Raw genomic sequence first — 72,089 nt, 5'->3', positions numbered from 1 at the left:
CATTCCACCTTCCCGGGATCCCGCTTACCTCCCACAGAATGCTTCAATGGAGAGCTGGGCACCCGTCTGACGTTTTTAGCTCAGTGTACCCTCATCTTTGACCTTCAGCCACCCTCCTTCGCCTCGGACCGCTCTAAGATAGTGTACCTTATCATGCTGATGTCCGAGAGGGCGCTCGCCTGGGATACAGCTGTATGGGAGCAACAGCCGACCATATGCATCAGTCTGGAGGAGTTCGTGGGAGAGGTCAAGAAGGTGTTTGATGCCCCATTCTCCGGGAGAGAGGCTGCCAGGAAGCTACTCCAGCTTCAGCAGGACTCCTGCAGTGTGGCAGACTATGATGTGGATTTCCACGTTGGCAGCTGAGAGTACCTGGAACCAGGAAGCGCTGTTCAACATGTTCCTACACAGAGTCTCAGATGAGGTCAAGGATGAGCTTGCAGCTAGGAAATTACAGATGGATCTCGATTCCCTCATTGCCTTGACCATCAGGATCACGGGAACGACGGAGGGAGAGGAGATTCGCTAGCCCGTCCAATGATTCCACATCGCCTCCGAGGCATCCCGGAAGTCCCCAACAGCCCCATTGCCGAGAGAACCTGTGGCTACCCGAGGTTCCCAGAGAGTCGCCAAAGACCTCTGAGTCACAGTTTCCTGAGCCTATGCAACTAGGCAGAGCTGGGTTTTCTCCAGTGGAATGGCTATCCAGGCTCAACACTAAGAGTTGCCTGTATTGTGAGACTCATGGTCATTTTGTGTCCTCTTGTCCTTTAACTCTCTGAGATAGGCGTCCTGCTAACTTCCGGTGAAACTGGAGGGAGCGCAATTCAAATAAATAATTATGTATATTAAACATTTATGTACATACAAGTGTCTTATATCGGTTGAAAGCTTAAATTCTTGTTAATCTAACTGGACTTTCCGATTTACAGTACCCATTACAGCAAATGCATGCCATGCGATTGTTTGAGGATGGCGCCTCACATCAAAATATTTTTCCACCGGCACAGGTTTCATAAATTCACAAATAGAGATGAAACATTCACTAACCTTTTGAAAATCTTCCGCTGATTTGTCATCCAAAGGGTCCCAGCTGTAACATGTAGTGTTGTTTTGTTAGATAAAATCCTTCTTTATATCCCAAAAGATCTGTTAACCTTTCTGATCTCCCCATCCCGGATCCGGGATCGTGAATACAGACTCAAGCTCATTACCATAACGCAACGTTAACTATTCATGAAAATCGAAATGAAATGAAATAAATATGCTAGCTCTCAAGCTTAGCCTTTTGTTAACAACACTGTCATCTCAGATTTTCAAAATATGCTTCTCAACCATTGCAAAACAAGCATTTGTGTAACAGTATTGATGGCTAACGTAGCATTTAGCATAGCATTTAGCATTAGCATTCAGCTGGCAACATTTACACAAAAAAACAGAAGAGCATTCAAATAAAATAATTTACCTTTGAAGAACTTCAGATGTTTTCAATGAGGAGACTCTCAGATAGCAAATGTTCAGTTTTTCCTGAAAGATTATTTGTTTAGGACAAATCGCTCCGTTTTCTGCGTCACGTTTAGCTATGAAAAAACCCCTGTATCCAGGATTGTGTAAATCTATCAGCAAGCTCATTAGCATAACACAACGTTAACTATTCATGAAAATCACAAATGAAATGAAATAAATATGCCATCTCTCAAGCTTAGCCTTTTGTAAACAACACTGTCATCTCAGATTTTCAAAATATGCTTCTCAACCATAGGAAAACAATCATTTGTGTAAAAGTAGCTAGCTAGCGTTAGCATTTAGCATTAGCATTTAGCGTTAGCATTAGTGTTAGCATCCAGCACGCAACATTTCAACAAAAACATAAAAGCCTTCAAATAAAATCATTTACCTTTGAAGAACTTCAGATGTTTTCAATGAGGAGACTCTCAGTTAGATAGCAGATGCTCAGTTTTTCCAAAAAGATTATTTGTGTATTAGAAATAGCTCCGTTTTGTACATCACATTTGGCTACCAAAAAAACCTGAAAATTCAGTCCTCAAAACGCAAACTTTTTTCCAAATTAACTCCATAATATCGACTGAAAACATGGCAAACGTTGTTTAGAATCAATCCTCAAGGTGTTTTTCACATATCTCTTCGATGATATATCGTTCGTGGAAGTGTGCTTTCTCTCCTGAATCCCAGGAGAAAATGCCTGCACCTGAAGATTACGCACAAATTTAGACAAAGGACACCGGGCGGACCCCTGGAAAATGTAGTCTCTTATGGCCAATCTTCCAATGATATGCCTACAAATACGTCACAATGCTGCCGAAATCTTGGGGAAACGGCAGAAGGTCTAAGCTTATTCCTGTCGCATTCACAGCCATATAAGGAGACATTAGAAAACAGAGCTTCAGAAATTCTGCTCATTTCCTGTTTAACGTATCATCTTGGTTTCGCCTGTAGAATGAGTTCTGGGGCACTTACAGACAAAATCTTTGCAGATTCTGAAACTTCAGAGTGTTTTCTTTCCAAAACTGTCAAGAATATGCATAGCATCTTTTCGTGACAAAATATCGCGCTTAAAACGGGAACGTTTTTTATCCAAAAATGAAATAGCGCCCCTAGAGATGCAACTGGTTAAGTTGGTGCCATCGATTTGAGTAATCCACTCCTTCAATATGCAGAGAAAGGAATCCAAAAATCTACCACTAAACTTTGTTAAACAAGTCAAAATACAGTTCTATTGACTCCTCAGATACCCTAAAATGTAATCAAGCTATAATATTTAATACGGAAAGAAGTATATTCTATAGGAAACCAATATTAGCAGCTGCGTTGTTACACCCTGACCTTAGAGATCCCTTTTATTCTCTATTTGGTTAGGTCAGGGTGTGACTAGGGTGGGCAATCTATGTTTTCTATTTCTTTGTTGGCCTGGTATGGTTCCCAATCAGAGGCAGCTGTCTATCGTTGTCTCTGATTAGGGATCATATTTAGGCAGCCTTTTCCCACCTGTTGTTTGTGGGATCTTGTTTTTGTGTATATGCCTGTGAGCAGCCCAGAACGTCACGTTTCGTTTTCTTCTGTTGGATGAGTTGCATATTTATTAAACATGTGGAACTCTAAGTACGCTGCGCCTTGGCCCATTAATTTAGACGATGCGTCTAGTCTATATCACGCGCGCATACACACATTTCCAATAGTGTGTCCCAGTACTTAAACTCCTTATTCTTACTTGTTTTGGAAGAAACAAGCCTGAAACCTTGAACATGTACATTTAAAAAGTGCTAAACACTTTAGACAAATAGCTAATTAAGACAAATAGCAAATTTTCTTAATCGAAAATATGTATTGCCTCTTATCCGTTTTTCGTCCCCTTATGCCATAGTTTGCACATCTCAATTGTCATTAGAAACCACATTTGTTGAAGCAAGTCAGCCATATCAGCTGTGTTTTTTAAAGGCAAAAATGAGGCCAAATGAACTGTTTCACTGCCAGACAAGGCTCCACTGATAGCCAGGTGTAGCAGTTGTAAAACGTTGGGACTGCTGTTGGGACAGATTTATGTGGGCCCTAACAGTTTGTGGGCACCGTCATAGTGCAGTTAATGTGTTGTTTAGTGTTGTGTATTGGCTTTGCTGGCATGCATCCCACTTTTCTGTTTTTGTTGCCGCACCAAGATTTATTTGCTAATATCGTCACTGCTCATGGGGACACTACGTCACCGCAGAATCTGCGGGAGAGCTAGCAGTTCAAGACCCCCTGGGGTGCTACCATAGATTTACAGTAGAAGTGCCCATCCAAGAAGGCTGTAGTGACTTTGCTGGCATACATCTAAAACAATTGGTTGAGTTTGCCCCACCAAGATGTTCATGCTAAAATCGCCACTGGTTGTTGGACACAGCAGAAGCTAATTAGTGCTGTTCTGACATGATGGATATTCAGGCCAGTGGTCCATGACTACATCCCAATTGACACCCTATTCCCTATAGAGTGCACTACATTTGTCTTGAGCCCCTCCTTTAGATTGTTTTCTTTCCTTTTTAGACCAGATAATAAAATACTTCAAATTGTAGGCTAGCCGCTGAGTCCGTATCTCTCGCTCTCGCTCGCTCTCTGTGGTGACATGAAGACAAATGTAGTTAAGTCCTCAACATCTTGCTGAATTTATCTGAAACAACATCTATCTGAATTTCTTTCCGTCCACTTCAAAAGTGCTGAACGAATAGGCCAACCTCGTTGCAGCTCAATTGCTTGCACTTGCTGATACTTAGAGTTAAGTGTTGATGATATAAGGAATAACATTCTGAATTTTCTGAACATAAATGGTTCAAAAGTCAAAACTCATGTCGGCAGATATTATCATTGAAGGAGAATGCAGTTCTCATCGAGTTACACAAATCCAAACGGAGTCAGTAGAAACCATATTTATTTATGTCAGCCACATCAGCTACGGTTTTCGCTGCCAGATGAGGCGCCACTGATAGCCAGGTGTAGCAGTGGTAAGGATTCACTCCATGGTTCTGCAAGGAAAGCTGTCGAGACAACTTTATCTAGGCCATAACATTTTGTGTGCACTGTTTGTCACCGTTATAGTGCATAATGCATTGTTTAGTTTTGTGTTGTGTAGTGGCTTCGCTGGCATGCATCTAAAATAATTGGTTGAGTTTTCCCCGCCAAGATTTACATGCCAAACTCGCCACTGGTTGTTGGACACAGCAGAAACTAATTAGTGCTATACTGACATGGTGGATATTTAAATCAAAATAAAATACAATTTTATTAGTCACATACACATACACAGTCAGCAGATATTATTGTGGGTGTAGCAAAATGCTTGTGTTTCCAGCTCCAACAGTGCAGTAATATCTAACAATTCACACAATTCACACCAACCTAAAAGTAAAATAATGGATTTAAGGAATATATCAATATTAGGATGAGCAATGTCGGAATGGCATAGACGAAAATACAATAGAATAGAATAGAGTATACACTACCGTTCAAAAGTTTGGGGTCACTTAGAAATGTCCGTGTTTTGAAAGAAAAGCAATTTTTTTGTCCATTAAAATAACATCAAATTGACCAGAAATACAGTGTAGACATTATTAATGTTGTAAATGAGTATTGTAGCTGGAAAATGTAGATTTTTTCATGGAATATCTACATAGGCGTACAGAGGCCTATTGTCAGCAACCAACACTCCTGTGTTCCGATGGCACATTGTGTTAGCTAATCCAAGTTCATCATTTTAAAAGGCTAACTGATCATTAGAAAATCCTTTTGCAGTCATGTTAGCACAGCTTAAAACTGTTGTGCTGATTAAAGAAGCAATTCAAATGGCCTTTTTTAGAGTAGTTGAGTATCTGGAGCGTCAGCATTTGTATGTTCGATTACAGGCTCAAAATGGCCAGAAACAAATACCTTTCTTCTGAAACTTGTCAGTCTATTCTTGTTCTGAGAAATGAAGGCTATTCCATGTGAGAAATTGCCAAGAAACTGAAGATCTCGTACAACGCTGTGTTCTACTCCCTTCAGAGAACAGCGCAAATTGTCTCTAGCCAGAATACAAAGAGGAGTTGGAGGCCCAGGTACACAACTGAGCAAGAGGATGAGTATATTATTGTCTAGTTTGAGAAACAAGCCTCAACTGTCAGCTTCAAGTCCTCAACTGTCAGCTTCATTAAATAGTACCTGCAAAACACCAGTCTCAACGTCAACAGTGAAGAAGCGACTCTGGGATGCTGGCCTTCTAGTGCACTAAATAGAGAATAGGGTACCATTTAGAACTTAACCCATGTCTCTGTTGATCACCGGTCCAGAGCTTGTTAACACAGCACACTCCATTTCACTCCCTCAGTCCTCATGAGATCATCACTTATACAGCCAGAAATAGACTTTTATGTTTTAAAAGGTTATATAATGGTTATAATTAAAAGACAGATTGGAGGTAACATTGTGAAATACGTTGGTTTTACTTCCTTAGTCCTCCAAGAAACAGACAGTCTACTCTTTTATTCATGGGGAGTGAGGTAGTGAGTGGTGTTCTTTTCCCTTTATATAATGGTTAAATAACTCAACGTTTCCCTTCAAATCTAATCTGGCTGAGACCACATCACAGGGTCCAGCAAAAATATCTCCACTTCAGATGAGTCTCTTCACCGGCCTGTCATATGGTTTGGGATGAGTACCTCACAGTGTGTTTTCGATCTTGGCTTAATAACTAGAATAAAATGTTTACTCCAGTTATGCAGCCCCACCACCTTTGTAAGGCAGAGGATGAGGCAAATTCTACTCATCCACTTGTCTCTGTTATGGTGGACCCATTCCTGTGTGAATGTCAAATGGGTTTAAAACTTTATTTGTGTATGTTAAATGATTCAGTTAATGCATGATAATCCCACACTAACACGCTGAGACGTGTCTAGAGGGTTTATCTAGGTGCCTGCCCATAAACACACATGAAGAGGCTAACTATGTGTGTTACTTGCTATTTGTCCTGTTAGTGTACAGCAGGACTGTTTCTTCCAAGCCCAAATATGGTCCATCTCAAAACTGTTTACGTTATAACCTTCGATGAATAATAGGCTACTGTAGCTATTCTAGAGACGAGACGCCACTTCTGTCATCCTCATTATCCTACACTAGGGCTGCTCAGAAACGCTGTCGTTATCTCCATCACCCCACGGAGCCGAGAAGAGAGAGCTTTGTTTAATATATTGAGAAAAGTACTGAATTTTGGATTTCCGCCTCTCCACTCTCTGTTCTTACCCATTACATTATTTATATTACATTATATATGACTTTATATTGCTTGATATGAGTATTGCATTATCGATATTACAGATATTGTATCAGAAGGCTAAATAAGTTGATTTCTCTCTCTCTGTCTCTCTCTTCCATGGTATAGTGTTTGAATTAACCTTGTGGTGAAATCCTTACAATTGATAATTAGATAATTAGGTGGGTGGTTAAATTTTCCTATTTCACAAGTGCAAATGCATGTGTGAATTGCTGAGCTATTTGGAAACATCTGTGGGATTACTACCCATACAGTAAAGGGAGTTGATCCCTCTTAGGAAGACCATGGCAGGAGTCACCTTTCTGTTATCTTGACTCTGTGGGGCACAACATATGGTGGCATAACGTATGGCACCACACCTTAATGAGGAGGTGGTCTCCCATAATGGGCTTGGCTGTTATCCACCTCTCAACACTGTTCTGAGTGAAGCCATTGTTGATGTATTACTTTTCAGCAATCAAAAGAGCACCTATACAGTCTACCATGGAACAATTCCTCAAAATGTTATATTTCTAACAGGGCTACCTACACAATATATACAACGGAATGTGGACACCCCTTAAAATTAGTGGATTCGGCTATTTAGGCCACACCCATTGATGACTGGTGTATAAAATCGAGCACACTGCCATGCAATCTCCATAGACAAACAATGACAGTAGAATGGCCTTAATGAAGAGTTCAGTGATGTTCAATGTGGCACCGTCATAGGATGTCACCTTAGTCAAATTTCTCTAGCTCTGCTAGAGCTACCCCAGTCAACTGTAAGTGCTGCTATTGTGAAGTGGAAAGTCTAGGAGTATGCGTTCTCTGGAGTGATGAGTCACGCTTCACCGCCTGTCAGTCCGATGGACGAATCTGGGTTTGGCAGATGCCAGGAGAACTCTACCTGTCCCAATGCATGGTGCCGACTGTATAGTTTGGTGGAGGAGGCTTATGGTCTGGGGCTGTTTTTCATGGTTCGGACTAGGCCCCTTAGTTCCAGTGAAGGGAAATCTTAATGCTGCAGCATACAATGAGTGATTGGTCTATTAACCAATTTACCACTTTGCGATGTCACCGTAGAAAGCAGAAACTCCTGCCCATGCAAACCTGCTGATTAGAAGGTATTGTATTTTCAACCAGCAACTATCAGGGAATGAAACAGATGAAATTTGTTCGCACTTTTACAGTGTTAGTTTCACAGGAAAAACACAGGAAAACATAATTTGACTGCACTTGGCCTTTAAGCCATGCCTAACATTAGCAGACAAGGTCAATACTTTAAAACCAAACTAAACTTTCAGCCTTCAAAACATACCATAAGCTCGTGTCAGTACTTATCCTTGGTTCTCTCCATGACAGATGGTGGTTGTTGCATTGCTATGAGGTCACACCAACCAGCGGAATACACTCTATGAAACTGTACCCACTCCATTCAGACCAAGCATTTAATAACCAAATACATTATTATTGAATACTACCATTCAGAATATGTATTGAATAACGTAAGATCATAGCTCAGCGTTGTCAGAAAGCCAACTAGGCTGTATAAATGATGTTGATAATGTGCCCATTTATCTTTTAGAGAGAATGGTGTTGGAGTATTTTGTCTTGTGTCATCTCTAATCTTATGAGCTAGCTCTCTGTATGAGTAAAGAGACAGCAAAGAAGGCGTAAATGATACAAGGTGCTCAGGTTCACTTATCAATGGCAAGACATTTATACTGTGGCCCTAAGGGAAAAAGCAGCTAAACCACTTCCCATGTTCACTTGTTTTGTCATGTTTTAACATTGCCTTCTGTGCTGAAATATGTCATCGAATGTTTTGTTTTATAACCATGTTAAGTATTAGGAGGTTCACCGATTCGGATTCACTTTTTGAGAGTTGATGCCATCCCAAAGTAAGACTTTGCCACCTACTACTTATGAATTGTCCGGAGATGTGAACTTGATGCGCCTTGCTATTCTCAGAGTCTGGTCCTCCAGCGGGGCACAGAGCAGGAGATATGAAGTGCAGATAACAAACCCTTAGAGACACCATGGTAGAGAAGGTAGAGCAATGCTTTATTATGGACAGACTTCTCCCCATCCTTAGCTACTGTTGTATCAATATGTTTTGACCATGACAGTTTACAATCCAGGCTAACTCCAAGCAGTTTAGTCATCTCAACTTGCTCAATTTCCACATTATTTATTACAATATTTAGTTGATATTTAGGGTTTAGTGAATGATCTGTCGCAGATACAATGCTTTTAGTTTTAGAAATATTTAGGGCTAACTTATTCCTTGCCACTCACTCTGAAACTAACTGTAGCTCTTTTTTGGCTGAATGTCTCTATGAAAAATAATTTACTAACAACCCCCTTACCCTCTCTTTTGTTTGAACTATAGGTCAGTTGTCATGGTAGAAGTGGTGTGGTTCTGTCTTGCCTTAGAGAACATTCTAGAGTTATTTTAGCTCTCCACTCTTCGTGAGCATGGTTTCTGTGCATCAGAGGGATGTGCCATCGACTGCAAGCACACACACACACGCACGCACGCAAGCCCGCCTGCACATGCATGCACACACATACACACACACACACACAGGGTTGTGAGAACCAGAACTAGGACATGGGCCTGAGACCGTGCTATAGGACCCCAGTGGGACAGAGCTGATTCATGTCCAAAACATTCAAACTGTCTGACAATTTCTAGGTCCCATGGAAACGGCACTGTTTAGAGCTGTTCATCTTTAGTTTCTTCTCTACAGCCCTAAAGAGAACCTTTTCTAGCACTAGCTTAATTGGTTGGAGGCGTTGGGGCGTATCTCTTTGGAATCTGGTGTTTGGGGAGTAACAGTCCATATCTAGAAATATCTAGATCTTTCTTCCACGTCTTAGCTTGAGGATCCAACATTTCAGGAAGATCAACGAATCAAAAAGGCTAAAGGTTGAACTGCCTTTAGATATATTCAGTTCCACTATAATGTATTAAGACAAGATCACTTTGAAAAGTGTTTGTGCTGTGAGTGCAGCACACAGCAATGTTTCAACACAACAAGCTCCAGTTGAACATAGTAGCATTGCAAACGTGCCTGTGCTGCAAGTGCACAAACTGCAAAAGAACGTGAGAACGGTACCAACCTGTGATAGTGTTTGTGCTGTAAGTGTAACACACAGTGCAACACACAGCATTGTTGAGTCACATAACAGGCTCCAATAGAACATCGGAATGTTACCTAACTGTGTATGCCCAGGTTGATAGCATCTCATCAGCAGCTGAAGGCAACTAAAAGAAGACACAAGTACAGTATGTGGATCTAACACATATTAAGTGGAAATGGACAAGGTTTGCATGCCGTGCTGAGTTTCCTACCGAAAGAGCTGGCAGACTAAATGTGTAGCCAGTACAAGGGCTGGAGATGGCTTTGAGATGTCTTAACCCTGTATTAACATACAGAGAAGACTAGATCTTTGAGAATACCAGCCTGTGAAGCGGAAAAACACTGTCTTAGGAGGAAAGACTTGTGATGTATTGTATACCCTGAAATCCTGACCTCCATAGAACCTTGGATGATAAGGAAGCTAATATGAGCCAACATACTGTAACTTGACCAACTATTTCATCACAAAGTGTCATAACGTGGTAGATTGTTGGCAGGTAGCCTGGCGGATATGCACATTGGGCCAGTAACCAAAAGGCTGCTTGATCGACTCCCTGAGCTGCCAAGGTAAAAATCAGCCCCTGAGCAAGATAGTTAACCCACTGTTTCCCAGGAGCTGATGACGTGGGGATGTCGATTAAGGCAGCCCTCCTCACCACTCAGATTCCGAGGGGTTGGGTTAAATGCGGAAGACACATTTCAGTTGAATGCATTCAGTTGTACGACTGACTAAGTATCCCCATTCCCCTAGACATAGTGTCTTGTCTGAGGGCTACTCAAGGGCTACTCAAACCAAACTGTCAACCAACAGCACATATAGAGTATATAGAGTATATTGGGCTGCATCCCAAACTGGGATGAATGGAGGAAATGATTTCAGAAGCAGGACAAGACACCCTCTTTGTGACTGATGACTACATAAGGGCATGGACGTGATAGGCCTATCTGGCTTGCAGTATATGATTATGATTGCCATAAAATATCTTGACAGTGTCATCTTTACCATTCGGACTTCAGATATGCCACCAATGCTCCTTATAGGACACATCACTGCACTCTGTACTATTCTGTAAACTGGTCATCTCTATATACCCGTCCCAAGATCCACTGGTTGATGCTTATTTATAAAACCCTCTTAGGCCTCACTCCCCCCTATCTGAGATACCTACTGCAGCCCTCATCCTCCACATACAACACCGGTACTGCCAGTCACATTCTGTTAAAGGTCCCCAAAGTACACACATCTTTTCAGTTTGCTGCTATATTTGTGACATATTGTGTGCTTCTACCATGTTGTGCTTCTGTCATGCTGTGTTGCTATCATGTTGTTGTCATGTTGTGTTGCTACCATTCTGTATTTTCAGAATGGTAGCTACCGTGCTATGTTGTTGTCTTAGCTCTCCCTTTATGTAGTGTTGTGGTTTCTCTATTGTCGTGATGTGTGTTTTGTCCTATATTTATATTTTATTTTACATTTTTAATCCCAGCTCCCATCACCGCAGGAGGCCTTTTGCCTTCTGGTAGGCAGTCATTGTAAGTAAGAATTTGTTCTTAACTGACTTGTCTCGTTAAATAAAGGTTTAATAAAAAATACACTTTTTTTATATTTTGTATTTTCTTAGTCCAAGTAAAGTGACACAGTATAGTCATAATGCTTCATGACAGTGTCATCAGTTGATGCCCTCTCTTAATACCTCATTGACCTGCCAAAGCCCTGTTGCCCCTCAAATCCCCATCAGTCCTCTGGTATATATAGAAGTAGGCCTATACTGGATAGGAAATCATTTGATCCATCTCCATGCTGCCTAACAATCCATGACCCTGTAAATTACTGTCTCCTCTGGTTACAGAAACACTCTTCTAGAAGTATCAGGAAGCTCTAACCAATCTTCAACTATACCAACTAATTTCCTATCATATTATGCGTCTTACAAATGGATGCGTAGGCACTTTCTTCTTCTTCATCCATTTCCAAGCTGTTTGTTACGACTGAGTTATTGTGTGCTTGGCTGGCTGCTGGGATAATGAAAAGGATTTGGGTAATGGCTCTTGTTCCATCCTGAGACGGGTTTCTAACAGATTTTAGCTGGTCTGGCACACAATAGTAATTAGTGAAGGAGTTTTGCAATAGAGCCACAGTAGGTTTTTGTATTCCAGATTATTTATGTTTTTGTCAGAAAGACTTGCAGATGTGGAAAATAACTCTTGACTGCCTTCTTAATAATTCATATTCTGGCTCTCTATGTGCAGATATGAGCGGTCATGTCACCTTAGGAAAGTTACAAAATTGACATTCATTATTCAGTTCACTTCTGCTGAACTGAGTTTTCATTCTAAAACAAACGGCAGCGTATAAAAGATGGACCCATTACGTGTTGCTCATTCATTCAATGAATGAGAGCCCTACTAAAGATGTAAAGTGTCATCTCGTTTGTAATCTGGATTTTGTCAGAGACCTTTTGGGGATGTTTGCTGGTAATTAATCAAAGCAGATCAATCCATTCAGACAATAAACCCTGAAAAAAACTGTACTATGGGGATTCTATTCCCCCTCTCTTCTCTCTTCTTCCTCAACCCCCTCTCCTCTTTTCTCTCTACTCCTTTTCAGTCTATTTTCCCTGGCAGTCGATCTGTTGCTTGTTTGGAATCTTAAGAGGAAGCTCCTAAAGGAAAGCAGACATAGGCAGAATGATTTAGATTGAAAAGTTATTACTGGCATTCCAATTCTCTGTTAATGAAGAGAAGGTCATCACTTTAGCTGGATGAGAGAGAGGTGGTTGTCTGATTGTTAAGCAGCCTGAATAAAACCTCATTCAAACAGCAAGGGGATATTCCCTCTATTTCTCGCTCCGTGAAGTGATCATTCAATTTCACCACTGTTCCAAAAAGAAACTACAGGAAAAGGAGGACCGAGCACACCCCCATTCTCCTCGACGGGGCTGCAGTGGAGCAGGTTGAGAGCTGAAAGTTCCTTGGTGTCCACATCACCAACAAACTATCATGGTCCAAACACACTAAGACAGTCGTGAACAGGGCACGACAAAGCCTATTCCCCCTCAGGAGACTGAAAAGATTTGGCATGGGTCCTCAGATCCTCAAAATGTTCTACAGCTGCACCATTGAGAGCACTGGTTGAATCACCGACTGGTATGGCAAACTGCTCAGTTACTTTTATTTTAGATTATTTACTTATCTATTTTTTACTTAAAACTTCTTAAATCATTGTTGGTCAAGGGGTTGTAAGTAATCATTTCACTGTAAGGTTGTGACAAATAACAATTGACTGGATTTGATTTATTAGGACAGGGGTTTTATGAATTACGGGAAACAGCTGAGAAATCTAACAGAGTCATGACATACAGGACATTACTGTCACTTTCATCGTATTGATGAGACCAAGGCGCAGCGTGATATGAATACATACTTCTTTATTAAACAAAGAACACTAAACAAACTAACAAAATGACCGTGACGCTACATAACACAAGTGCTGACATGCAACTACACATAGACAATAACCCACAAAACCAAAATGGAAAATGGCAACCTAAATAGGATCCCCAATCAGAGACTACGATAAACAGCTGTCTCTGATTGGGAACCAATTCAGGCCACCATAGACCTACATTTCCCTAGACATACCAAAACCCCATAGATATAGAAAACCCCCTAGACAAGACAAAAACACACATACCCACCCTTGTCACACCCTGAACTCACCGAAATAATACAGAAAACATAGATAACTAAGGTCAGGGAGTGACAATTACAGCATTATCAGAGATCTGTGTGTTAGAGAGTTAAGGCGTCCACATACTTCCAACCTGAAACAGTTCGGTAGCGTTTGTGCATAATATTATGAAGATATTCCGTGACATTTCTGTTCGTTTCGGACTTTGGTGAGGGTTTTCTTTGGCTGTTTGGGCACACAACATTTTTTCTGAAGGCAAGCCGAAGTTCGGAGCCAAAGTCGACAACCTTTCGTCGGTGATTGGTCAACAGCAGGGATTCTTCAAGAAAGTCTTTGTTGTCTTTCAAGGAGAGATGACTAATTTTCATGGATATTGTTTCAATGATAAATAATGCACCAAACATTTTAGTTAGATGTAAAATTGTCTCTTCAGCAAAAACATCAAAAATATTGACAGATTTCTTGAGATATGTTAGATTAAATCTGACTGTTTTGAGGAAGTGTACAGTATACTGGCTACAGCGTCTCATAATGGACAAACAGTACTATTTTTCAAGTATGTTAAGCGAAGGTCTTTTAAGGGAGTATGCGAGCACACTAAGCTATATCAATATAGAGGGCATAAGAACCTTGAAAAAAAAGAAGTTGTATAGTATAGGTTCACATGGATTTGAATATGATATATTCCCATAAGAGTACATACTATAAGCTCATGATCGTGGGAAAGGCTCCATTCTCCATATTATCTGCCCTACGGAGTAATTAACAGAAATGTAATGGTATTAAAATGTAAGAATTTTATGACATTGCGAATGTTTCAAATAAAACTTTGTTCCAGTTGGAGAAATCTGTGTCCAATTGACTGAAACTTCTCATAGTAACTCTTCACTGAAATTCCCATATCTTCCAATCAGTTTGTTTGTGTGGTTAGTTGTCACCATTTTTTTGTCCTATCTTTTCCTTTGTCAGTCCATGGGAAGGTCACTGATTCTGCACAGAAGAGTTAAAAGGCACTTGGACTTCATGCACTGACCCTCTCAACATCCGTATCATCAAATCCCACATGCCGACTCACTGAAACCACTTATGTTATTCAATCTCATAGTTAAAGCCCCAGAAATAATTTAAAAAAACATTCAACAAGGGAACTGCCAGAATCCACTTGGACTGGAGTTGATATTCTCTAACCTTTTATGGAACTCTTCCTGTCCAACAAGGCCCCTGTTGTCCCTGTCACAGCTGGGTTGCATTCGAAATGGCACCTTATTCCCTTTATTATGTACTACTTTTGATCAGAGCCATATGACCTTGTCAAGCAGCGGGAACCAAAAGGTTTCTAGATGGAACAGGAAATCTCTACCGTGAGTCCTGTTAACACTCCAGTTTAACTGGGTCCTGTTCTGTCATCATCAGATTATAATAACATAACGACAGCACTACAAAATATGTCATCTGGAAAGGATTTCATGTAGCCTACAGTATGTGTGAATATCCAAAGATATACACTCTTAGGAAAAAAGGTGCTATCTAGAACCTAAAAGGGTTCTTCAGCTGTCCCCATAGGAGAACCCTTTGAAGAACAATTTTTTTCCCAGGTAGAACCCTTATGAGTTCCACATAGAACCTTTTACACAGTGTTCTACATGGAACCCAAAATAGTTCTAAATGGATCCAAAAATGGTTCTCCTTATAGGGACAGCCGAATAACCCTTTTGGAACCCTTTTTTCTAAGAGCGTTCCGTAGATCTTTATACTATATTCAGAAAATGTGCTTCTCTTATAATGGGTTATATAGGGAGAATGTAAATAGAGAATTCCAAATGCACTTAATCTGAATAACTAGATATTCTAATTGAAGTGAGCATGTAAAAACAAAGTTAGGGTCTAGTGTCAGAGGTTCGTGTCAGAGACGTCCAGTACGGAGGCCTACAGCAGTTTGGAATCACCAAGCCTACCCACTGGAAGTTTCATTTTGGTCTGACAGCTGGAACCCTACAGAATGATGATAAGGACTTGATAATCATCCCCAGGCTGTACTGCATCTGCCACTACTTTGTAGTACTGTACAGCTGCTTTTTCAGTCCTTAATGAAAAGGTTGCCACTGTTTATCTTATCTCCACAGGGGAGAGAGTAATTTGATTTGAGGAGCGAGTGAACCAATGAACCGCCGAGCGCTAGCTAGCCAGGGCGTAAAAGCCATCTCTACAAGCCACCCAGTGTTCCCTGTCTTCCTCTCTCTTTCACGGTAAGATCTACACTCGTTGTGTTCGGTGCATATGACAAATAACGTTTGATTTGATTTGATTCATCGCTACAGCCATCAGATAACATAAGATATGAGTAGCAGAAGTATAAAATGTTATTTAGGGGGCACTTTCTGTACAGATTTAAATCACTCTACAAATTTTCAGTCTGCTGGGCAATTGTGACAAAAAGGGTCCCTCAAGTGTCTAGCAAGTGCTTACTAAGTGCCTGTTTTCTGTAGTTGCTTGTATTTAGTTTTCTGACATAGCTTAGCTTTGTTGGAAGCTCATCGTTTTAGTCCAGGCTTGGCTTGAGCGTGTTCGGCCGTAATAATAATAGGGCCAGCTGCCATGAAAAACAATTAAATTAATTTATATTAATGTAAAACAGACACATCTTTCCTCATGAGAGAACTGAGAGACAGGATTTTATCTCAGCTTTGGTAGATAAGAGTAGAATCGAAGACTTTAGAAATAAATTCCGTTGCCAGGTCTTGACCACTTCCGTATTAAGCGAGTCACTGATACTTCCTGCTTTAGTTTTTGCTTGTAAGCAGGAATGAGGAGGATAAAATGATGGTCAGACTTGCCAAATGGAGGGCAGGGGAAAGCTCTGTGTATATCCCTGTGTGTGGAGTAAAGGTGGTCTAGAGTTTTGGGGCATTAGTCAGTGAGAGCTATCAGTGTCTGGAACAAGTTGAAAGGAGACTGACTGTTGAGGCATACCTTTTCATTGCCATGGGTCCAGTGGGACTGGGACCTGTTCCCACAGTTGGGGCATCTGTCATGTGATCTCATGTGACCCTTAATGCCCTTGGCTGTTCACTGATTATTAGATCTGTTTGTGCAGTCTTACCAACTCCTATGCTCATTGTCGTGCCATGAGTTGGCCGGACGGCACAAGCAGATCTGGGGCCACATTTCCCTTCTTGTCCTGCCTAGACCTTGTAGTTTGCTACAGTTTTCACTCCCATCTACACCCATATTATTTTTGCGATACTTATTGGTATTGAAGTGAGAACAATGTTTCTACTTCTGGATCCTACGACACCAGCCATGACAAGACATCTACCAAGGCTTTTCCATTCAACAAACACCTCCAAAAGCCCGCTGACACACTCATCTCCTGGCCATAGTCACAAAGCTCTTTCCATTTATTTTGCACTACATGCTAATAAAGACGCACTCCAGTCTCCTTTTCACCTCATTTAACATCTGATTTACTTAACAAAATGCACATCTCAATAGGTGGTCCAGAGATGACATGACATAGCACAAGTTGGAGGGGGCTTCCTCTTTTGTCCTCTTTTGTTCTAACAAGTAGGGGGAGGCCAATGACATTAGAGGGCACCATTAGACCAACTCCTTGAACGGCCAACAATTATTTTTTTTTACCCTTATATATGAGTGCATTATCGTATTTATACTTTGAATATCAAATCAAATCAAATCAAATTTTATTTGTCACATACACATGGTTAGCAGATGTTAATGCGAGTGTAGCGAAATGCTTGTGCTTCTAGTTCCGACAATGCAGTAATAACAAGTCATCTAACTAACAATTCCAAAACTACTGTCTTGTACACAGTGTAAGGGGATAAAGAATATGTACATAAGGATATATGAATGAGTGATGGTACAGAGCAGCATAGGCAAGATACAGTAGATGGTATCGAGTACAGTATGTACAAATGAGATGAGTATGTAAACAAAGTGGCATAGTTTAAAGTGGCTAGTGATACATGTATTACATAAGGATACAGTCGATGATATAGAGTACAGTATATATGTATGCATATGAGATGAATAATGTAGGGTAAGTAACATTATAAAAGGTAGCATTGTTTAAAGTGGGTAGTGATATATTTACATCATTTCCCATCAATTCCCATTATTAAAGTGGCTGGAGTTGAGTCAGTGTCAGTGTGTTGGCAGCAGCCACTCAGTGTTAGTGGTGGCTGTTTAACAGTCTGATGGCCTTGAGATAGAAGCTGTTTTTCAGTCTCTCGGTCCCAGCTTTGATGCACCTGTACTGACCTCGCCTTCTGGATGATAGCGGGGTGAACAGGCAGTGGCTCGGGTGGTTGATGTCCTTGATGATCTTTATGGCCTTCCTGTGACATTGGGTGGTGTAGGTGTCCTGGAGGGCAGGTAGTTTGCCCCCAGTGATGCGTTGTGCAGACCTCACTACCCTCTGGAGAGCCTTACGGTTGAGGGCGGTGCAGTTGCCATACCAGGCGGTGATACAGCCCGCCAGGATGCTCGCGATTGTGCATCTGTAGAAGTTTGTGAGTGCTTTTGGTGACAAGCCGAATTTCTTCAGCCTCCTGAGGTTGAAGAGGCGCTGATGCGCCTTCTTCACGATGCTGTCTGTGTGAGTGGACCAATTCAGTTTGTCTGTGATGTGTATGCCGAGGAACTTAAAACTTGCTACCCTCTTCACTACTGTTCCATCGATGTGGATAGGGGGGTGTTCCCTCTGCTGTTTCCTGAAGTCCACAATCATCTCCTTAGTTTTGTTGACGTTGAGTGTGAGGTTATTTTCCTGACACCACACTCCGAGGGCCCTCACCTCCTCCCTGTAGGCCGTCTCGTCGTTGTTGGTAATCAAGCCTACCACTGTTGTGTCGTCCGCAAACTTGATGATTGAGTTGGAGGCGTGCGTGGCCACGCAGTCGTGGGTGAACAGGGAGTACAGGAGAGGGCTCAGAACGCACCCTTGTGGGGCCCCAGTGTTGAGGATCAGCGGGGAGGAGATGTTGTTGCCTACCCTCACCACCTGGGGGCGGCCCGTCAGGAAGTCCAGTACCCAGTTGCACAGGGCGGGGTCGAGACCCAGGGTCTCGAGCTTGATGACGAGCTTGGAGGGTACTATGGTGTTGAATGCCGAGCTGTAGTCGATGAACAGCATTCTCACATAGGTATTCCTCTTGTCCAGATGGGTTAGGGCAGTGTGCAGTGTGGTTGAGATTGCATCGTCTGTGAACCTATTTGGGCGGTAAGCAAATTGGAGTGGGTCTAGGGTGTCAGGTAGGGTGGAGGTGATATGGTCCTTGACTAGTCTCTCAAAGCACTTCATGATGACGGATGTGAGTGCTACGGGGCGGTTGTCGTTTAGCTCAGTTACCTTAGTTTTCTTGGGAACAGGAACAATGGTGGCCCTCTTGAAGCATGTGGGAACAGCAGACTGGTATAGGGATTGATTGAATATGTCCGTAAACACACCGGCCAGCTGGTCTGCGCATGCTCTGAGGGCGCGGCTGGGGATGCCGTCTGGGCCTGCAGCCTTGCGAGGGTTAACACGTTTAAATGTCTTACTCACCTCGGCTGCAGTGAAGGAGAGACCGCATGTTTTCGTTGCAGGCCGTGTCAGTGGCACTGTATTGTCCTCAAAGCGGGCAAAAAAGTTATTTAGTCTGCCTGGGAGCAAGACATCCTGGTCCGTGACTGGGCTGGATTTCTTCCTGTAGTCCGTGATTGACTGTAGACCCTGCCACATGCCTCTTGTGTCTGAGCCGTTGAATTGAGATTCTACTTTGTCTCTGTACTGGCGCTTAGCTTGTTTGATAGCCTTGCGGAGGGAATAGCTGCACTGTTTGTATTCGGTCATGTTATCAGACACCTTGCCCTGATTAAAAGCAGTGGTTCGCGCTTTCAGTTTCACACGAATGCTGCCATCAATCCACGGTTTCTGGTTAGGGAATGTTTTAATCGTTGCTATGGGAACGACATCTTCAACGCACGTTCTAATGAACTCGCACACCGAATCAGCGTATTCGTCAATGTTGTTATCTGACGCAATACGAAACATCTCCCAGTCCACGTGATGGAAGCAGTCTTGGAGTGTGGAGTCAGCTTGGTCGGACCAGCGTTGGACAGACCTCAGCGTGGGAGCCTCTTGTTTTAGTTTCTGTCTGTAGGCAGGGATCAACAAAATGGAGTCGTGGTCAGCTTTTCCGAAAGGGGGGCGGGGCAGGGCCTTATATGCGTCGCGGAAGTTAGAGTAACAATGATCTAAGGTCTTTCCACCCCTGGTTGCGCAATCGATATGCTGATAAAATTTAGGGAGTCTTGTTTTCAGATTAGCCTTGTTAAAATCCCCAGCTACAATGAATGCAGCCTCCGGATAAATCGTTTCCAGTTTGCAGAGAGTTAAATAAAGTTCGTTCAGAGCCATCGATGTGTCTGCTTGGGGGGGATATATACGGCTGTGATTTATAATCGAAGAGAATTCTCTTGGTAGATAATGCGGTCTACATTTGATTGTGAGGAATTCTAAATCAGGTGAACAGAAGGATTTGAGTTCCTGTATGTTTCTTTCATCACACCATGTCACGTTGGCCATGAGGCATACGCCCCCGCCCCTCTTCTTACCAGAAAGATGTTTGTTTCTGTCAGCGCGATGCGTGGAGAAACCCGTTGGCTGCACCGCTTCGGATAGAGTCTCTCCAGTGAGCCATGTTTCAGTGAAGCAAATGACGTTACAGTCTCTGATGTCCCTCTGGAATGCTACCCTTGCTCGGATTTCATCAACCTTGTTGTCAAGAGACTGGACATTGGCAAGAAGAATGCTGAATATTGTTTTTCAACAGGAAAAGTTTTTAAAAAATAGCTGAAGTGCATCTTTAAACTATATACTTTACATGGTCTGTACCTTGTGAATTCACAATGAAGAGATGTGTTGCATGAAATTCAACATTGACGTAAGCTTGGGGACATGTTCCTTTTGGTAGGCAAATGTATGCTTTCCTGATGTTTGTGTTTGAAATACAAAGCTCAATGTTGATTTTTGTTATTTAGTCATGGGATTTAGTCGGTCTCTGCACTGCATGAGTAACCCATTCTAATTCTCTAAAAGGCCATGGAAATAAAACTCATTTGTTAACACTTTACTTGAATGGGATATACATTACGCATAGCCCCTTTATAAAAACATTCATATCACCTTCATGAGTGTTGCAGATTATTCGTAAGTACTTTTATAACACATTTATTCAACATCATTCATGATGACTTTTCTAAATTAAAGTCCACTTTATTTATCCATTGTAAGCCTTCAACCAACATTTGTATTTTAGAGCCACAGTACCCAACCCCCTAAGTGATACCCTAAGAAAACTTATCTTAGCAGAGAACACGCTGTGGGTCTAACATGACATTTACGATTGGTACTCCAGGCCAGAACTCACTCTGGGCCAGGTACTGTGCTTGCTTCAGATCTGCCTTCTCATGGATTGAAAGATCACTAGAGAGGATACAAAACAGTCAATAATAACCTTACAACTTTTTTTGGTTGTATTTTGGCTATACAATGTCTTCTCAACCAGAAAACCAGTTTATCAACCAAAAAATGACGTAATTGAGACATGTTCCCAACAGATGAAAGAGAGAACACTGTGCTCACTGTGAAAGGAAATGTCATGACCATTAGGAACTTTATGGTTTTATATGAGAATTATTAGACTGTGATTTGATATGGGACATTATTAGTTTGGTCTCCATGGATATATAGATATTGTGTGGGAATTTGATAATGGTACATGCTCCATGGTTCTCAGAAGTCTGCTCAGCAGTGGGAAAATAAGTTACAATTTCTGAATAATTGAGTTGAGGTGAACATCTGATTTGTATTTATTTGATTTGATTTAACCATTATTTAACTAGGCAAGTCAGTTAAGAACAAATTCTTATTTGCAAGGCCTTGCTACCAAAAGGCAAAAGGCCTCCTGCGGGGACGGAGGCCTGGGATTAAAAATGTAAAATAAATACAAAATAAATTTAGGACAAAACACACATCACAGCAAGAGAGACAACACAACACTACATAAAGAGAGACCTAAGACAACAACATAGCAAAGCAGCAACACATGGCAACACAGCATGGTAGCAACACAACATAACAATAACATGGAAGCAACACAACATGGTAGCAGCACAAAACATGGCACAAACATTATTGGGCACAGAGAACAGCACAAATGGCAAGAAGGTAGAGACAACAATACATCACACAAACTGTCAGTAAGAGTGTCCATGATTGAGTCTTTTAATGAAGAGATAAAGGACAAAACTGTCCAGTTTGAGTGTTTGTTGCAACTCGATCCAGTCGCTAGCTGCAGCGAACTGAAAAGAGGAGCGACCCAGGGATGTGTGTGCTTTGGGGGACCTTTAACAGAATGTGACTGGCAGAACGGCTGCTGTATGTGGAGGATGAGGGCTGGAGTAGTTATCTCAGATAGAGGGTTTTATCAATAAGCATCAACCAGTGGGTCTTGCGACAGGTATACAGAGATGACCAGTTTACAGAGGAGTATAGAGTGCAGTGATGTGTCCTATAAGAAGCATTAGTGGCAATTCTGAAGGCAAAAAAAAAAAAGAAAGAACATCTAGCTGCTCGAAAGCACCCTTACCTGCCGATCTATAAATCTGTGATATCATATATTCATTTAACAAATGTCCATTTTCAATGCCTGCTAAGGAACAGTGTTTTAACTGCCTTGTTCAGGGGCAGAACAACACATTTTTAACTTGTCAGCTCGGGGATTTGATCTCCCAACCTTTCAGTTACTAGTCCAAAGCTCTAACCACTAGGCTACCCTGCCACCTTATGATATCATGAGATATGATACCATACTTTGGCCAATTTTCAATTGAATATTCCAACTGCAATAGTAATGTTTTAAATTGTGGTTGTGTACATGTTGCTTACTACCCACTGGGTGATAAACATTTTATATTTAGGGTTTATGGATGTAGGTTATGGAACTGCTTCAGTCATTAATAAAGATAATTTATTCAATAATATACAGGTTACTGAAGGCTTCTCACTTTCTGTCTCAATATACATTTCGGTACCTCAGGTTGTAAGTCTAATAGCAGCTGTTAACCCCAAATTGATGAGGTGAGACTCGGGTTGATGGTCTGGGTGGATGTTCCAGTCCCCATTTCAGGTAACTGCGATGCACCTCCCATCTGGTTTGCAGTATAGGTTCTTTGAACCAATGCCCCTGATATGTGCCACACTGTGGCAGTTCTGGCTCCCTACAGTTGTTTATAGAATTCACCTATTCAACAGTATAGTGTGATAAATCAGACCACCGCTTTCAAGCTGCACTTCAGCACTCTATGCATTTGAATTAAACACAGTTTAGTGAGTATCTTAGGGTAAACAAACTGCTTCATGCACATCATATAAGAGAAATATAGACATTTATCGACCCACCTCTTCACTTCAGCAATAACATCCTCCTCCAATAATACCGTGACAGTCCTGTCTCAGGGTACTGTGTGTATTTCCATGCTGTTAAACAAAATGTTATTTTTTGTTAGCTATCTCTTTGGGTAAATGTTTGCTATATGCACGGCATACACAATCAAGAGAAAATACATACTATAAAATGTACACATTGTTCTGTAAAAGTCTCACCTGTCTCTGGTGTGGATTTGACTGAATTCATGCTGTGCGAAGGAACACCCATAAGCCTGTGTCACCACACACACACACACACACACACACACGCACACACACACACGTACACACACACACACACACACAAAAACAGATTATATTTAGCAAGTGGATCTTGCCATTGAAACTCTGTACCAAAGTAATAAGAACAAAGACCAACAGGACAGAAGAGAGGATGACTGAACGTTGACAACAGAACAGAAGAGAGGATGAATGAACGTTAACAACAGAACAGAAGAGAGGATGACTGAACGTTGACAACAGAACAGAAGAGAGGCTGACTGAACATTGATAACAGAACAGAAGAGAGGATGACTGAACGTTGATAACAGAACAGAAGAGAGGATGAGTGAACGTTGATAACAGAACAGAAGAGAGGATGAGTGAACGTTGACATCAGAACAGAAGAGAGGATGAGTGAACGTTGACAACAGAACAGAAGAGAGGATGACTGAATGTTGACAACAGAACAGAAGAGAGGATGACTGATGAAAGACAACAGAACAGAAGAGAGGATGACTGAACATTGACAACAGAACAGAAGAGAGGATGAGTGAACGTTGATAACAGAACAGAAGAGAGGATGACTGAACATTGACGACAGAACAGAAGAGAGGATGACTGAACGTTGACAACAGAACAGAAGAGAGGATGACTGAACATTGACAACAGAACAGAAGAGAGGATGACTGAACATTGACAACAGAACAGAAGAGAGGATGACTGAACATTGACAACAGAACAAAAGAGAGGATGACTGAATGTTGACAACAGAACAAAAGAGAGGATGACTGAACATTGACAACAGAACAGAGGATGACTGAACGTTGACAACAGAACAAAAGAGAGGATGACTGAACATTGACAACAGAACAGAGGATGACTGAACATTGACAACAGAACAAAAGAGAGGATGACTGAACGTTGACAACAGAACAGAGGATGACTGAACGTTGACAACAGAACGGAAGAGTTAATGACTGAACGTTGACAACAGAACAGAAGAGAGGATGACCGACGAAAGACAACGAACAGAAGAGAGAATGACTGAACGTTGACAAGAGAACAGAAGAGAGAATGACTGAACGTTGACAACAGAACAGAAGAGAGGATGACTGAATGTTGACAACAGAACAGAACTGACGAAAGACAACAGAACAGAGGATGACAATGCTAACAACAGAACAGAAGAGAGGATGACTGAACGTTGAAAACAGAATAGAAGAGAGGATGACTGACCGTTGATAACAGAACAGAAGAGAGAATGACTGAACGTTGACAACAGAACAGATGAGTGGATGACTGACCAAGGACAGCAGAACAGAAGAGAGGATGACTGACCAAAGACAACAGAAGAGGAGAGGATGACTGAATGCTGACAACAGAACAGATGAGTGGATGACTGTTCAAGGACAGCAGAACAGGAGAGGATGACTGACCAAAGACAACAGAAAAGTACGACAGAAGCATCTGTAATGGATTTTCAGAGCATCCTAAAATGAGACAGTCCTTCTCTGTTTTATCTGTCTTGTTTTTCTCCTCTCAGAGAGGCATAGACTTAGAGAGAGATGTGATGAAGAAGGAGATGAGCCAGTGTGTGATAACTACACACACACACACACACACACACACACACACACACACACACACACACACACACAAACACAAACATACACACACGCATGCATGCATGTAGACACACGTACACACACACACGCATGCATGCAGACACATGTACACACACATACTGTATGCATGCGCACACACACACACACACTCATAAGTACTGGAGCAGGCAGTACAGTGTGTTTAGTACTAGACAGACCATTTGCTATATTTTACACACTAAGACTGGAAAGAAATTAAGGCCAAAGATTACACTGAGACTCAATCGTGTTACAAAGTCTTGGAAACGTTTTACTCCCACGATCACCATACTGTATAGTTTCAAACTGAAAAAAGCTCTGTGTAAAGAGGACAGGAAAGCTTGGAAGGGCTTGGCTGGAGATACACTGAGATGCCAAAGGTGTTTTTAAACATCCTCAGACAGAATGTTGAGTTGTATTTTCTACACTTGGATCTACACTCCACGTGTAGCCTATGTCAGGCTCTGGAAGCAGTTTGGGTCAGGTTGTGCATAACTATGTTACCCTGTTGTATCTGCTATATGGCTCTCTTTGGTTGAATTGATGATACATTCTATTACAAAATTTAATTCTCATATGACAGCAGAAGGACACCACATGGTGATATTACAGTAGTTGTGTCTATGTGATGTCATACCTGATCTATCTTTTTTTTTTTTTTGTGGTGGATATTACAATGGCCTGTTATCTAAAGTGTTTAAAAAAATCCACAGGCCTCCCAGGTGGCGCAGTGGTTAAGGGTGCTGTACTGCAGCGCCAGCTGTGCCATCAGAGTCCCTGGGTTCCCACCCAGGCTCTGTCGTAACCGGCTGCGACCGGGAGGTCTGTGGGACGACGCACAATTGGCCTAGCGTGGCCTGGGTTAGGGAGGGCTTGGTCGGTAGGGGTGTCCTTGTCTCATCGCGCACCAGCGACTCCTGTGGCAGGCTGGGCGCAGTGTACGCTAACCAAGGTGGCCAGGTGCACAGTGTTTCCTCCGGCGCATTGGAGCGGCTGGCTTCCGGGTTGGATGTGCGCTGTGTTAAGAAGCAGTGCGGCTTGGTTGGGTTGAGTATCGGAGGACGCATGACTTTCAACCTTCGTCTCTCCCGAGTTGTAGTGATGAGAGCTACTACAATAATTGGATACCACGAAATTGGGGAGAAAAAAGGGGTAAAATTCAAAACAAACAAAAAAACTCCACTGAGCATAAAGCCATCGTATGGTTCATTTCAAGACATCTGCAGGTGCGTGCGTGTGCATATTTGTGTGTGCGTGTGTGTGTGTGTAGCTTGGCTTCCATTTCTATTTTCCACTCATGAGAGAAGGAATCCTGTGAGCTGAGGTCTAGCAGAAGTGGTGGAAACAGACAGGGGGCAGTTATCTGTGGTGCCAGTAACACATGGCTACATCAAGCTACATTATTATTATTATTATTCTAAGTTCACTGAACCAAAAACAGATGGGCGTAGAGGTGAAGCTGAAGAACAACACAGAAACAGACCACATTTCAACTACAGTTGTCATCTGATGTGGATTCAAGAGAGAACATCTACAGGTAATTGAATCTTTAGTGCACGCCATGCCTTTGCTTAAATCCTAAACATATTTTGATTATCAAAATGTTGATTCCTGGAATGTATATCAACCAAATATAATGTTTCATGGAGAGTGATTTGATAGACACATTTTGCAGGATGGAGAAAGTTTACTATGATAATGTTACGTGCGATATGTGATAAGACTTTTATCTGAACCAAGGTTTGTAACTTCAACCATAAAACCATGGCACACATCCAGTGAGCATGTGATTGTAATCCAAGTCCAGGTGATTAACCCTTGAGTCTCAATCCACCAAACTCTCTATGGTGTTCACATCCTTCCTCTCTCTAATACACACACACAGGAATGTATGAACGCACGCACACACACACACACACACACAGAGAGAGAGAGAGAGAGTGTGAGAGAGAAATATATATATATATAGTGCCTTCAGAAATTATTCAGACCCCTTCACTTTTTCCACAGTCTGTTAAGTTACAGCCTTATTCTAAAATTGATCCCCCCCCAAAATCCTCATCAATATACACACAATACCCCATAATGACAAAGCGAAAACAGGCTTTTAAAATGTTTTGCAAATTTATAAACAATAAAAAACAGATATACCTTATTTACATAGGTAATCAGACCCTTTGCCATGAGATTCAAAATTGAGCTCAGGTACATCCTGTTCCCATTGATCATCCTTGAGATGTTTCTACATCTTGATTGGAGTCCACCTGTGGTAAATTCAATTGATTGGATATGATTTGGAAAGGTCCACAGTTGACAGTGCATGTCAGAGCAAAAAACAAGCCATGAGGTAGAAGGAATTGTCCGTAGAAATCCAAGACAGGATTGTGTCGAGGCACAGCTCTGGGAAAGGGTACCAAAACATTTCAGCAGCATTGAAGGTCCCCAAGGACACAGTGGCCTCCCTCATTCTTAAGTGGAAGAAGTTTAGAACCACCCGGCCTCTTCCTAGAGCTGGCCACCCGGCCAAACTGAGCAAAAGGGGGAGAAGGGCCTTGGTCAGGGAGGTGACCAAGAACCCTATGGTCACTCTGACAGAGCTCTAGAGTTCCTCTGTGGAGATGGGAGAACCTTCCAGAAGAACAACCATCTCTGCTGCTCTCCACCAATCAGACCTTTCTGATAGTGGCCGGACGAAAGTCACTCCTCAGTAAAAGGTACCATCCATACAGTGAAGCATGGTGGTGGAAGCATCATGCTGTGGGGATGGACTGGGAGACTAGTCAGGATTGAGGTAAAGATGAGCAGAGAAAAGTACAGAGAGATCCTTGATGAAAACCTGCTTCAGAGCGCTCAGGACCTCAGACTGGGGCGAAGGTTCACCTTGCAATTGTACTTGCAAAACACCAGTCTCAATGTTAACAGTGAAGAGTCGACTCCGGGATGCTTGCCTTCTAGGCAGTGTTCCTCTGTACAGTGTCTGTGTTCTTTTGCCAATCTTAATATTTTATTTTTATTGGCCAGTCTGAGATATGGCTTTTTCTTAGCAACTCTGCCTAGAAGGCCAGCATCCCAGAGTCGCCTCTTCACTGTTAACGTTGAGACTGGTGTTTTTGACGGTACTATTTAATGAAGCTGCCAGTCTGTTTCTCAAACTACACACTCTAATGCACTTGTCCGCTTGCTCAGTTGTGCAGTTGTGTTCTCCCACTCCTCTTTCTATTCTGGTTAGAGCCAGTTTGCGCTGTTCTGTGCAAGGAGTAGTACACAGTGTTGTATGACATACATTTCTCACATGGAATAGCCTTCATTTCTCAGAACAAGAATAGACTGACGAGTTTCAGAAGAAAGGTCTTTGTTTCTGGCCATTTTGAGCCTGTAATCGAACCCACAAATGTTGATGCTCCAGATACTCAACTCGTCTAAAGAAGGACAGTTTTATTGCTTCTTTAATCAGCACAACAGTTTTCAGCTGTGCTAACATAATTGCAAAAGGGTTTTCTAATTATCAATTAGCCTTTTAAAATGATCAACTTGGATTAGCTAACAGAACGTGCCATTGGAATACAGGAGTGTTGGTTTTTGATAATGGGCCTCTGTACGCCTATGTAGATATTTCATTAAAAATCTGCCGTTTCCAGCTACAATAGACAATTTGAGTTTGTGACTGTTTTCTATTTGTGCTATCTGGGAATCTGCTTCATAATGCTACTTCATATTGCTGTGTAGTGTGTGTGTGTGTGTGTGTGTGTGTGTGTGTGTGTGTGTGTGTGTGTGTGTGTGTGTGTGTGTGTGTGTGTGTGTGTGTGTGTGTGTGTGTGTGTGTGTGTGTGTGTGTGTGTGTGTGTGTGTGTGTGTGTGTGTGTGTGTGTGTGTGTGTGTGTGTGAACTAGAACTTCAAAGGCAAATACAATTTTCTGAAATGACTACGACACAATTATACATAAAAAAGTAATGATAGGATATTAGCAGTTCTTAAGGTGCTATGCAACCATGTCAAATGACAATAACATGATTGGAGTGTTATGAGTCTGCATCCCAAATGGCACCATTTTCCCTATTTGGAGCCCATATGGTTCTGGTCAAAAGTAGTGTACTATGTAGGAAATATGGTGCCATTTGGAGTACAACCTGAGTGTTTGGAATTGGCACAATATAATTCCAATTAAGTGAATTCATGGTAAGCTTAAAACACCCATTACCATCATAAGGGGTAGTTTTCTTAGGGTATTTTCTTCTTAACTGTTTGACAACAGAACAGAACAAAATATATGTTTTAACATACAGTATATTGGCACTGGTATGGAACTGGATTTAATAATTTATTGAGGTAAAAAAAACGCTGAATTTACCCTTTACGTAACGAACCTGTCTGACATGAGGAGCCATAACGTAATTATCCTCACTTCACCTTCAATGTTAATCAATTAACAACATTCTCTATGATTGTTGGTTTAATTAACACAAATAGAGATGACTGTGAACTCGGTATGCTATGTTAAAATACAGTAATGGCTCATAGCAGTGTGTTACTCCACTCTTTCAAATGAACACAAATTGGTTCTTATAACAGAGTGAAGTGTATCCGTAAAGTAGCCTCCCATCAATGAAAAATAATGGTTGGAATTGGCACATTTTAATTCAAAAAAATTGGATCGGCGTTTGAGGATAGCTTGTTACAGACTGAACCTTTCTGACATAAGATGAGTCAAATATGTTCTCTATTGACAAGCATAGAGATGAGGGTGATTTACACCTCAGGGGCCTTATGTATCAAGCGTCTTACAGAAGGAGTGCTGATTTAGGATCAGTTTTGCATTTTAGATGGCAATTAATATGACTATATGTACAATTCTAAGATGTACAATCTTAGAAAAAAAGGTACTACCTAGAACCTTAAAGGGTTCTTCAGCTGTCCCCATAAGATAACCCTTAGAAGAACCCTTTTTGGTTGCAAATATAACCCTTTTAGTTCCAGATAGAACCCTTTTGGGTTCCATGTAGAACCCGTTCTACAGATGGTTCTACAGGGAACCAAAAGGGGCTCTACCTGGAACCAAAAATGATTATCCTATGGGAACAGCCAAAGAACTCTTTTGGAACACTTTTTTTAAGAGTGTAGATTGAAACTCCTCTGAGGACTTGACACATATGGCCCCTATTTGGGTGGCATACAGTGGAGTGGTCTCACAACGAGACCGCCATGCAGTCTGGCTGCCTTCCTGTCCATTCTCCAGACAGACACAATCAACCCCTTGCTTGACCGGGCCAGCTAAGGTATAATTAGGACCTGATTTCAGGTCAGGTTACAGCATCGGCTAGACAAAGAACACAGATAGGGGAGGGGGTTTTAAGCTTCCCTTAAGGTACATTGGCAACCAAACAAATACATTTCCAGATACATTTTTGGTTATAGCATTAGCTAGACAATGAACACTGACAGAGCGTTTTTAATAGATTCCTTAGGATACAGTACATTGGCAACCTAACAAATAAATTCCAGGTGTCCTCCATCTTTTCGATAGACAGAATAATAGTGTTGTATTATGTTACAGTGTCTTCCATTGTATCTTGAGGAACAAGGCTGGACATTCCATGCTAGGGACAGTACAAGACATCCTCAGCATGCTCTGAGAGATACACCATGAATAGAGCACATCCTACAATTGTTAATTCCACATTGGTCTGATTCAACATTTTGTAATGCCATGAGACAAAAAACCACAAGAAAACGTTAGTAACATTCAAAGAACGTTGTGCAATTTTTATTTTAAAACATGTACGTTCCGTTGTCAGCATCTTGTTAAGTGTGATACCTGATCTTAATGAGTGCTTGTTTCCTTTCAAATAGGATATGTTTGAAAATACTAAAATGAACAGCTTTGAGTTAAAGAAACATGGCATGCTAGCTTCATCTTGGTGGCACAGTGAACTAATTCCATGGATAGAGAGGTGAAGAGCATAGGTTTGAATCTCACTGATGCCTTGCCACAACAAAAAAAGGAATGTGATTGCATGATTAATGCCTAAGCAAATAAATGTGTCCTATCTGTGGAGTTCAAAACAGTTAACCCAAATTAAGCTACCAGTGTTGTTAAAAGTCTTATTAAAACATGTTCTCAAAACATTATTTAATTACTTTCAAATAACCCATAATTTCTGTTCTCAGAATGTTCATAAAACCTCACAGAACCTCCTTGCAACTTAAAAATGAACATTCCCAGAACTGGCAAAATGTTCACTTCCAATCTCAGAACGTTTAAAAATGGTTTTAAACGCCAGGAAATGTATGGCTTCATTCCCAGAACCAATGGGAATCCAAAAACATACAGTTGAAGTCGGAAGTTTACATGCACCTCAGCCAAATACATTTAAACTCAGTTTTTCACAATTGCTGACATCCAAGTAAAACTTCCCTGTCTTAGATCAGTTAGGATCACGACTTTATTTTAAGAATCTGCAATGTCAGAATATTAGTAGAGAATGATTTATTTTAAATTTGATTTATTTTGTCACATTCCCAGTGGGTCAGAAGTTTACATACATTCAATTAGTTTCTGGTAGCATTGCCTTTAAATTGTTTAACTTGGGTCAAACATTTCAGGTAGCCTTCCACAAGCTTCCCACAATAAGTTGGGGGAATTTTGGCCCATTCCTCCTGACAGAGCTGGTGTAACTGAGTCAGGTTTGTAAGGCCTCCTTGTTCGCACACGCTTTTTCAGTTCTGTCCACAAATTATCTATAGGGTTGAGGTCAGGGCTTTGAGATGGCCACTCCAATACCGTGACTTTGTTGTCCTTAAGCCATTTTTCCACAACTTTGGAAGTATGCTTGGGGTCATTGTCCATTTGGAAGACCCATTTGCGACCAAGCTTTAACTTCCTGATTGACGTCTTGACATATTGCTTCAATATATCCACATCATTTTCCACCTCATGATGCCATCTATTTTGTGAAGTGCAACAGTCCCTCCTGCAGCAAAGCACCCCCACAACATGATGCTGCCAGTTGGGATGGTGTTCTTCGGCTTGCAAGCCTACCCCTTTTTCCTCCAAACATAACAATGGTCGTTATGGCTAAACAGTTTTATTTTTGTTTAATCAGACCAGAGGACATTTCTCCAAAATGTATGATCTCTGTCCCCATGTGCAGTTGCAAACCTTAGTCTGGCTTTTTTATGGCGGTTTTGGAACAGTGGCTTCTTCCTTACTGAGCGGCCTTTCAGGTTATGTCGATAAGGACTCGTTTTACTGTGGATATAGATAATTTTGTACCTGTTTCCTCCAGCATCTTCACAAGGTCCTTTGCTGTTCTTCTGGGATTGATTTACACTTTTCGCACCAAAGTACGTTCATCTCTAGGAGACAGAACGCGTCTCCTTCCTGAGCTGTATGACGGCTGCGTGGTCCCATGGTGTTTATACTTGAATACTATTGTTTGTACAGATGAACGTGGTACCTTCAGGCGTTTGGAAATTGCTCCCAAAGAATCAGACTTGTGGAGGTCTACAATTTCTTTTCTGAGGTCTTGGCTGATTTCTTTTGATTTTCCCACGATGTCAAGCAAAGAGGCACTGAGTTTGAAGGTAGGGCTTGAAATACATCCACAGGTACACCTCCAATAGACTCGAATAATGTCAATTAGCCTATCAGAAGCTTCTAAAGCCATGGCATAATTTTCTGGAATTTTTCAGCTGTTTAAAAGCACAGGCAACTTAGTGTAAGCAAACTTCTGACCCACTGGAATTGTGAAACAGTGAATTATAAGTGAAGTAATCTGTCTGTAAACAATTGTTGGAAAAATGACTTGTGTCATGCACCAAGTAGATGTACTAACCGACTTGCCAAAACTATAGTTTGTTACCAAGAAATGTGTGGAGTGGTTGAAAATTAATTTTAATGACTCCAACCTAAGTGTATGTTAACTTCTGACTTCAGCTGTACATTTGCACTATGCTGATGTAACCAAATGTGCTATCTGGGACTAGAGAAAATAAAACTGTGGAGTGTAGAGTTTATTTTTAGCCTGGAAAGGTCAATTGAGGGTCTAATTCAGATTTTACGAAATCTTTGACTTTTTTTTACATGTTTTGAGTCAAGCACTTCTCAGTAGTTGGTAATTAGATTTAGGCTACCTTATGCAGGTGTGTAAAGAGGTTTGTGGGTGTGGCTCCCTTGCATGCACTGAATACATTTAATTCCACCACAGAAAACACACCCATGTGGTGGTCTACCAATTTGATCAGGGAGTTTTTGTTCAATTTGCTTTTCTGTTCATTTATCTTAATTAAGCATCCCTTTAAATACTGTGTACCTTTAATTAGACTTTGATTGACACAAGACTAAAATATAGATTATGACGAATGTGTTCAGAATATGGAAAAATAGCCATGAAAACGTATGCATATTCGTCTCCATTTCAGAACCCATGGGTAGATAAAACGGGTAGATAAGACAAGTTATTTATGTTTAGGGATTAATCATTAATCTTACTTCATGGTTAAACAGTGTTGGACAGCCTTTAAACACAAACAAAAAAAGGTGGTTTGATTCTTTACAAACGTGACCTCATTCAGTTAGTCAATTGTAATGTTGGAAGTAGTGTACAATATAATCATAATATGGAGAACATTATACATTTGTATGACATAATAAATATACCCATATTTCCCTCACTGATCATGGAACTCTGTGATGACAATGACCACGTCTTGTGCCATGCTTCAAGTTCAAACGAATGGTTTGCGCTCCATAATGATTTAGTAAGCCTACATGTCCCAACTTATTTTTACTGCAATTTGTATCTGGCCTTCATGAAATATTATCCACTATCACTTGACCTTCCTGCAAAAACAAACAACAAGGACGTGACAGTGTTTACAGAGGAAACCAATAAAGGTAGGCTAAATCAAACGATGTAATGGAACGATACCAATGTAGGGTAAACTACCAACTGAAGGGAACTAACACTAAAATGTCATACGTGGTTATTACTTTTGGTCGGAACTAATAGTGGCTAATGATACTTAACATATAGCCTACCAATGAAAAGAAACAGGAAAAGTCAGGACATATGTTTTTAACATTCTGGAGAGCAGAAAGTTTCAATTAGGCGCTAAACATTTCGCTTGCGTCTCCAAATATAATCCCTGCAAGTAATAAGGCCACACAATTAAAATGATGCGTAACAGCACAGCATTTCATACTTCACTGTGGTAAATTGGCATAAATACCTGTCATGTTGATTTGCTTTTAAGTTTCCTGCCATATGACTGGTTTCACATTGGTCTCCTGTAATAATATGGTCAAATATATCTAAAACAATTGTAATCTAGCCCTTATCAAAACAAATGACTAATTTACCTAGCTCTTATCAATAGCTCTTATGAATTTATAAATTACAGTGCATGGATAATACTGCTATTTCTATTAGAAAAAATACAGTAGCCCAGTTTTTCCACTTGGAACTGACAGGTTCCCTCAACCTTATTCATGGTTTCCTTGCCTGTGAATGTGATAGAATTATTGGGGAATTAAGTCAAGGTCAGAATAGGGGAATCTGTAGGCACACCTCTGCCACGCCTTCATTTCTGAGACTTCCACTCCAAATGCGTAGCTGGCTGGCACATGCGTTTCCCCATTCTTAAGTTCAAGGTTAGAATGTGAGCAGAGAGAAAAGTGTGTGAGGTCTTACAATATTAGATGATTACATTTCTCAAAAACAGGTTATAGGTTACATGTGCACAACCAAGTCAGAACAGTAGGCGTAATTAAGAGGTGAAAATAGACCAAATTATTAGGGTGAGGCACATGGGCTACTAACAGCTTACTTTACAACATACACTTAGTATTACTTTCTTAGCTAGAGTATACATATCTCCCTGGCATATTACATAATTTATGCAGCAGCATACAAGACATTTTTGGACTCACCACTCATTGTTAAATTTGCGATTTCAACTTGTTGTGTAATGTTTATGTCTAATGTCCGATGAGCAACGACGATGAGCAACGAGCAATGAGTTTTATCTATAATTTATCATCATTATTTCTCTTCATATGACAAGGATTAAAAAGGATTTGCCAGTAGATTGTCGATTTGATTAATGATGATGACTGCAAGTATGATGTTGACATGATCAGTCCAATCAAAGCTACTATAGATATAACGTGATTTGACATCATTTTATCTATGGCCAATGACCTTGAGCCTTCTTGGATGGGCACTTCTAATGTAACTCTATGGCAGCACCCAAAGGGCTTGAATTTTTGAAGTCTATCCTTAGACTTGGCAGTGATGTAGTGTCCCCATGAGTGACAGAACACTGAGCCAATCACGGTGCAACGCTCCATATTTTCTACTGGCTTGCCCCACCACCACAGAAAGCACTGAGCTAGGCTGAAGCACCTGCATAATGGAGCTGCCTTGCACAAGAAAACAAAAAAGAGACCATGTTTATTAACTTAATGATATATATATATATATATATGTTTGCAAACTGATATGTGACATGTATTAATGCCAAGATAACGTCCAAAACATTTTAATTTTATGTTATTCTAAAAATGTGGGTCTCTACTTGTACCTTTCATGCGTAAACAATTGATAACACATTTCATTTTTTCTTTCTGTCAAAACAAACAATAAATGCCCTGTATTAATTATAGGTTGGAAAATGATATACTGTTGCTTGCATAGCCATCTAGTGACGGCTGTGCGTTTCTTAGCCACGTCTTAGTTGGGACAGAAGTGGTACCAATAAGAATGCCGGACACATTGCGCATGGGCAGAGAGAGGGTCCCAGCTTGCACAACTCAGTATGCTGTGCTTAAAGCACCGCATTATACCTCATACATGCTACAAAGACATCAAGGGATGTGGATAGCAAAAGCCCGTCTAGAAAAATATCTGTGCGCACTAGTTGCTGTGCATCACGTTGGAAAGGCTGTCATTATAATATGGTAAGTAAATTAATATTAATTATCTTATCTTAATGTTAGAATTTTTATCATGATTAGTAAGTATGATTAAAATTATTATTAGTAAGATTATGGTGATTATTATAATTAGTATATTATTAGTAGCCTATTAATATGGTTGATATTGATTGATTGCTGAATTGATTAGTCTAGTAATTGCACATATCATACATGTATTTATTCATTTATCCATGTTGATCTTTTTGCCACTGACTTGTAAAATGTAGGCTTATTTTTATTTGTATTTACCTAGAACATATCTCCCAGAGTCTACGCCTAATTGGGACACCTTACTATTGGATTTTACTTTGCCTTTGATAAGCCTACCGTCCAAGAGACAAACATGTAAACAGAACAAAACATCTTAATAAACTTTGCAATAATGGGAAATTATAAACAAATTAACAAGGAACAGATGAGGAGCCAACCAGTCACTTCACCGATGTCTGGTACTGGATAATAAGCAGTGTTTTTAGGCTCCAGGTGAAACACACTATGCAAACAGAGCGACGGAGCATCGTATAGTTCCAACATTTTCGTTTCACAAAAGTACATAGAACTACGTAGAAAACGGGGCTTGTGTAAGGTGGCGAGTTTACGCATGAATGATGGAGGACCTTCTGCGAGACCAAGACTTGTGGGCAATTGTAAATGATTCATGGACCAACTCGAGTCGGGGTGGAAACGAGACCAGAACTGGGAACCAGTCCATCGTGAACCCCTTGAAGCGGAACGAGGAGGTGGCCAAAGTGGAGGTGACCGTTCTTGTCCTAGTTCTGCTGCTCGCGATGGTCGGTAACATTTGCGTCCTTTTGGCTATCCATACGAGCAAGCACAGCCACTCTCGGATGTATTACTTCATGAAACACCTCAGTATTGCGGACCTGGTGGTGGCAATCTTTCAGGTCCTCCCGCAGCTTATATGGGACATTACATTCCGCTTCTACGGGCCGGACTTACTGTGCAGGCTGGTGAAGTACCTACAGGTTGTCGGGATGTTCGGGTCGACCTACATGCTTGTTCTAATGTCCATAGACAGATGTTTGGCGATATGTCAGCCGCTTCGCTCTCTGCACAAGAGGAAGGACCGTTTTTATGTGATTGCCTCTTGGATGCTTAGTCTGATTTTCAGTACCCCTCAAGTGTATATATTTTCGTTGAGGGAGGTGGGCAACGGAGTTTATGACTGTTGGGGAGACTTCGTGCAACCCTGGGGCGCCAAGGCGTACATTACATGGATTAGTCTTACAATCTACATAATTCCAGTGGCTATCCTAAGTCTTTGCTATGGCCTGATAAGTTTTAAAATATGGCAAAACTTTAAAATGAAAACCAGACGGGATCAGTGTATGTCTCTGACGCCGCGGGAGTACAAAGGCGCAGCGCTCTCTCGAGTGAGCAGCGTGAAGCTCATATCAAAAGCGAAGATCCGAACTGTCAAAATGACTTTTGTCATAGTCCTAGCTTATATTGTTTGCTGGACTCCTTTTTTCTTCGTACAAATGTGGTCGGCATGGGATCCTGCTGCACCCAGAGAAGGTAATTGTAAAGAGCTTTATGCATGAATTACACAGTGCTTTATTATGCATGGATGGGTTTATCAGGAGCACGTATAAACATAGCAATATTGCATAATGTAGATCAATTGTTGGCTCCATAAGCAGGGTTGTGCTGTTAGATCGCAGGAGAGCAGAGTATACACAGAGCTGGTAAAACTATTTCTGGAAAATTCATTCTGATTAATTACCACAAGAATGTCATGAAAAATAATAGAATGACAAACTACATGGCGGTCTAGAGGTAGGTAAATTGTGGTTTCTTCCCTGTCTTCTCTCTGGCAGTGGCAAGAATTATGAATAACTATTGGATATATCTATGCACTGCAGAGGCCCGTCAAAAAAATCCAAATTCACCGTGTGTCTGCCTTGATTTTCAAAAAACTCCACGGACCACATCTTGCGCAGTGGAACCCAGCACATTATGTGACCACTTGGTTACATGACACCGTTCTGCCGAGGACACCCAAACCAGAAAGGCTACCGCAAAGCCTAAGGAGCCTGACCCTCTCAGGGAGTTGCTGTAGCCCTGCTTGGCACATTTAACCTATTGGCTATTGGTTGAGACCCAGGCCCGTCCGGGTTAAACGGGTTAATGTGTCCAAAACAAAACTAATATTTCTTACATCTCCTAGATATAGGACAGACACTTCAAAACCTTATTCCCTATGATTTCTTTTTTTACTATCTTTTTTTACCATTTACTGCATAAATGTGTTATTCAATGTGTTTCCATGGGCTATAGCAGTAAAGGCCAAGTAAAGGTTTTTGTTATACCTAAAGGGGTCCTACATTTAAAAATCAAACAGCTAAATTATGATGGAGGCCACTGGGTACTCTCGAGCAGCTAGATGTTCTTTACCATTCGGCCATCAGATTTGCCACCAATGCTCCTTATAGGACATATCACTGCACTCTATACTCCTCTGTAAACTGGTCATCTCTGTATACCCGTCGCAAGACCCACTGGTTGATGCTCATTTATAAATCCCTCTTAGGCCTCACTCCCCCCTATCTGAGGTAACTACTGCTGCCCTCATCCTCCACATACAACACCTGTTCTGCCAGTCACATTCCTTTATAGGTCCCCAAAGCACACACATCCCTGGGTCACTCCTCTTTTCAGTTCGCTGCAGCTAGTGACCGGAACGAGCTGCAACAAACACTCAAACTGAACAGCTTCATCTCAATCTCTTCATTCAAAGACTCAATCATGGACACTCTTACTGACAGTTGTGGCTGCTTTGTGTGATGTATTGTTGTCTCTACCTTCTTGCCCTCTGTGCTGTTGTCTGTGCCCAATAATGTTTGTACCATGTTTTGTGCTGCTGCCATGTTGTGTTGCTACCATGCTGTGTTGTCATGTTGCTTCCTTGCTATGTTGTTGTCTTAGGTCTCTCTTTATGTAGTGTTTTCTCTCTTGTTGTGATGTGTGTTTTGTCCTATATTTATATTGTATTTATTTTTTATTTTCATCCCAGGCCACAGTTCTCATGCGCCAAAACTCAACAGAGCACACCAGGATATATATATATATATATATATATATATATATATATATATATATATATATATATATATATATAGTTTTTTTAACACCATCTGCTATAATTTGCTCACAAAACAGTAATTCAAGAAAATCAAAATGCATAGGCTATTCCCATGATGCAGTTTCATCAGTAAAACATGAAGAATTCACAATTGACAGTGATGATTACAATTAGGTATGCCTAAATTGGGGTTTGAGGGTATTAAACATTGAAAATGTCTTGACACAATAATGTGTGGGCTTAGCCAGATGTTGTAACTGTAGAGTGCATATTATGCATATTCTATATAATAATAGGCTATACAAAAACTATATATCTGTCGGTACAAACTTTGAGTGAGGAAATTATAATGTTTTACACTTTATTTTGCGCTTCCACACCTAAGAAAATAGCACCACGTCACTGTCCATCAGCCTGGTCTCATAGAGTAGACGTAACATAGTATATGTCAATCTGGGACACTCAAATTAGTGTGATATGTTACATTTGATATGGTTACATAAGACAGAAGTTTTACAGTAGACTTAAACAAATCTACTTTGAAATAAAAGTATACACCTCACACACATGGTTATGGGAATAAAAAAAGAAGACCCATGTACCATGTCAAATATACAGTTGAAATGTATTCCATTTGAGTTTTTATCCCAATATTACACTTCATATACAACACAGAAAACGGAAATATAAACAAACCCGTTTGACATAGAAACACTGGATTTTCAGCGTTTAAAAAAATGAATGTTTATTGAATATTAAATTATGAAATATATTAATAACATTCCACCCATGAGGCCACTAGAGGGAAATTTGGTCATTTGACTGCAGGAACTATGGCAAAAACGAAAGTATGGTGATTGGGCGGGTGTATAAGGCAAACATCTAGCAACCCAAAGGTTGCGTCTTTGATTCTTATCACGGACAAGTTTAGCATTTGCTACTTTGAAACTACTTAGCATGTTAGCTGGGCCGTTCAAGAATATAGGGAAGGGTACCGAAAACATTTCTGCATCATTGAAGGTCCCCAAGAACACAGTGGCCTCCATCATTCTAAAATGGAAGAAGTTTGGAACCACCAAAACTCTTCCTAGAGCTGGCTACCCGGCCAAATGGAGCAATTGGGGGAGAAAGCCATTGTCAAAGAGGTGACCAAGAACCCGATGGTCACACTGACAGAGCTCCAGAGTTCCTATGTGGTGATGGCAGAACCTTTCAGAAGGACAACCATCTCTGCAGCACTCCACCAATCAGGACTTTTTGGTAGAGCGGCCAAACGGAAGCCACTCTTCAGTAAAAGGCACAACAGCCCACTTGGAGTTTGCCAAAAGTCATCTAAAGGACTCTCAGACCATGAGAAACAAGATATTCTGGTCTGATGAAACCAGGATTGAACTCTTTGGCTTGAATGCAAAGCGTCACATCTGGAGGAAACCTGGCACCATCCCTATGGTGAAGCATGGTGGTGGCAGAGTCATGCTGTGTGGATGTTTTTCAGCGGCAGGGACTGGGAGACTAGTCACGATCGAGGGAAAGATGAACGGAGCAAAGTACAGAGCGATCCTTGATGAAAACCTGCTCCAGAGCACTCAGGATCTCAGACTGGGGCGAAGGTTCACCTTCCAACAGGACAACAACCTTAAGCACACCTCCAGACTGGGGCGGCAGGGTAGCCTAGTGGTTAGAGCGTTGGACTAGTAACCGGAAGGTTGCGAGTTCAAACCCCCGAGCTGACAAGGTACAAATCTGTCGTTCTGCCCCTGAACAGGCAGTTAACCCACTGTTCCCAGGCCGTCATTGAAAATAAGAATTTGTTCTTAACTGACTTGCCTGGTTAAATAAAGGTAAAAAAAAAAAAAAAAAAGACAACGCAGGAGTGGGTTCAGGACAAGCATCTGAATGTTCTTGAAGGGCCCAACCAGAGCCCAGACTTGAACCCAATCTAACCTTTAAGTTTGCAGTGACACATCCATAACCTGAGCGGAAACCAGATTGCATACCAGAGAGAATACTATAGACATCAAAAAAGCCAGTCAGTTGATTATTGACACGTTTTTCCAACAGTTTTGATAAACAGGGCAAAATAGAAATAGGCCTATAACTGTCACGGCTGGCTGAAGGACTGGACCAAGGTGCAGCATGGTAAGCGTACATTTTCTCTTTATTAAAAATCTTCCCACAAAACAGGAGGGGAAAAAGGGTACCTAAGTATGGTTCTCAATCAGAGACAACGATAGACAGCTGCCTCTGATTGAGAACCACACCCGGCCAAACACATAGAAATAGAAAATCATAGAACATAGACTGCCCACCCAAATCACACCCTGACCAAACCAAAATAGAGACATAAAACGCTCTCTACGGTCAGGGCGTGACAATAACAGTTAGGATCGGCTTGATCTCCCCCTTTAAAAAAATGCCGAACCGTGGCTGCCATCCAAGCAATGGGAACCTCCCCAGAGAGAAGAGGCAGGTTAAAAAAGGTTGGAGATAGGCTTGGCGATTACAGTGACAGCAACCTTAAAGAAGAAAGGGTATAAACCATCTGACCCATATGTTTTTTGGGGGTCAAGGTTAAGGAGCTCCTTTAGCACCTCAGACTCAGTGACAGCCTGCAGTGAGAAACTTTGTAGAGGGGCAGGGGGAAAAGAGGGAAGAGCATCAGGGCTAGTGACATTAGAAGGGGTGGGAGATAAACATTTGGACAGGCAAGGAGGCATGTCTGAGTCAAATAGAAATCCTGACTTAATGAAGTGGTGATTAAAAAGCTCAAGCATGTGCTTCTTGTCAGTAACAACCACATCAACAACTACAAGGGACATGGGCAGCTGTGAGGGGGAGGGTTTATTCTCAGAGTGGATCAAGCTGATTCTATACCAATTTACAGAGGCCAGGTCATGAAGGAAGGCTTACTATTTAAAGTTATTTAGCAAGCGTCTATGACACATCAGGACAGGTCGTTTCAATGAGCAGCATTACAAACACAGGCTGTTAAACGGTGATCACTAAGGTCATTACAGAAAACATCCAACTGATACCTATCAGGATTATTTGTGAGGAGAACATTGATGTGAGTAGTCTTTTCTGGATGTTTGGAGTCACATCTTGTGGGGTTGGTAATAATCTGAGAAAGATTTAGTAAATCCCATTGCTTTAGGACTTGGTCAGGTGGTTTAAGCATGTCCCCGCTTAGGTCATCTAGCAGGACGGATTCAGACAGTGTAAGGGGCCAGGAGTGTACTAACTGGACAGTTCTCTAAGTGTGATAGGACCAGTAATTGAATCACCGGATTCAGAGTGTTAGATGTTACATACTCTGACGCCTTGTAGTTTTGTTTTTTTCACTCACAAATGAGTCCTGATTGAACCCTCTGTAGGACCTTCGGTAGATTACTTTAGGGCCAGACTTTGGTATTTTAGTTTTCCTAGTGAGTGAGTCCTGATTGAACCCCCTGTAGGACCTTCGGTAGATTACTTTAGGGCCAGACTTTGGTATTTTAGTTTTCCTAGTGAGTGAGTCCTGATTGAACCCTCTGTAGGACCTTCGGTAGATTACTTTAGGGCCAGACTTTGGTATTTTAATTTTCCTAGTGAGTGAGTCCTGATTGAACCCTCTGTAGGACCTTCGGTAGATTACTATAGGGCCAGACTTTGGTATTTTAATTTTCCTAGTGAGTGAGTCCTGATTGAACCCTCTGTAGGACCTTCGGTAGATTACTTTAGGGCCAGACTTTGGTATTTTAGTTTTCCTAGTGAGTGCAACCAAGTTATGATCACTACAACCTAGTGCCACTGATACAGCTTTAGAACAATGTTCAGCCATGTTAGTAAAAATGTGATCAATTCAAGTTGACGATGTGATACCGGACCTATTAGTGAACGTTCTGGTTGGTAAGGTCACGACTTCCACCGAAGGTGGCTCCTCTTCCTGTTCGGGGCGGCGCTCGGCGGTCGTCATCGCCGGTCTACTAGCTGCCACTGATCCTTTTTCCTTTTATTTTGGTTATGTTTGTTTTGTGTTTCACCTGGTTTCATTTTGGTTAATTAGGGGGGTGTTTAATCTCACCATTTCCTTTGGGTTTTTGTGCGGGATTGTTTTCGTTTGACTGTCAGTGAGTTTTGCGTTGCATTTTCTTTAGTTCATTTTTAACAGGTGGTTTTTCCCTGGACTGTGTCTGAGTGTGGTTTTGTGGCTACTGTTGTAGTACGGTGTCCTGTTATTTTGTACTTGTTTAAATAAACAACCTTCCTTCAGAACTTGTTTCTCCTGCGCCTGACTCCACACACACTTCTCCTTGGGGAGATCTGACAGGTAATGCCATAACTTGCGTCAGGTTATATACATTGGCAACATAAATACGTTTCTTTCTCATTGGAAAGTTGGTGTTACAAAAAAAATCTATATTCATAGCTCCCTGTCTATTGCTCCTCCTAACTCCTAGGGAGGGAGGGTGAACAATCAGTTTGTCAATCCTCAAGTATGCTATGTCACCTTGTTCTCTTACAGCCTTCATGGCTGGTATTAGTTAGTTTCTTCTTTGACAGACTGCATAGGGAAATCCTAATTTAAGGCATTTGGCTTTTTCAAGGACTGCAATCCTTGAACCTGAGGAATCTCACTAAAAATAGCCTGGGTCTGGTTTTATTGGCATCACCAGTGCCCCCTGGTTTTCCCAGACCAATGAGCATGTTCCAGATCAATCTGTTGATCCAATTGTAGCTCTTCAGAAAACTGCTTTCGAACTATGATATTTATGTGTCTGTAACTTTCTCACTCATCATTATTCACAAAGATTGTCAAATAATATTGGTCTTTTAAATTGTTCCTGTTCTGACCCTTCATGTGATATGCTATAGGCCGAGTGTCAAGGCTCAGGAGTAGACCCAAGTGCAGACAGCTTTGAAATAACAAAAGTTTATTACAAAAACAGGGGGGCAGGAAACAACAGATCACGGGCAGGCAGAGGTCAGTAGTCCAGAGCTGAGTCCAAAAGGTACACAACGGCAAGCAGGCTTCAGGGCATTTAGAGGTCAGTAATCAAGGGTGGTATGGCAAGGTACAGAACGACAGGCAGGCTCAGGGTCAGGGCAGGCAGAATGGTCAAAACCGGAAAAGCTAGAAAACAGGAACTGGAGCCAGTCAGGAGCACCGGAAAAACCTCTGGTATGCTTGACGAAACAAAGCAAACTGGCAACAGACAAACAGAGAACGCATGTATAAGTACACTGGGGAAAATGGGGAAGATGGGCGACACCTGGAGGGGGGTGGAGACAAGCACAAAGACAGGTGAAACAGATCAGACCAGAATAAATGGTTGTGAAAGCCAATTATTTTTATTATATGCCTTATTCTTATCATATTATGTACTTCCTGATACATTTTGATGACAATATGATGAATGTTGTATATAATCCTATCGCTATGACCACGAAAAGGTTTGAATGAGACTATTCCCCTAACCTTATTCTTTCAATAAAGTTTTTGTTTCATTAAAATTATATTACTTGTTTATGTATTTCCTTATCATATGTATCACATATGCAGACTTGTGTTTAATATAAGAAAAGTGCTTGATCAAGGAACATACAGAAAAATGCCATCGGTCACTAAAACAGCTGTAAGTTGTTCTCAGTAAAAGGTATTTATATTCTGATTGCAAATGTTCAAACCTTCCAAACCAAGGAAGACTCAATATGCTTAAGGTTTTTCTCTATCTTCATTAGAAAGTTGTGTAAATGGCAGTTGTTTAGGAAAAAAGCATACACTTGAATATATATAAAACACTTTCACAGGTGTTATTACTTGACTGATTACAATTTGATTGACGGTATGTCATCATTTGAAAGGGCTGTTTGTCAGCTTTCAAAATGTGTATTATGTTTTCATATATGGTTTTACACCAGCAAATTATACTCATTAATGCACACGGCGGTCATGATCCATTATCTAAAATTAGTGTTAGCCACCTATCCACCTAGCTACTGTTAGCCACAACAAATGGTAATTCTTTACAAATAAAACGTTTTGCAAATTTGTAACATATTGTATGAATTGAAATTGGTAAACATATTGTACGAATTGAAATTGGTAAAATATCATACAAATTGTAATTTGTAACATATCATACAAAATGGATGATGGACATCCACAAATGAATACATACCATATGAAATGTAACATGTCATACCAATTGGACTGTCTATTTACTCTACCCCTGAGTCCAGGTTGGCTCCATACATTATGCACACACATATGCTATGTAGAGTGAAAAAAGTGAAAGAACCCCCTCTAGTGTGCCCGGCAAAATTAAGCGTAATTGCAAAACAAGTAAGGGAGGCATGGAGAGTGACATGAGCTGTTATCCTCCTGTTTTTTAATTTAGTTTTAGTAGTTGGGAATTAGTTGGGGAATGTCTTGTGTTAGACATATTGTGCTCTTGTCTCTCTCCTGGTGCTATTTGTCCAGTGGTGTGTATCCAAGGAAAGCCAGACATCGACTCTCTCTGTGTTTCACAATTCTCCTTCAATTTGGAAGAGGCTGAATGCATCTCACCGGAGAAAGCATCCAAGCGAAACAGCGCCCTTCTGTCTCTGTATGTGTTGCCCATCTATCTGATGCTCTCTGGTCAAAAAGAGAATGCCATTTTTGCTGCCGGTAGCATTGATTAATACCATTTTCAAAATAATAGCCAATCAGCGTTGAGCTAAACTGAGCAAGCCCAAATGTGAATGGTCCTGGCGCACCAAAAAAAAGGGAAGCCCGTTTGGATTTGGCTTCAGGCCAAACACACAGTAGTGGTGCGTTGGTAAAATCATTGGGTAAGCCCAGACATAAAATAAGCCATATTACAACCTATGTGTTGTGATAATTGTGTTGTTTGCTCTATAACCTGTTAGTTCATATGCCTTTCCACCGTGATATTATATAGGCCTGAGGCCCAAAATAATTTCAACCCCACCTTGGTTACATCACAAAACCGGAGAGCAAACTATGTCCAGTGAAGTCACAAAACTGTAGCGCAAACTATGTCCGGTGAAGTCACAAAACCGGAGAGCTGAAGGTACCACGTTCATCTGTGAAAACAATAGTACGCAAGTATAAACACCATGGGACCACGCAGCCGTCATACCGCTCAGGAAGGAGAAGCTTTCTATCTCCAGGAGATTAACGTACTTCGGTGCGAAAAGTGCAAATGAATCCCAGAACAATAGCAAAAGACCTTGTGAAGATGCTGGAGGAAACAGGTACAAAAGTATCTATATCACAGTAAAACGAGTCCTATATCGACATAACCTGAAAGGTCGCTCAGCAAGGAAGAAGCCACCAGCCTCCAATGACCATCGTTATGTTTGGAAGAAAAAGGGGGAAGCTTGCAAGCCGAAGAACACCATCCCAACCGTGAAGCACGGGGGTGGCAGCATCATATTGTGTGGTGCTTTGCTGCAGGAGGGACTGGTGCACTTCACAAAATAGATGGCATCATTAGGCAGGAAAATTACGTTATAAAATTATGTGTATATATAATTTTTTAAAAATTTATTTTACCCCTTTTTCGTGGTATCCAATTGTTTTTTAGTAGCTACTATCTTGTCTCATCGCTACAACTCCCGTATGGGCTTGGGAGAGACAAAGTTTGAAAGTCATGCATCCTCTGATACACAACCCAACCAAGCCGCACTGCTTCTTAACACAGTGCGCATCCAACCCGGAAGCCAGCCGCACCAATGTGTCGGAGGAAACACCATGCACCTGGCAACCTTGTACCTGTTTCCTCCAGCATCTTCACAAGGTCCTTTGCTATTGTTCTGTGATTCATTTGCACTTTTCGCACCGATTTCTGAAACCTTGCTCCATTTCCTGAAACCATTAAACACAAAACCTCATCTTCAAGCACTATTTACATAACCTCTGACTCCTCTTGCAAAATGAAACATTCGCCTCAAAACAGTTTTACCTGTGTTCAAAATCAAACACTGCTCTCAAATCATAAACAAAGTGATCAAAATGATATACACTCTCAAGCAGTCAGTAAACAATACACAGAAAAATAGAAAACACATTGTTCAAAACATACAATTCTCGGGGAGAAGTACATTTTTAATCAAAATAAATATTCATATTTTCCATCATTGTCCTTTGATGATCTCACATCATTTGAAACAGGTTAAATCCATTTTGAGTGGTTGTGTTCAATCAATGACATATGTTCTCTATTTGTATTTGATTGTTGCCACTTGTGTTTACCAGTATGGATGACATGTGCATTAGAGTGCAGAATGTGTTTTGAGAATGAGAACATGTTTAGAGTTTTGCTGAAAAGTCTAAGTGAGATCTGCAAATTGTGTTTTATCATGTAAAATGGTTTAAGGTATTGACAACAGACTGCATAATTAGCTAAATGAGTCCAGGCAACTGAGAACTTTGTTCAGCCAATGGGCTTTAGTGTTTTAGCAATTGAGAAAAACTGTAAGACATGGGTACATGCATGTCGTTCCATGCTGAATTATAATTGACACCTGGCTGTTCAGCTCCCAACTGTACTATCAGATTGTCAGTTCATTGAGTCCTATTCATAGAAATATACACTCTTAGAAAAAATAGTTATTCATCTGTCCCCATAGGAGAACCATTTTTGGTTCCATGTAAGACCCCTCTGTGGAAAACGGTTCTCTGTGGAACCAAAATGGTTCTACCTGGAATCAAAAACGGTTCTTCAAAGGGTTCTCCTATGGGGAGAGTAATTTAGGCATTCTATTTCTCGAGTTGTACTGAGGATTAGGTACTGCTGCAATCTTCTTTAGGATCAAATCACTTCAATACCAGATATAGTTTTCCTTTGAGGCCGTGTGTCCTATATGTCTTTATAGCCTAAAGTATATTCAACAGTCTGTAAAATGAAGGAGAGGCTATGGAGAGAAAGAGAGAGAAAGAGAGAGAGAGACAGGAAGAGAGAGAAAGAGAGAGAGAGCGAGAGAGAGAGAAGCTGTCAGCAGGTCTCATCTTCAACCCAGGCTCTGATCATAACTCATGCAGACAGGGAGTGGGAGGGAAGATGTACACACTCACTTTATCACCCTCACATACAGTACTGTATAGGGAATGGAAAACTTCCATTATTCTTTCTATAATTCCTTTGCTTATTTAGGTGTTATATACATTATATGCTTAGGAAACTAAAGAGTTGAAAGTTCTCTGATGATGGTGGATTAAATTGCAAGCCCACTTGATGCATTTGATAGGGTCCATTATTATGTTATTTATTATTAATTAACTGCATCCAATTTCATAAATGTATGTACTTTTCCCCCAGAGACCAAAAATGATTTATTACTTGCTGATCTTTTCATGAATTAAATAACACTCACTTCATCAGACTAGTTTATTGGTACGTACAACAGCTTACTGGTACATACAGTGCCTTCAGAAAGTATTCAGACCCCTTGACTTTTTCCACATTTTGTTACGTTACAGCCTTATTCTAAAAAGGATTAAAGAAAACTTTTTCCTCAGCAATCTACACACAATACCTCATAATGACTGTCACGCCCTGGTCAAAGTATTTTGTGTTTATCTTCATTTATTTGGTCAGGCCAGGGTGTGGCATGGTTTTTTTATGTGGGGTGTTTTGTCTTGGGATTTTCGTACGTATTGGGATTGTGGCTTAGTGGGGTTTTCTAGGTAAGTCTATGGCTGTCTGAATTGGTTCTCAATTAGAGGCAGGTGCTTATCGTTGTCTCTGATTGGGAACCATATTTAGGCAGCCATATTCTTTGAGTGTTTTGTGGGTGATTGTTCCTGTCTCTGTGTTTGTTGTTACCAGATAGGCTGTATAAGTTTTCACGGTCCGTTTGTTGTTTTTGTATTGTTCATTTTTTGTGTTCATTAAACATGTATCAAAAATACCACACTGCATTTTGGTCCAACTCTCCTTCACCCGAAGAAAGCCGTAACAATGACGAAGCAAAAACTTGTTTTTAGACATTTTTGCTAATTACTAAAAAATAAAAAACAGAAAAACAGCCTCTAAAAAGGGAAATGGCGACAGTGACTTGTTTTGTTCTTGATTATGATTTATAACTATTCAGACCATTTGCTATGAGACTCGAAATTGAACTCGGGTGCATCCTGTTCCCATTGATCATCCTTGAGATGTTTCGAAAACTTGATTAGAGTCCACCTGTGGTAAATTCAATTGATTGGAAATTATTTGGAAAGGCACACACCTGTCTGTATAAGGTCCCACAGTTGACAGTGCATATCAGAGCAAAAACCAAGCCATGAGTTCAAAGGAATTGTCCATAGAGCTTTGAGACAGGATTGTGTTGAGGCACAGATCTTGGGAAGTATACCAAAACATTTCTGCAGCATTGAAGGTCCCTAAGAACACAGTGGCCTCCATCATTCTTAAATGGAAGAAGTTTGGAACCACCTGGACTCTTCCTAGAGCTGGCTACCCAGCCTAACTGAACAATCGGGGGAGAAGGGCCTTAGTCAGGGAGGTGACCAAGAACCCGATAGTCACTCTGAGAGAGCGCTAGAGTTCTTCTGTGGAGATGGGAGAAACTTCCAGAAGGACAACCATATCTGCAGCTCTCCACCAATCAGACCTTTATGGTAGAGTGGCCAGACGGAAGCCACTCCTCAGTAAACGCACGATTAGCCCACTTGGAGTTTGCCAAAGGTACCTAAAGACTCTCAGACCATAAGAAAGAAGATTCTCTGGTCTGATGAAACCAAGATTGAACTCTTTGGCCTGAATGCCAAGTGTCATGTCTGGAGGAATCCTGGCACCATCCCTGCGGTGAAGCATGGTGGAGGCAGCATCATGCTGTGGGGATGTTTTCAGCGGCAGGGACTGGGAGACTAGTCAGGATCGAGGGAAAGATGAACGGATTAAAGTACAGAGAGATCCTTGATGAAAACCTGCTCCAGAGCGCTCAGGACATCAGACTGGGGCGAATCGGACTTGAACCCGATTGAACATCTCTGAAGAGAATTAAAAAAAATAGCTGTGCAGCAACACTCCCCATCCAACGTGACAGAGCTTGAGAGGATCTGCAGAGAAGAATTGGAGAAACTCCTCAAATACAGGTGTGCCAAGCTTGTAGCGTCATACCCAAGAAGACTTGAGGCTATAATTGCTGACAAAGGGGCTTCTACAAAGTCCTATCTGAATACTTATGTAAATGTGATATTTCAATTTTTGCTTTGTCATTATGGGGTATTGTGTGTAGATTGATGAGGGGGAAAAAACTATTGAATCAAATTTAAAATAAGGATGTAACATAATAGCATTTGGAAAAAGTCAACGAGTCTGAATACTTTCCGAATGCTCTGTACAATTGAAGGCAATAGACAACTTCTCTGATAGGAAACGGCCCATGTTGCATCGATATTAGTCAAAATTGACTACAAAGTGTAAATAGGATAATTTTGGTCATAAATTCAGTCTCATCCAAAACAGAGATTTGTTAGTGAGTTTATCATGATTTACTTTTGAGGGTTGGGTTTTCATTTTGACAATGCTCACTTGTCCACATAGGGATGCAAAGCTGCATTGATTGTGCTTTTTCCATTCCTACTGCAGAACACAGACAGTGAGATAGACCTGACCATCAGAGCAGAGGATCTGACTTTCTTTACATACGACATTATGTTGAATATGTTTTAACTTATAAATACTGCACCAAACTTGAGGAAGTAGTACTGGCTTTGTTCCTATGGTGTCTCATGGGAGACAAACATCAGTAACTGCCACATCGAACCACATCCCCCAAGACTGAATTGAAATTAGCCTTTTTTTTTTTTGTCCATCACCCGTCATGGTTCCATCTATATCTCTGTTCCCATATGGCAGTGGGGGTTTCCCTTTCCTTTCCTCCATTCCAGCAATATGTAAGACACACCACAGCCAGGCCAGGGATCACTATGATTTGTTGATTTGTTTTGTTCTAGAAAGCCAGCTACCTTCACTCTTAAGAGTGGAGGTGTTTTCAGCTGCTGCTCTCCGAAGGAGATTAAAGGGTCCCACTGTTCAGCAAGAATAGGAGCAAGACAAGACAGCCTGACGGCTGATGGGACATTGGCTGATTTGGACATAGGACAGATGCAGGCCCAATTCATGGCCGGACAGTAGGCCAGAGACTTTTAATATGTGGAAATGTAAATGTGCAACGTGTGCTAACTTTACGGTTTTCTGTACTGCATGTAATATATTGTGTGTTTGTGTATTTGTATGCTGACGTCACAAAATAAATGTCCATGTAAATGGACAATAAAATATACATCATATCATACTATATCTAAGAAGAGCAGAGGCATTTGGAAGGAGAGAGAGAGAGAGAGAGAGAGAGCTAGATTGAGATGGTGGAAGTTCTATCTCAAACCTATGCCGATTCTGTTCACTTTAAACTCATTTAGTGAAATGTCAGATCGCCAGTAGGGATTCATCTAATGGCTTCAAAGGTCACAGTACATACACACACTGTCCTTCCCGCATCAGTGTCTTATTGAGTTTTTTTTTTTTCTCACACTAAACATTGCTTCGTTGGGTACCCAAATTCATTGGGTACTACATTCATGTAGTGCAAGAAGAATGGTGTTTTTGACTTAAACCGGAACTCCGGTTACCGGGTTTGGTTAAACAGTGCCCCAGATGCCTGGAGACAATAATGTCAGATTATGGTTTGCTGTTTGTGAATTACAAGATGATGGTTGTTGTGGATGAATGCCTGCCAAAATATAGCAGTTTATCGAAAACAGATTGTTATTGCTCCTTCAAGATTGGAAGTTTGAATGCACATCAAAATTGACAATCAAGCAATTGCTATTGAAATGAACTACGGTGCAAAGATTGCACTGTAACAATTTGCAGTCAAGGCAACAAGTATATATTTCGACAAGGAGAAATATTTGTACTTTCTATACTGTAGTTACCATATTGTGTTTTGCATTGGTAAAAGCTGTGATAGACTTATCGTATCTACAATGCATATTGAAAGTTGTCGGCAGTTGAAAATTTACTTCAATGTCTCTTTCCTTCTCTCTCTCTATCCTAGATGTGGCGTTTATCATTGCCATGTTACTGGCCAGCCTGAACAGCTGCTGTAACCCGTGGATCTATATGTTCTTCGCTGGCCACCTGTTTCACGACCTGATGAGGTGCTTTGTCTGCTGCTCCTCACAGTACCTGAAGGCCTCACGGTGCGGAGGATTTGACCACCAGCAGAGCCGCAGGAGCATTTCCACCTACGTCGTCAAGGACCATAGCAGTCAGAGGAGCGTCACTCACACCTCCAGCACATGAGGAGTGAGGACCATGGAGGAGATGAGTTGGGGTGGGACAGGTTCTCCCTACCCCCGAAAGCCATTCTTTATACCAGTCAGAGGAGCATCACACAGCCCTTCAGTTCATAAGGACCATGGGAACACCAGAAGAGGCCTGGTGTGAGGTACTCTCTAACCTTCAATGACCTTCTCCATCACACAGACTCTAGAGGAGTACCATGAGAGGAGAGGGGGGTGGTCGGGGACCCTCTACCCCCTAATGGACTTAAGCCCTATTCGCACTGGACTAGTATTACTATAGAACGTCAGTTATGTAATTATTACCCTAGAATGTCTGTTTTTCCAGTGGACGATTCAGACAGGATTAGTTTTACCATCTGCCCCCTGTATTTTTTTCTCATTCATATGATGGAAGCCTGGAGGCTGTTCTAGGCATGAAGATATTTAAACTCGTCTAGGGATAGGTCTCTTCAGGGTATCTGGCCACCCTCAGTTCGAAAGTCAAAATAATATCAATAAGAACCATGAACTGTGTACAGATATCTAATTAACTAACATATTTGACAATTTATTATTGAATGGGCAGAATATCATCTGGGCATAGGGAAAGTTGATATATGACAAAACAGGTCATTCATTTGTAGGCTACGTGTATAGCACTTTGTTTAAAGCATCAATTTGTTCCCATGTTCTTCCCAAACTGCGTGCAGCACCTATTAAACTCTGTAATATCCCTCAAAACACAGGGATGTCGATTCACACGGGATAAGTAGATTTTTGGGGTTGGAATAATAACCTCCCCACCAAGTAAAAATGACTGGCATGGCAGATTCGGATGGGACTAAATTTATGTTGTTTTGTACTCGTGCATTTAATTACATTACCCTATCTCCCCCAGTGAAACGAATCCTGTCTGAATAGGGATTTAGACCTTCACCACACAGACCTTCACCACACATACCTTCACCATCATCCAGGGAAGTGGAGTTTGTCTGGGCCAGGTACCAGCCAGAGGAGCATCACACAGACCTCCAGCACATGATGACCATGGAGAGAGGTTGAGTTGGGTATTCTCTAAACCTAATAGACCTTCTTCATGTAAGGTTGGAGGGGGGCCAGGTACTCTCTAATCAAGACATTCATCCAAGGCCGCAGAGTTGGGTTGGACTGGTACCCTGTAAGCCAAAAAGAGACCTTCTGCGTGCAAAGATCTGCAGTGGGGTTGGCCAGGTACTCTCTACTCCTGACACAAACCTTCATCGTGTAAAGAACAGGAGTGGGTGGGCAGATACCCTGTAAGAAACCTTGAAAGATACCCTCAACATTTGAGGGACAGGACTGGGGTGGCCAGATACCCTGAAAGAGACCTTAAGAGAGACCCTCAACATTTAAGGGACAGGACTAGGGTGGCCAGATACCCTGAAATAAACATAAAAAAAGACTCTAAACATTTAAGGGACAGGACATGGAGTGGCCAGATATCTTAAGAGACTTACATCATGCAAAGCCCCACAGAAGGTTGTCCAGGATGTACCCTCTACCCCTCACATAGGTCACCATGTAACACCCAAAGGAGGAATCCATTACGTAACTCTCCACTCCACACATAATACTCAAGCCCTGGAAGTGGGTTATCTTAACATGGTCATTTTGGGGGTGAACTTGTGTCTCTATCTCCATGGCACACCCTTTCAAGACCATCCACTAGTGATTTCACTATATCCATCGTGTCCCTCTAGAATAGATTATCACCCCCCCCCCCCCCCCCCACACACACACACACTTAATTAAGCTCCTACTGTAGTTACACTCTCCTGCACTTTAACCAAAATCCCTCTAAAATGTAAATTGTATGTGGAATATATTTATTTTGCCCTTAGGTTCTGTCAAGTTATGATATACCTTTGTAGCACAGATATACATTTCTGGTTTTATTTCAGTTCTACAGAGCATACAGCTGTGGATCAGGTTGTCAGTCAGTGTGTTACCATAACTCAAATGATTTATTCTTTACCTGTATGTCCTTTTTTCAGGAAAAGACATACAGGCGCAACCTTTTCCCCTCCTGCCTCTTCCCCAGCAAAAAGGTTGTATTGGATTCTTATTATGTTTTCTAACACCTGATATACAATTTGTTTCTACACACAGCTCTGTGACTCTAAATATTTCTCAGGTCTAGGTAGAGAGCAGAGCTTTTTAGCAGAGCTTTTTAGCAGAGCTTGTTCACAACAAGCTGACCTTTCAGTCACCACAATAACAAAATGGGAAATAGAAATAGAATGAAGTTTCACAAACCTATTGTCTTGGTGACCTTACTGCTCAGTCAAGGATATTGCATTGTTATTGATCTCTACACAGAGAGATGTTAGATTATATTGCCTATATCTTCAGACCATGGAGGGGATATTAAAGACTTTATTGTTTATTGACTTTATTGTTATTTTTCTAAGGCTGTGTGTCCCAAATGGCACCCTATTCCCTACAGTGCACTACATTTGACCAGGGCCTATAGGGTTCCGGTCAAAAGTAGTGCACTATATAAGGAATAAGGTGCCATAAAATGTATTCGATAGACAAATAACAATGAAGTATCTTTGATATCCCCAAAGCTACAGGCATACTGTAGCTTTGTAAAATTAGAAAATGTGGACTAAATTTTAAATGTGCTCCAACACTATTGGCTGTGTCTTTCTTCTTTATCATTGTGTGGGTGATTAGATAAACGCAGATGTTCATTTGTGTATATATGTATCCTCTCATTCACATTCACCTTTCCGATTTATACCTAACTGTGTTCACAATATATTCAGAAAGTAAAGATTCTCCCTTTGTATCAACAATTTCTTTGAATGTAAGTATATTAAATGTATCACTAATGTATGATAAAAAAAATAAAACATTTGTGTCTCCAAAATGTTCAGTTATGCATAGATAGAGGAGCTTGGTCCATCCATACTAAATCATTTAAGCAGTCAGATTGATGTCAGTATAATTATCAAAGGTGTCACATTTTTGAAGGTCTTGGATTACTCAAGTCCTGTCAATGTCTATGATTCAGATCAAGTCACTCCCTGTGAGGGAGCTGAGAACAGCAAGCAGAGGATGGACAACTTGCCCTGTAGTTCCTCCTAGTGGCCAGAAAGGTTTGTAGGTCTTTCAGAAAAGTGTGGTTACAGTCAGAAGGTATAACCCAGACACGTCACAAAGGCTATAAGCATCCATTGAAGCGTCAGTTTAGAATGTTTTCTCACCATATGGAACTAGGTGAAACGTTTTATGTTGCCAAACCTAGAATATGTTACGAACACAGCGCAAGTTTTATAGACTTGACACTTTGCCAAAGTAAAAAAAAAAAGGCATTGTTTAGGAGTGCAAGGTCGAATTGAGTTTGTGCGCACACGCACTTCACAGACGAGGGGTTCCCTAACGGAAATATGCAAATATATGCTACAACACAGAAATAGGATCTCTCTAGCTCATGCTTGGCTTTGCCCACCTCCTTGCTTGTTCTGCCCACTATGCATTATCATCATCATTATTATCATTTCTCCTACTGCAAACGACACAGACAAATTATCTTGGGTTAATTATAAATATCTTTCAGTGGGCTTTCTCTGTAGCTGGGATGTGTTCACCAGGGCACGTAACGGAACATGCTTTAAAACATTTTGAAATGTAAATCTAAAATTCATGTTTCCTACTGGACAAGGTTAGGTAGTCACTCCCTGTTTCAATCCATTTTCTTCCATTTGATGCCTAATGAACACGACCCTGGTGTCGGTTATAACCTTTGTGTTTACAGATCCATGTCTGGAGTGTACCTTGGAGTGATGACGCTTTTTTAAATGTTTAAAGTAGAGGATTTAATGGTGTATCTTTAGATCAGAAAACAGAATATTCCTCCTCATTTGTTGATACGTTAGATGGGATGAATAAAACCAAACTGGGCATCTTTTTACAGGTAATCTCTCGATCATCTGATTCTTCTTTGACTTGGATAAACATGCTGTGAATTCCTATATATTGCAATTCCATATCACACACACATGCAGTGGAAGTCGGAGGTTTACATACACTTTAGCCAAATACATTTAAACTCAGTTGTTCACAATTCCTGACATTTAATCCTAGTAAAAATTCTCTGTCTTTGGTCAGTCAGGATCACCACTTTATTTTAAGAATGTGAAATGTCAGAATAATAGTAGAGAGAATGATTTATTTCAGCTTTTATTTCTTTCATCACATTACTTAAGCCATTTTGCCACAACTTTGGAAATATGTTTGAGGTCATTGTCCATTTGGATGAACCATATGCGACCAAGCTTTAACTTCCTGATTGATGTATTGAGATGTTGCCTCAACATATCCATATAATTTTCATCCTTCATGATGCCATCTATTTTGTGAAGTGCACCAGTCCCTCCTGCAGCAAATCACCTCCACAACATGATGCTGCCACCCCCGTGCTTCATGGTTGGGATGGTGTTCTTCGGCTTGCAAGCCTCCCCCTTTTTCCTCCAAACATAACGCTGGTCATTATGGCCAAACAGTTCTATTTTTGTTTAATCAGATGAGAGGACATTTCTCCAAAAAGTATGATCTTTGTCCCCATGTGCAGTTGCAAACCGTAGTCTGGCTCTTTTCTGTCGGTTTTGGAGCAGGGGCTTCTTCCTTGTTGAGCGGCCTTTCAGGTTATGTCGTTATAGGACTCGTTTTACTGTGGTTTATATAGTTTTGTACCTGATTCCTACAGCATCTTCACAAGGTCCTTTGCTGTTGTTCTGGGATTGATTTGCACTTTTCGCACCAAAGTACGTTCATCTCTATGAGACAGAACGCATCTCCTTCCTGAGCGGTATGACAGCTGCGTGGTCCCATGGTGTTTATACTTGCATACTGTTGTTTGTACAGATGAACGTGGTACCTTCAGGCATTTGGAAATTGCCCCCAAGGATAAACCAGACTTGTGGATGGTCTACAATGTATTTTCTGAGGTCTCGGCTGATTTATTTTGATTTTCCCATGATGTCAAGCAAAGAGACACTGTGTTTGAAGGTAGGCCTTGAAATACATCCACAGGTACACCTCCAATTGACTCAAATTATGTCAAATGGCCTCTTAGAAGCTTCACAAGCCATTACATCATATTCTGGAATTTTCCAATCTGTTTAAAGGCACAGTCAACTTAGTGTATGTAAACTTCTGACCCACTGGAATTGTGATACAGTGAATTAGAAGTGAAATAATCTGTCTGTAAACAATTGTTGGTAAAATGAGTGTGTCATTAACAAAGTGGATGTCCTAACCGACTTGCCAAAACTATAGTTTGTTAACAAGAAATTTGTGGAGTGGTTGAAAAACGAGTTTTAATGACTCCAACCTAAGGGTATGTAAACTTCCGACTTCAACTATAGATACTGTACGTTACATATAACCTTCACCACTGGCACTGAGGCATGTTTGTGTAGATCTATCTGGCCTCACCCTTGCCTGAGCATACCGGGAATTCTTTCACTGAATTTTTTCCAAATCAGTTACATACAGTACTGTAGGAAGATTCTATGTCACAACGAGCGCTAAAGACAGACATCACATATACCTGGAACATTAAACAAGTAATTTATTGTAGCATCAACATGTGAATCGAGCATGGAATATACTTAAGTTTCAAATCATTCAAGCATGGATGAGTGTTGTTTGTAGTGTACCATGTTGTATAGACCATGGATTACCCCCCATCTATGGCACCCAGATGCGAGCACTCTTCTTCTTGTCTTCTGATTGAACACAATAATCTCTATGTGTCACAAACTCTGTTTGAAAGATGGGTCAGACCCAGACCCAGCATCAGCAGTCAGACAGGAGGCCAGGGAAGTAGCCTACATGGCATACTGCAGAGCACTCCATTCTGGCACCTCTGGTCTCCTGTTCGTCTCACCCCTACAGGAGGTCCGCTCCCGCTCAGCCCAGTCAAAGTATTCTCTGTCCTGGCACCCCAATGGTGGAACCAGCTTCCCCCTGATGTTAGGACAGCAGAGTCCCTGCCCATCTTCCGAAAAAATAACTTATTTATTGAGGAAAAATGTACTACAACTGTGATATGTGGTTGTTTCAGCTAGCTATCTTAAGATGAATTCACTAACTGTAAGTTAATGTAGCTGAGAGCATCTGCTAAAAAAATGGGTGGAGAGCAGCCTAACCACTTCCTCCCTGTCCCATTCCCATGCTTCTGAACCCTACACCTCCTTCCGTAGCACCACCCGAACACTTGAGAATATTTTTGCCAGGGCTTCGAACAGGGGGTCACAGAAGGTGTGGATGGCCAGGGAGTAGATACGGCTCAGACACTGGGACTCGATCAGACAGCTTTTAATGCATGGCACAACGGCCCAGATGTGGCAGAAGGAAAGGCAAGCGAATAGGAAGCCCCACAGCAGAGCCACTGGGATCCCCAAAATGGCTGATAGGATGCGGTAGCACCAGTATTTGGACACAGTGAAGGTGGTGTAACTGGCTTTCCACACCCCATCCAGACTGTGAGTCCCATCAGGCTCAGCGATCACATCCTCAAAGTCCACCTGCAGGGGGAGACAGAGAGGCCATTGTACTGTAATTGATAAAAGGGTCCAGCTTCTGACACCAACGGCAATGAGACAGGACACCATTATGTTAGCTTCAGGAATATCTTTACTAAGTTAAAACCTAATATCTTACGCAACGCATTATGGGTATTGTAGTACATTATGCTACAGCCATCAGCAGCTGGACCTTCTTTTAGCTCAGTTAAAAACTGCTATATTATATTGCCTGAAACCTTTCACTGTCCCAAGCAAATTCATCTATCATGAGTAAATACTGTATAAGACAAATGGATACATTCCTACAACATGAACAGTTCTCTTTCTAACAATCCGCCTGTTTTAAAGTCACAGATCTAATTAAGGGAAAGGAATTTGTAAGCTGCAGTCCATCTGACACCACTACCCGTAACTATAAATACACTTACTGAATATATACAGAGGGCCATAAAAATCCATAAAAAACCTAAAAGCCATAAAAACCATTAAAACCATAAAAGCCTAATGATTCATTAGCAAATCAAAGAATACCAGAGAAAACCATCAAAGACATTATGTAAAATAATGTATTAGAACAAATTCCATAATGGCAGTTTTGGCAGATAAACATTGCGTTCCACTGCCATTCATACCCTTGTGTTTGCCTTCCCAGAAATAGAGCCACTATCTGTAGCTGGGTTGGTAAGAGCTACAGGGATACAGGCTCTTTCAGGGAACATTTGATAGTCACAATAATAACCCAAAGGATAGCACCTCTGGTGCACGTGCGAGCACGCACGCACGCACACACACACACACACACACACACACACACACACTTAAATGTAATATAGCCTACCTTCACTACATCCTCGTTGACTTGCTTGGGGTCTCTGTTGATCAGGTCAATCTCTTTATGATGCCCGTTTGCCTGAAACCTTTGTTCATAACCATTGTTGATGTCAGCCATGGTTGCAGTCATATGCTAATCAAAGGAGAGGGAGAGAGGTACGAGGCAGAGTAGAGGGGTCCGAGAAGAGCGGTCTCAGTAAGGCTGGTAGTTATCCTGGAGCTGGGCAGTGGTAGCTGTAGTGGTCAAAGAGGCAGTGTGGGGAGTGGGACAGGGAGTGGCTGTACCCAGGCTTCTGGATTTCCCCTCACTGTGATGTCACTCCTGGAATGCCAGCAGCACCCAGCAGGCAGCTGCCCCTAGTTGTCCTGTCAAACTGTAACCACTGTAGCCATAGCATAGCACAAACACACAAACACACAACACATAGCCTACAGTTACACACATACTTTGTTGACTACAACAAATTCTTGTTAATAATCGCTTATAAACATCTTGTAAACACACCAAAGAATGAACACACACACACACACACAAACACACACACATACACACATTATTTTACTATCCTTGTGGGGCCCATTCAAAATCCTATTTTCCCTAACCTCAAACCCTATACCTTAACCCCTAACCTAACACTAATTGTAACCTTAACTCTCAACCTATCCCCTAAGCCTTAAAGATATTTTTTCCTTGTGTGGACTGGCAAAATGTTTCCACTTGTCCTAATTTTCCTTATTTTACTATTCTTGTGAGGACTTCTGGTCCCCACAATGATAGTAAAACCAAACCACCCACACACACGAGTAAGGCCCATTCTCTATCAACACTCATGCCATACCTCACACTGGGACCCTAAGCATTTCTTAAAGGAAAAAGCAGACCTATGTTGCATTACACACATCCCTGATGGTTCACCATAGTAATTACTGTAGCCCAATATAGTGTGAAGATCACAGGAGTCTGCTAAGGGTATAATAATAGCCAGATTCATAGCAAATGGAATGGCATCAAACATATTTGAAGAATTTGATTCCATTCCACTTGATCTGGTCCAGCCATTACCACTAGCCTGTTCTCCCCAATTAAGGTGCCACCAACCATATAGCAATGCTCAGATATAGACAAGTGAGTCCGTACAGAGAATTGGATGACACTTTCCATGATGCAGCTATATATAATGCCTTATGATACACTACCAATATATGTTCTGGTTAGTCCCTCCATGGAGAGACTTGTCATATATGATTGAGCAGGTGGATCTGCTGATAAGACAGAGAACTGTGCAAAGATCTGAGACTGACATGTAGACCTAAGCATTTTGAGTTTGTGATACATTTACTACCACACGTTAAGTTGAAAGTGGACGGTGGGGATAAACAGCATCAAAATGCTTTCTAGCATTAACCCCATAAAACCTGAGACTCACCTAAAATAAAGCAACTTGGCAGGAGATGTAGCATGCTGATGATGTTGGAATATATCATGCATGGCTCACTTTTTTTCCCTGTCACAAACCTGTATTTCCATAGCAACCACAAATGGAATGTACCATGAAGGTCTGCCTGTTTTTTCTTGTCACTCAAACCTGTGTTTCCATAGCAACCACACATGGAAAGTACAATGGAAACCTGTGTGTCCATAGCAACCACAAAATACTGCCACGCATATACGGTATATAGTAAGTAATCATCATGATATTAAATTCCCCACCTCCCAACTATTGGCTTAAAAACCTCTTAATGATCCGGGCCTTTTTTTCAATTTTCACCTAAAATGACATATCTAAATCTAACTGCCTGTAGCTCAGGACCTGAAGCAATGATATGCATATTCTTGATACCATTTGACAGGAAACACTTTGAAGTTTGTGTAAATGTGAAATTAATTTAGGAGAATATAACACATTAGATCTGGTTAAAGATAATACAAAGAAAAAAACATGCATTTATAAAAAATAATTGTACCATCATCTTTGAAATGGAAGAGAAATGCCATAATGTATTATTCCAGCCCAGGCACAATTTACATTTTGGCCACCTGGATTTAGGAAAAAAAATCGAATTCAGGCATTTTAGGCCAATTTTAGTTCTTTAAATTAACACTTTTTATCTCCAAATTCATTGTAAGTATTGTGCAATATACAGTTATCAAATGGTAGAATGACTTTATTATGAAATGGTTTAAAACAAAACAAAATGTCAACCATAGTTTCCTCTGGTTGTTTGTCATGTCCATGGGGAGGATATTTTGTTTTTTACAAGTGGTACAGTAAAATCCTAACGTTTGATATATTCCTTCTCACCCATGGTGACCTGATTATGTAAAATCTGCTTTTCTCATGATAAAATTCACTACAGGACAAACTCCTCACCTCATAGAGGAGGTCTTGAGTGGTACCACTGAGTACTGTCAAGCAATAAACATTCAGGCCAGTTGTGTGTGTGAAACACGATTCACTTCAAATACAGGGAGTTTGCCTGTGCGTGTTTAATTAATTGAAGTGCCCCATTTCCTATTCTGGGAAGGCAGGGGCCTTTCCAGGGAGGAAGAGAGCAGCATCCAGACCCTGAGCTGTGAAGTGAAGATGTAATGAGGTACTAGATGTTAGCATAAGAATCGCTGATGACATAATCAGGTCATAATGCAATAACAAGAACCCAGCTACTTGAATCGTATTACTGTACTGAGTACAACATTGATATTGAGAAAGGTTGTGTCTCTTAGAAGAATAGGGGATATTTCAATTGAATGGTTTTGTATGTGAAAACAAATCTGATATTGCTGCATATTGATCAAAATCTTTAACACTCTATTTTAGATATCCCGCAATCCAATTTTCATCAGAATATATATGATAAAAGTAAAGCTATAGTAAACGTTAATGTTCTACTCTACCACAAAAAATTGTGGAGTCACATTTTGAACTGTGTGGTCAGGTTTTATTGAAATAACACTATACACCAGTGCTGTCTGAATAATACTGAATGTGCTCATCAAACATGGGAATCATCTGACACTATCACATGAGAAAAGGACAACTCAAAGCACAGTTCAAGTGCATACCAGATACAACATTATCCTAAATGAGTGTGAATCTTTTACACATTCCCCTTTTCACCTTAACTTCTGACAATATCTTAGATAAGTAACCAATCACCTTGTTGGAAATTGTTTTAAAAAGTATCCAGTTTTGATCAATCACACTGATCTCAGTTCAGTTGTAAGATCCCATGATACACCAAAAAGCCTGTAGTTGTGCCCCTGGTCTGATCCTAGAGCATCCTACAAATACTTTGCCCAGGCCTGATAGTCTCCCAAGAGGACATTCCATAGTAGGGTAACATTGGGAACAAGCCCATATTCCAAATCCTGATTTTGTGTGAAGGTCCAATATTCTGTCATTCCAGAGTCAGGCGAAGTCTGATTCCATTGTAGCACTTTGCTGCACTAGTGAGGAATGGGCGGACACCAATGTCCAGTACGATGCTCCATAGGCTCTGCAGCCAGTAAGTGATTATAAGGATATGATGCACGAATGGGCTAAAGAACCTTTCAGGATTAGATAGAGAATACAGGGAGTAAGAGAAGAGAAGAGTTTCAAGATGGTAACTTATGGTTCACCCACTGGGCACAGATGTCATTTCAATGTGTATTTCATGTTGGTTCAACGTCATTTCATTGAAATGACGTGTATGCCCAGTTGGCATGTTTTGTATTCAGTGAATAGTGAACTGATATTATAGACGTACCATATGTGTAGGAAGCTGAGGATGGCGAAGATCAGTCCGGTGATGATGGACACAGGGACGGCCAGCAGGACGGTCACTATGCGGTAGATCCAGACCCTGGTGACCTCGAACAGGGCGTTGCTCCAGATCCACACTCTGTCTCCGCTACGTACTGATGCCGGCTCTGCTATCACATCCTCAAAGCTCACCTAGAGGCAGAATCATAATCTTGGGGTGATTGTTTATAGACAGACAGTTTGTTTTTGACACTCAAAGGAAAATATAGATAAACTGCAGTCAATGACATGACCAGCAGAGGGCAGTGCAAGTATACAAAAAACAACTGGGACATGCCACATGTCTATAGAAATATAATACTCTTCAGATTTGTTTGATCGTTTAAGTAATTATGTTTGACTAATTGGGTTAAGACAGATAATCTGATTGAAAAAACAGCACCTTATATCAAGCTTGTGACAGTGTTACCCATTTCAGTGTACAATCCTGAAAGCACAAAGAACTAATTCATGAAGTCATTCAAATTGACAAACATGTATCAACACAAAACAAATGTTTTCTGGTTAGCAGTTAGCTCCTGTTTTTATGGGTTGATGCATTGATGTGAGGTTGTGTGAAATACCTTCAAACACTCGTTGACTCCTCGAGGGTCTCTCTCATTCAGGAGGGGCTTGGTGTCACTAAGATCCACTAACGGGGACACAGCTTCCACCTCATCCATCCTGTCCCCCAGTTCAGCCTTCCATAGCAGCTGAGGCTCCTCATGTTCCTCATACAGGTCTGCATCAAGGTCTTCATCATCAGTGTCTCCCAGGTCAATATTTGTCTCCACTGGATCTGTCTTTCTCATCATGGTGCCTTTTCAAGGAAACAACTACTGTTTTTAGAATGAATTTCAATTAAATACAAAAATTATTCAAATATGGGAGTGTAGAGAGTAACAGGACCAGAAAGACTCACTCTGCCTACACACATACCTACACACTCACACCACACTGTCAAACTGTGACACTTTCAGACAGAGGATGGCCACTAGGCTGTTCACATGGGTGTGGCTAGCAGCAATGGGTTATATTGGGAAAGTGAGACTGGCCTGGTTGGAATTTTCAAAGGGGCTTTGGTTTGTGGATCCCCATACCCAGGGAGAGAGGAGAGGGGAGAGGGAGAAGGTAAGGGGAGAGGGGAGAGGGGAGAGACACTCCCTGCTGCAGGATATAAATACCTAGAGAGAGGACTATATACAGACAGCTCCTATGATCATACAGTGATCTACCTTGCCCATCTGATCCAATAGAGACAACTCAGATTGGGAACTCTGCAGGATACTTTTTTAAACTCTCCACTTGATATGAAAAGGAGAACGTGGAACGTTTCCTACAGTAGGACTAAACTGTGATATGAATGTCATAGTGATATGGCAACATGATCTCACAAACACATTTCAATACGGACACCTAAAATAGATAGGTTACTCATTGTTGTGATATCATTGACTTGGTGATGATTAGCCTGCCATGCACTCTGTGGCTTATTAGAAGTAGTAACTTTACCTGGCCCATGTCCCACAGGAACGTAATGCAAACCAGTCCAGGGTCGTATTCATTAGTGCACACTGTAGAAAAATGCTTTGCAACGGAAAATGAAAACAATTATTCTTAATTGACAAGTTCAGTTATTTCCTCCCTATTTCAGCTCGTTTGCTCCCATTTTGTTCCCAATGAACAGCCACAAAACCAACATGTGCGCAACTATGGGGCAAAACTTAGATTGTTGACAAAATGTAAACTATATTTAGACTCCAATGTTTATTGAAAACAGAAATGCATTTGCACAATGAGCACTTGTTGTCTCTCAAATAAATCATTTTATTTGATGTTTAGCAAGCTTAGGAATTTTTTCCATATTAGCATTGACATGAAATCAGTCAAAACACCTCAAAACAAAAACAAGATAAAACTGGCTGAAAAGAGCCATTACGATTCCCCACATGGCAGTTTCTTGTCATTGTTGCTAGCTATCTGGCCATTCAGAATCAAATCAAATTGTATTGGTCACATACATATTTAGCAGATGTTATTGCAGATGTAGTGAAATGCTTGAGTCACACCAACACATGGACTTCTGCCCCATTGAAGCATGCGCATCATTTTCGAGATGTCAGTTAATCTATCTATAATACTAATCAAAGGACATTGGTGGCACCTTTATTGTGGAGGACGGGCTTGTGGGAATGGCTGGAATGGAATGAGAGGAATGGTATCAAATGCTGTACTTCAAACACATGGTTCCAAAAAAATGGAGGCAAGTGGAAAGGGGAGGGGAGTGGAAAGGGGAGGGGGTAAGGAACTTGTCTGTCTGCCCTGCATTAAAGACCAAAATTGGCTAAAGAAAATTGTGATAAATAAAAAGTATACCAGGACCAAGAAATGGACAGCTGCACCATACAGGTTACAAAATAATTGAGGAGATTTCAATGTACTTATTCCATGGCACATGATTTAGGAACTGGTACACAAAATGTAGCCGGATTCAAAATGTAGAGTTTTTCAATATGAATTATAATATCAAATTCTTGCAACCAATAAAATGTTATATATATTGGAGATACAACCATCTCAGCTCTGCAGATTTTTCTGCGAAGAGACAGAATTAGTAGATTACTTGTTTTGGTACTGCCCATATGTAGATTGTTTTTGGTCGCAGGTTCACAATTTGAAAAATTGCAAAACTTACTCGGAGAGAACTCTGCAATTAGCACTGCTGGGTGATTTGAAAAGTCATAGTCAATTGATCGATGATATAGTAATAGTCCGGGATGCTGGCCCTCTAGGCAGAGTTGCAAAGAAAAAGCCATATCTAAGACTGGCCAATAAAAAAAAAAAACGAAGATGGGCAAAAGAACACAGACACTGGACAGAGGAACTCTGCCTAGAAGGCCAGCATCCCAGGGTGGCCTCTTCACTGTTGATTTTATCACCCTCTTCCAGGAGAATGTTCCTGCAATTCTTCAGGATTGGTGGGTCATTGAGACTGGTGTTTTGTGGGTACTATTTAATGAAACTGACAGTTGAGGACTTGTGAGGCAATGGGTTTCTCAAACTAGACACTCTAATGTACTTGCCCTCTTGCTCAGTTGTGCACCGGGGCCTCCCACTCCTCTTTGCATTCTGGTTAGGGCCAGTTTGCGCTGTTCTGTGAAGGGAGTAGTACACAGCATTGTATGAGATCTTCAGTTTCCTGGCAATTTCTCGCATGGAATAGCCTTCATTTCTCTGAAAAATAATAGACTGACAAGTTTCAGAAGAAAGGTCTTTGTTTCTTGCCATTTTGAGCCTGTAATTGATCCCACAAATGCTTATGCTCTAGATACTCAACTTGTCTAAAGAAGGCCAGGTTATTGCTTCTTTAATGAGCACAACAGTTTTCAGCTGTGCTAACATAATTGCAAAAGGGTTTTCTAATGATCAATTAGCCTTTTAAAATGATAAACTTGGATTAGCTAACACAACGTGCCATTGGAACACAGGAGTGATGGTTGTTGATAATGTGTCTCTGTACACCTATGTAGATATTCCATAAAACATCTGCCATTCCCAGCTACAATAGTCATTTAAAACATTAACAATGTCTACACTGTATTTCTTATCAATTTGATGATATTTTAATGAACAGAAAATGTGCTTTTCTTTCAAAAACATGGACATTTCTAAGTGACCCAAAACTTTTGAAAGGTAGTGTATAATTACAAAAATATATTTATGGGGGATTGGAAATTATGCAGACAATTACATTGATAGAAGCCACAATCTATCTGCAATATTCCATCTGATCTACCCCCCCCACCCCCCCAAAAAAAGATGTCTACAGGCTGCAGCCCAATAGCGCCCCCAGCTCCAGACCAGACATCCCATAGACATGCTGTACATTGTGGAAGTGAGAGATTTTCTAGGTCTTATAGTAGACTTACAGTAATACCCATTGCTGTGAGTGAGGTATTGTGTTATAGGACCATCAGTACTGTATGAACATGTCCATGTTTTCCCAGCTGTCCGTGGATACCATGCATATCTCTGGCTATTGACGTGGTGAGGAAATCACAAGTTAAGCAGGTGATGATGTGTGGTCAAGAGAAGACAAGAAAGGTCTAAACTTTTTCAGATTCCGAAGCCTCAGCATCATAAGTAGGCTATTGTGACCTGACCAGCAAAAACTCCATTGGCTATAATAAGGGCTTAGGGGCCAGAGTTATTCCTGTTCAGGTTACATTGTCAGGTGCGTGAATGAGGACCCAAAAGCGAATTAACAAAACAGAGTTTCTTTAATGATGAAACACACGTAGGCTCAGATGGACAGGCCGATTCCGACAGGACAGGACAAGGTTAGATGAACAGGCAGATTCCGACAGGACAGGACAAGGTTGCAGCAAACACGACGATAGTCTGGTTCAGGCATGAGTAACACAAACGAGAATCCGACAAAGACAGAAGCAGAAACAGAGAGAGATATAGAGACCTAATCAGAAGGAAAAAGGGAACAGGTGGAAAAAGGGGTGAACGAGGTAGTTAAAGAAGACAAGGAACAGCTGGGGGAAAGAGGGGAAGAAAAGGTAACCTAATACGACCAGCAGAGGGAGACAGGGTGAAGAGAAAGAACAGGAACAGGACACAACATGACAATACATGACAGTACCCCCCCACTCACCGAGCGCCTCCTGGCGCACTCGAGGAGGAAACCTGGCGGCAACGGAGGAAATCATCGATCAGCGAACGGTCCAGCACGTCCCGAGAGGGAACCCAACTCCTCTCCTCAGGACCGTACCCCTCCCAATCCACTAGGTACTGGTGACCACGGCCCCGAGGACGCATGTCCAAAATCTTACGGACCCTGTAGATAGGTGCGCCCTCGACAAGGATGGGGGGGGGGGGGGGGAAGACGAGCGGGGGCGCGAAGAACGGGCTTAACACAGGAGACATGGAAGACCGGGTGGACGCGACGAAGATATCGCGGAAGAAGAAGTCGCACTGCGACAGGATTAATGATCCGAGAAATACAGAACGGACCAATGAACCGCGGGGTCAACTTGCGAGAAGCTGTCTTAAGGGGAAGGTTCTGAGTGGAGAGCCAAACTCTCTGACCGCGACAATATCTAGGACTCTTAGTTCTACGCTTATTAGCAGCTCTCACAGTCTGCGCCCTATAACGGCAAAGTGCAGACCTGACCCTCTTCCAGGTGCGCTCGCAACGTTGGACAAAAGCCTGAGCGGAGGGGACGCTGGACTCGGCGAACTGAGATGAGAACAGCGGAGGCTGGTACCCGAGGCTACTCTGAAAAGGAGATAGCCCGGTCGCAGACGAAGGAAGCGAGTTGTGGGCGTATTCTGCCCAGGGGAGCTGTTCTGACCAAGACGCAGGGTTGCGAAAAGAAAGACTGCGTAAGATGCGACCAATAGTCTGATTGGCCCGTTCTGCTTGACCGTTAGACTGGGGGTGAAAGCCGGAAGAGAGACTGACGGAAGCCCCAATCAAACGGCAAAACTCCCTCCAAAATTGAGACGTGAATTGCGGACCCCTGTCCGAAACGACGTCTGACGGAAGGCCATGAATTCTGAAAACATTCTCGATGATGATTTGTGCCGTCTCTTTAGCAGAAGGAAGCTTAGCAAGGGGAATAAAATGAGCCGCCTTAGAGAACCTATCGACAACCGTAAGAATAACAGTCTTCCCCGCTGACGAAGGCAGTCCGGTGATAAAATCTAAGGCGATGTGGGACCACGGTCGAGAGGGAATGGGAAGCGGCTTGAGACGGCCGGCAGGAGGGGAGTTACCGGACTTAGTCTGCGAGCAGACCGAACAAGCAGCCACGAAACGACGCGTGTCATGCTCCCGGGTGGGCCACCAAAAACGCTGGCGAATGGAAGCAAGCGTACCCCAAACGCCAGGGTGGCCGGCTAACTTGGCAGAGTGAGCCCACTGAAGAACGGCCAGACGAGTAGGAACGGGAACGAAAAGAAGGTTCCTAGGACAAGCGCGCGGCGACGGAGTGTGAGTGAGTGCTTGCTTTACCTGCCTCTCAATTCCCCAGACAGTCAACCCGACAACACGCCCCTCAGGGAGAATCCCCTCGGGGTCAGTGGAGGCTACTGAAGAACTGAAGAGACGAGATAAAGCATCAGGCTTGGTGTTCTTAGAGCCCGGACGATAAGAAATCACGAACTCGAAACGAGCGAAAAACAGCGCCCAACGAGCCTGACGCGCATTAAGTCGTTTGGCAGAACGGATGTACTCAAGGTTCCTATGGTCAGTCCAAACGACAAAAGGAACGGTCGCCCCCTCCAACCACTGTCGCCATTCGCCTAGGGCTAAGCGGATGGCGAGCAGTTCGCGGTTTCCCACATCATAGTTACGTTCCGACGGCGACAGGCGATGAGAAAAATACGCGCAAGGGTGGACCTTGTCGTCAGAGAGGGAGCGCTGAGAAAGAATGGCTCCCACGCCCACCTCTGACGCGTCAACCTCGACAACGAACTGTCTAGAGACGTCAGGTGTAACAAGGATAGGTGCGGATGTAAAACGATTCTTGAGGAGATCAAAAGCTCCCTGGGCGGAAACGGACCACTTAAAGCATGTCTTGACAGAAGTAAGGGCTGTGAGAGGAGCTGCCACCTGACCGAAATTACGGATGAAACGACGATAGAAGTTTGCGAAGCCGAGAAAGCGCTGCAGCTCGACGCGTGACTTAGGGACGGGCCAATCAATGACAGCTTGGACCTTAGCGGGATCCATCTTAATGCCCTCAGCGGAAATAACAGAACCGAGAAATGTGACGGAGGAGTCATGAAAAGTGCACTTCTCAGCCTTCACAAAAAGACAATTCTCTAAAAGGCGCTGGAGGACACGTCGAACGTGCTGAACATGAATCTGGAGTGACGGTGAAAAAATCAGGATATCGTCAAGGTAAACGAAGACAAAGATGTTCAGCATGTCTCTCAGGACATCATTGACTAATGCCTGAAAGACAGCTGGAGCGTTAGCGAGGCCGAAAGGAAGAACCCGGTATTCAAAGTGCCCTAACGGAGTGTTAAACGCCGTCTTCCACTCGTCCCCCTCCCTGATGCGCACGAGATGGTAAGCGTTACGAAGGTCCAACTTAGTGAAAAACCTGGCTCCCTGCAGGATCTCGAAGGCTGAAGACATAAGAGGAAGCGGATAACGATTCTTCACTGTTATGTCATTCAGCCCTCGATAATCTATGCAGGGGCGCAGAGACCCGTCCTTCTTCTTGACAAAAAAAAACCCTGCTCCGGCGGGAGAGGAGGAGGGGACTATGGTACCGGCGTCAAGAGCTACAGACAAATAATCTTCGAGAGCCTTACGTTCGGGAGCCGACAGAGAGTATAGTCTACCCCGGGGGGGAGTGGTTCCCGGAAGGAGATCAATACTACAATCATACGACCGGTGTGGAGGAAGAGAGGTGGCCCTGGACCGACTGAACACCGTGCGCAGATCGTGATATTCCTCCGGCACCCCTGTCAAATCACCAGGCTCCTCCTGTGAAGAAGAGACAGAGGAAACAGGAGGGATAGCAGACATTAAACATTTCACATGACAAGAGACGTTCCAGGAGAGGATAGAATTACTAGACCAATTAATAGAAGGATTATGACAAACTAGCCAGGGATGGCCCAAAACAACAGGTGTAAAAGGTGAACGAAAAATTAAAAAAGAAATGGTTTCGCTATGATTACCAGAGACAGTGAGGGTTAAAGGTAGCGTCTCACGCTGAATCCTGGGGAGAGGACTACCATCCAAAGCGAACAAGGCCGTGGGCTCCCTTAACTGTCTGAGAGGAATGTCATGTTCCCGAGCCCAGGTCTCGTCCATAAAACAGCCCTCCGCCCCAGAGTCTATTAAGGCACTGCAGGAAGCTGACGAACCGGTCCAGCGTAGATGGACCGACAAGGTAGTGCAGGATCTTGAAGGAGAGACAGGAGTAGTAGCGCTCACCAGTAGCCCTCCGCTTACTGATGAGCTCTGGCTTTTACTGGACATGAAGTGACAAAATGACCAGCGGAACCGCAATAGAGACAGAGGCGGTTGGAGATTCTCCGTTCCCTCTCCTTAGTCGAGATGCGGATACCTCCCAGCTGCATAGGCTCAGCACCCGAGCCGGCAGAGGAAGATGGTAGTGATGCGGAGAGGGGGGCAACGGAGAACGCGAGCTCCTTGCCACGAGCTCGGTGACGAAGATCAACCCGTCGCTCTATGCGAATAGCGAGTTCAATCAAGGAATCCACGCTGGAAGGAACCTCCCGGGAGAGAATCTCATCCTTTACCTCTGCGCGGAGACCCTCCAGAAAACGAGCGAGCAAAGCCGGCTCGTTCCAGTCACTGGAGGCAGCAAGAGTGCGAAACTCAATAGAGTAGTCTGTTATGGATCGATTACCTTGACATAGGGAAGACAGGACCCTGGAAGCCTCCTCCCCAAAAACAGATCGATCAAAAACCCGTATCATCTCCTCCTTAAAGTCCTGATACTGGTTAGTACACTCAGCCCTTGCCTCCCAGATTGCCGTGCCCCACTCACGAGCCTGTC

The 72,089-nt window shown here is 41.8% G+C and overlaps 3 protein-coding genes across 6 annotated transcripts; 1 reads left to right on the top strand and 2 right to left on the bottom strand.

Annotated features, from left to right (window-relative positions):
* The first annotated feature begins 36,446 nt into the window (after positions 1–36,446).
* On the top strand, positions 36,447–52,467 carry LOC110528335 (oxytocin receptor B). Its single transcript, XM_021610325.3, has 2 exons — positions 36,447–37,488; positions 52,112–52,467. The coding sequence occupies exons 1-2, from the start codon at positions 36,555–36,557 to the stop codon at positions 52,357–52,359; spliced, it is 1,182 nt and encodes a 393-aa protein (XP_021466000.2). The 5' UTR covers positions 36,447–36,554; the 3' UTR covers positions 52,360–52,467.
* A 5,475-nt stretch (positions 52,468–57,942) lies between these two features.
* Positions 57,943–60,132, bottom strand: LOC149982628 (caveolin-3-like). Its single transcript, XM_090241666.1, has 2 exons — positions 59,757–60,132; positions 57,943–58,918 (listed from the first exon to the last, which is right to left on the bottom strand). Exons 1-2 carry the CDS (start codon positions 59,877–59,879, stop codon positions 58,577–58,579), a joined length of 465 nt encoding a protein of 154 aa, XP_090097792.1. The 5' UTR covers positions 59,880–60,132; the 3' UTR covers positions 57,943–58,576.
* Positions 60,020–64,552, bottom strand: LOC110528334 (caveolin-2). 4 transcript variants are annotated; one of them, XM_021610321.3, is made up of 4 exons: positions 64,474–64,552; positions 64,119–64,354; positions 63,500–63,687; positions 61,898–63,299 (listed from the first exon to the last, which is right to left on the bottom strand). In XM_021610321.3, exons 2-4 carry the CDS (start codon positions 64,347–64,349, stop codon positions 63,149–63,151), a joined length of 570 nt encoding a protein of 189 aa, XP_021465996.2. In that variant the 5' UTR covers positions 64,350–64,354; positions 64,474–64,552; the 3' UTR covers positions 61,898–63,148. The 4 variants fall into 4 exon arrangements, with proteins under 4 accessions (XP_021465997.1, XP_021465996.2, XP_021465995.2 ...); XM_021610320.3 differs by having other exon boundaries at positions 64,457–64,520; XM_021610322.3 differs by lacking the exon at positions 61,898–63,299 and adding an exon at positions 60,020–60,132 and having other exon boundaries at positions 64,119–64,481.
* Positions 64,553–72,089: the final 7,537 nt, after the last annotated feature.

Source organism: Oncorhynchus mykiss, chromosome 7, assembly GCF_057628025.1.
Source record: "Oncorhynchus mykiss isolate SJ-2025 chromosome 7, ASM5762802v1, whole genome shotgun sequence".
In the NCBI taxonomy this organism is placed as follows: domain Eukaryota; kingdom Metazoa; phylum Chordata; class Actinopteri; order Salmoniformes; family Salmonidae; genus Oncorhynchus; species Oncorhynchus mykiss.
The sequence above is the reverse complement of the archived record's forward strand: the minus strand, read 5'-3'. Positions and strand labels throughout refer to the sequence as shown.

Coding starts and splice junctions, on each gene's coding strand:
- LOC110528335 (XM_021610325.3), top strand. CDS start 36,555: ATGATGGAGGACCTTCTGCGAGACCAAGACTTGTGGGCAATTGTAAAT. Junction 37,489..52,111: donor TCCTGCTGCACCCAGAGAAG/GTAATTGTAAAG, acceptor TCTCTATCCTAG/ATGTGGCGTTTATCATTGCC.
- LOC149982628 (XM_090241666.1), bottom strand. CDS start 59,879: ATGACTGCAACCATGGCTGACATCAACAATGGTTATGAACAAAGGTTT. Junction 58,919..59,756: donor TCAACGAGGATGTAGTGAAG/GTAGGCTATATT, acceptor CTCCCCCTGCAG/GTGGACTTTGAGGATGTGAT.
- LOC110528334 (XM_021610321.3), bottom strand. CDS start 64,349: ATGATGAGAAAGACAGATCCAGTGGAGACAAATATTGACCTGGGAGAC. Junction 63,688..64,118: donor GAGTCAACGAGTGTTTGAAG/GTATTTCACACA, acceptor TTCTGCCTCTAG/GTGAGCTTTGAGGATGTGAT. Junction 63,300..63,499: donor CTCAGCTTCCTACACATATG/GTACGTCTATAA, acceptor TAATCCTGAAAG/GTTCTTTAGCCCATTCGTGC.